This window comes from Gossypium arboreum, chromosome 12 (genome assembly GCF_025698485.1).
Source record: "Gossypium arboreum isolate Shixiya-1 chromosome 12, ASM2569848v2, whole genome shotgun sequence".
NCBI classification, from domain to species: Eukaryota; Viridiplantae; Streptophyta; class Magnoliopsida; order Malvales; family Malvaceae; genus Gossypium; species Gossypium arboreum.
Genome location: NC_069081.1, coordinates 86,116,950 through 86,189,038, shown reverse-complemented (window position 1 = coordinate 86,189,038; position 72,089 = coordinate 86,116,950). Strand labels below are relative to the sequence as shown.

At 34.0% G+C, this 72,089-nt stretch overlaps 4 protein-coding genes and 1 non-coding gene across 7 annotated transcripts; 2 read left to right on the top strand and 3 right to left on the bottom strand.

Annotated features, from left to right (window-relative positions):
* Positions 1 to 9,412: 9,412 nt before the first annotated feature.
* LOC108452472 (uncharacterized) lies at positions 9,413 to 10,255 on the bottom strand. 3 transcript variants are annotated; one of them, XM_017750267.2, is made up of 2 exons: positions 9,951 to 10,255; positions 9,413 to 9,874 (listed from the first exon to the last, which is right to left on the bottom strand). In XM_017750267.2, the coding sequence occupies exons 1-2, from the start codon at positions 10,076 to 10,078 to the stop codon at positions 9,598 to 9,600; spliced, it is 405 nt and encodes a 134-aa protein (XP_017605756.1). In that variant the 5' UTR covers positions 10,079 to 10,255; the 3' UTR covers positions 9,413 to 9,597. The 3 variants fall into 3 exon arrangements, with proteins under 3 accessions (XP_017605756.1, XP_017605757.1, XP_017605758.1); XM_017750268.2 differs by having other exon boundaries at positions 9,413 to 9,883; positions 9,981 to 10,255; XM_017750269.2 differs by having other exon boundaries at positions 9,981 to 10,255.
* A 19,396-nt stretch (positions 10,256 to 29,651) lies between these two features.
* LOC108452946 (uncharacterized) lies at positions 29,652 to 46,746 on the top strand. Its single transcript, XM_017750763.2, has 51 exons — positions 29,652 to 29,971; positions 30,605 to 30,902; positions 31,011 to 31,239; positions 31,384 to 31,723; positions 31,801 to 31,914; positions 32,025 to 32,153; positions 32,234 to 32,425; positions 32,526 to 32,720; positions 32,872 to 33,009; positions 33,096 to 33,218; positions 33,316 to 33,569; positions 33,833 to 33,936; positions 34,304 to 34,398; positions 34,520 to 34,756; positions 35,295 to 35,483; positions 35,558 to 35,639; positions 35,748 to 35,815; positions 35,911 to 36,056; positions 36,151 to 36,259; positions 36,344 to 36,490; positions 36,650 to 36,697; positions 36,775 to 36,903; positions 37,027 to 37,266; positions 37,352 to 37,492; positions 37,581 to 37,666; positions 37,755 to 37,860; positions 38,267 to 38,362; positions 38,459 to 38,611; positions 39,028 to 39,201; positions 39,310 to 39,524; positions 39,614 to 39,749; positions 39,831 to 39,956; positions 40,330 to 40,374; positions 40,597 to 40,674; positions 40,773 to 40,889; positions 40,966 to 41,092; positions 41,166 to 41,266; positions 41,345 to 41,482; positions 41,562 to 41,645; positions 42,366 to 42,512; positions 42,610 to 42,741; positions 42,838 to 42,885; positions 42,970 to 43,116; positions 43,190 to 43,251; positions 44,106 to 44,259; positions 44,349 to 44,540; positions 44,619 to 44,723; positions 44,869 to 45,006; positions 45,144 to 45,380; positions 45,476 to 45,577; positions 46,264 to 46,746. The coding sequence occupies exons 1-51, from the start codon at positions 29,873 to 29,875 to the stop codon at positions 46,411 to 46,413; spliced, it is 7,242 nt and encodes a 2,413-aa protein (XP_017606252.2). The 5' UTR covers positions 29,652 to 29,872; the 3' UTR covers positions 46,414 to 46,746.
* Positions 46,747 to 47,188: 442 nt separating this feature from the next.
* On the bottom strand, positions 47,189 to 49,435 carry LOC108452947 (F-box protein At5g51370-like). The gene is made up of 2 exons (XM_017750764.2): positions 48,115 to 49,435; positions 47,189 to 47,640 (listed from the first exon to the last, which is right to left on the bottom strand). The coding sequence occupies exons 1-2, from the start codon at positions 49,374 to 49,376 to the stop codon at positions 47,367 to 47,369; spliced, it is 1,536 nt and encodes a 511-aa protein (XP_017606253.1). The 5' UTR covers positions 49,377 to 49,435; the 3' UTR covers positions 47,189 to 47,366.
* Positions 49,436 to 59,404: 9,969 nt separating this feature from the next.
* Positions 59,405 to 60,817, top strand: LOC108451145 (uncharacterized). The gene is made up of 2 exons (XM_017748876.1): positions 59,405 to 59,563; positions 59,690 to 60,817. Exons 1-2 carry the CDS (start codon positions 59,405 to 59,407, stop codon positions 60,815 to 60,817), a joined length of 1,287 nt encoding a protein of 428 aa, XP_017604365.1.
* A 2,585-nt stretch (positions 60,818 to 63,402) lies between these two features.
* LOC128286035 (small nucleolar RNA R71) lies at positions 63,403 to 63,509 on the bottom strand. The gene has a single exon (XR_008276582.1). It is a non-coding gene; the product is annotated as a small nucleolar RNA R71 (small nucleolar RNA).
* Between the last annotated feature and the right edge of the window lie 8,580 nt (positions 63,510 to 72,089).

Below are 72,089 nucleotides of genomic sequence, written 5' to 3'. Positions count from 1 at the left end.
TTTTTTTTAAATTTATATTTCTACTTAAATTCTCTTATTTTTAAATAAATCTTTGAATCTAAACAAATAATCAGATGTAAGATTAGTTGTACATGTAACAAAGAGGCTAACATTATTTGTCTGTCAGGAATAATGGAAACTGTTGGCTTTGATTACAAACAAATAAAATTACACTGCAAATTGCTTGATAGGCTTTGAAAATTTGCATTTCCCTTTTTATTATTTTCTTTGCAGAGGATTTTTTTAGCATTCGATAATTATATTAAGTTATAATTAAATTTGGTTGAACTTTTGGATAAAAGCACAAATTTCTCAATCATTTTTCATTCAATTTTTTTACTTAAAAAGACACATGTCAAAAAAATGACTCAAATATTAAAATCTTCCCTCAATTACACCATATTGTCTAAGCTTTCAAGTTGACTCAACTTGTTTAATTGCCGAGCTATTTCTCGAAAGTCAAAGTTTCCCTTTGAAGCTTTGAAGGATTTACACTAAAAAGAAAAAATATTAAGTTTGAAATTTGGGTTTAAGTAAAAAAAAAATTTTATTTATTTAAAATGTGCATCAAAGTTTAATAGTCAAAGTTGAATTCCAACTTAATATAACCCATTTTAAGTTTATAATATGATTTTGTTTCATTTTATACATTTTAATATATATCATATTAAATTAAATATACTATATTATAACATAAATATTAAAAAAAACATGTTACATCGTTTAGAAAGTTAATAAATTAATATAAATAATGATAATAAATATATATAATTACTAAATATTAAGTAAAAGTAGTTTTATTTATAAAAACAATATGGGTAAATTTAAATAAGTTTGGATTAAACATATGAACAATTTAAGCAAAATTTGAAGTTTATATTTCAAATTTTAACAGTTACATATATATATATATAGATTTGATCCACACTTTTGTGACCGAACCTCCATTCATAATGACATAATAGTCTTTCCTTTAAAAAGAAAATTCAAATTTTTATTATTTCTTACGAAATAGAAGAAAAAAAAAACTCATATCATTTAAATATCATACGAGAGCTTTACTCACTATTTCAAACAAATATTGACAAATGATGCTGTGAAGAAATAAAAGTTGAGAGACAATTAAATGCCCGAAGGAGAAAGTGAAACCAACTACAAAGTCATTCCTTTCATCATTTACCCTATTGGGAAATGGTAAACTAAATTTTCACTGATCAAACTGTGTCTACACAGTCATTTGTCAAGTCCAGGAATGGGAAAGTTTTTCTAAGGCTTTATACCAGTTTTATCTGTCTTGGATTTATTTAGAAAGTTAAAATATTGCCTCCTACAACCTGACACTGATATTTTGATTCCCACTTGTCAGTTGAGTCAGAGTAATAAGTAATTCAGCAGTGAAGTGTTGGGTTGTTTTTTAAAAAAAGTCATTTGGATTAAATATTGTAATATGAAATAAAAAATTAAATATTTATTTAAAAGACTTTAAAATTTAAAGACTTTTAATGAAATTATCAATTTATTTTTGTTAATTTTTTATTTCATGATATCGTATTTAAAATTAAGATTTTATCTTCTTAAAAATACTTTTTAATAATAGTAAATATTGTCAAACACAAAAGTCACTTTTTAATTTTTTTTTTTTACAATCTTTTCAATCTCAATAGTAAATTAACCCTTACTAACCTCTATTGAGATAATTTTTATTTTTACTACTTTCATTATTAAACCTTTCAAACTCTTAAATCGACAAAAAAAAAAAAAAGGGCCTAAGCACATTTATACTTACATCTTTTTAATTGTTGTAATAGAAATAGTACCAATTGAATTAAAACTCAATCAACTAATTACTTAATTATTGTTTAATATAAAATAAGTTTTATTGAGCGAGATCAGCTCCTACAGAAAAAGTTTTCAAAGTACTTTCGTCAAGTAGCTGATTAAACTCCCAACAATCAAAAGTATTATCCCTGTTTCAGAGTTTTCCTCTAATACTCTATCGAGAGCCAATGCGTCGTGAGCAGTTCTTCTTAAGGCCTGATTTACAAAACCAAGAGCACCTCAACCATACATAAGCGTACGATCAAATCATCTAGGGGATGTAAGCATCTCACCCTTGGTGGGATCCAAACCCTTTATTTATAACATACAAGTCATTTGTTGAGGAAAATGTTTCATTTAAAGATTTGATCAGTTATCCTGTGAACGACACTTGAAAGACTTCTTTCGAATGTGTCAACCTACCCTCGATAAGTCTAATATATTTGATTAATCAATATAAGTATTATTTGAATAATTGACTTGTTTTTAATATAAATTTAGTTGTATTATTTAGTTGGGTTCCTTTTCTGTCAGGTACTGTAATTAAGATTTGTATAAGCTAAGGCCATAAAGGAAAGCATAGAGGGGGGTATCCAAAGTAATGGGGACCCCAAAACAATAAATGACCTCTAGATTCAACCACGTGAACGGCTAGGATGTGAGTTGCAGGCCATGGAAGGAAAAGAAAGGCATTGGTGAGAGAGAAAGTGGAACCTGCAACTCTAACTTTGTACTTGCTAATCTGGGTGTTTGCCACGTGTAATTGACAAACTTGATTGAGGATCCAATATAAATTATTATTATTATTACAAATTCCATATCCCCCTCGTACTTAAAACAGAGTTGGGGGAAACTGATAATAAACATAGGCAATGTCTGATACTATTGTTTCCTTTAATGAAACCCAAACGATAAGAAGCAAAAAAATAAAAAAGGAGAGGATCAATTTTTTTTGGATGTCATAAGAGGGGACCATTTTCAATAATCTTAGTTTTGTCAATCAAAATTTTGATCTTAAATCTATCAAATGAATACTCTTTTATTTGTAAAGAATTGGGTAAATGTATTAGGGGGTTCGTTATTAAGAGTTTATCTTTTTATTAATAAATAAATAAATTTTTCATTCTACAATAGAAATTTATCTTTATACGATCCATTAAAAATAAATTAGTTATTTTATTAAAAATTTTATTAATTTTATTATTAAAAGCGACACAACTCATAGAATAAATAGATATTTATACATGACGTGTCACATATACCTCATTATGACATACAATGACTATTTTTTGCCGGGAAAGGATTCTATGAAATAGAAACGCTACGTCATCTGTATCTCTTTTCTAATAGTTTTATGTCACATCAGCATTTTCATCTTAAAAAAATCAAATCTAAATTAAAATCCTTAAATTCAGGATAAAATTACTGATATAAAACTATTGAAAATAGATAATATTCTTGTTTCATACAATCCATTCTCTTTTTTAATAATAGAAATGAATAAAATTTATAACAAAATGACCAATTTACTTTTTAATCAAATGTGCAAGTACTAATTTATTACTTTTTATTAGAGTGGATAAAATGTAATTCCACTCCTAATACTGGTAGTAGAGGTGAGAATGGGCTGGGTCGGGCCGGGCTCAACTAAAATTTTAGGCTCGTTTGCTAAGCCCGGGCCCGGCCATAAAAATGGGCCTAAAATTTTACCCAAGCCCGACTTGGATAAAAATACTAAAACCCGAGCCCAACCGACCCACCATATTAATTTTATATTATTTTTATATAATTTAAAATATATATAATGCATCAAAAATACTAAAAATATCAAAATAAATATTTTTCAACAAACTAAAAATAAATTTTAAAAATATATATACTTTAATAACACTAAAATAGATGCAACTTAACAATCAAATGTATCTAAAATGATAACAAAATTAACAAATGTCTTTAAAATAATAACAAAATTAACAATAAAATAAATTTTATACAATATCCAAACAATAACAACAAAATAGTAGTAACATAACAGTAAAATGTTAGCAAAATAGGGAGAAAATAACAAGAAGATAATATTAAAAAAAGCAGATTTTTTTTTGCTTTTAGTGTATTCGGGCCGGGCCAGGCTCAGGCAAAAAATGCCTTACTCGAGGCTCGACCCATTTTTCAAACGGGCCTTATTTTTTTGCCCAAGCCCATTTTCTAAGCCTATATTTTTGCTCAAACCCTCCCAAATTTCGGGCTGGCCTTTGGGCCAGGTCGGGCTAACTAGTAGCGACTTTGCCCACATAAGATTGAGAAAGTAATTTCAATTATCAAGAAATGCACTTTTGAACAATCTTTTATTAACAAGTTGTTGTTGATTATTTCGATAGTAGTTTTATTACTACAAAGTTGAGAATTTAAGTTCGAATCTTAAGAAATTTGATAAAGATTAGTTTTGAATTTAAATGTGTTGAGACCACTTGATTTTATGTTAATTTTTTTTTCTAAAAATGAGGAAAATTGATTAAAGGGAAAGAAAGTTGAACGAGATTAAACTTATTCAAAAGCGGGGTTACTAGCCTAAGTTTAAAGGTCTTTCTGATACTTGAGAGGGTTTGAATAAAAATATTATACTAAAAAAATGAACTAGGGAAAAATTTAGGTTGATTTAAAATAATGGCTTGACTTGGGCTTTAGTATTCAAAGCACAACCTTAACCCAACCGACCCCTTTTTAAGTTTATAATATATTTTTAATTTAATTTATTTATTATGTAATTGATGTTATATAAAAAATTAAATATACTATACTATACTATAATGTAAATATTAAAGAATATAGTAAGTTATTTATGTTTAAAATATCAATAAAAGAACAAATATATAATTATAGTTAGAGATATATAATAAATAAATAATAAATTATATATTTTTAAAATATTTTAAGCAAGCCTAAACAAGTTTGGATTTACTAATTACAAATTTAATTGAACTTGAGCAAAACTTGAGGTTCATATCTTTAGTCATGTCATGTTTAGACAACTATGTAAGGTATTGATCTCATGAGTAGCTCAAGTGGTGCCATATGTGGAGGTAAGTGGTTAATAAGCCTTACTTTGGTTTGAGTCTCCCTGTTTGTTTGGTTATTTACATAATTAACTATTGGGTATTATATTGATACCTTTCTTTTTAGCCTCATAAGTTGTATTTCTACCAATTAATGTACTGCTCATATGCGAATCATACACAAGTGCTTGCAGAGGCGGGAGACAAAATTCCCAAACACAAAGACAGTACCTTAACATTATTAAATTTTTAGTCAATTGCTCAACAAATAATACTTCAAAAACTTTTTTCAAAAGAACCCTCTAAAGGAAACCTTTCATTTCAAAGTAAGAACTAAGGAAGAAAGAAAGTGATATATTATAATAATTAGAAAACTAAATGAATATAGCTCATTGAACAAAGGAAGTTAAAACAGGATGTATTTATTTTTATTTTTAAATAATTTCATTATTAATTTTAATTATATTTTTATATAATATTTATAATTATTTATAATTCCTTTTCAACTAATAAATAAAAAGTAACGTACTCTAAAACACTCAATTTAAATTTTTTTATAAATAACAATACGAAATTGAATTAAAACTTCATCAGAAAAAAGGGATGCATTTAGAATTAAAGATAGTTGCAATAAAAGGCGAGGAAAAGAGTGGCCCATCAAGCAATAGATTTATCATTTTTTCAATCAAAGCTGAAGGGGAGGGGGGCCTTTTTCACTGTCTTTCATAAAAGAAAATCTGTCCTGTGATTTAATTTTTCTACAACTGGATTTGAGTATATATCATATGGACCCATCTCTTTAAAACCATCACCTCAACCTTCACTTACTCAATGGGAAAAATGCCTCAATTATTTTACCACTTTTCTTTTTCTAATATTATATTTCAAAACAAAGGGTCACTTCAATTTATTGAAGTTTGTTATCTTTAAAAGACTTTTAATGAGCCATGTTTAATGTGGTCAACTGCTTCATTCTGGTGGGGGATTAATTGGGTGATCAGTTTTTGAAGTTTCACCTTACAGGGTCCCCCCCCCCCCCCCTTACTCCATAGTGCTGTATTTAGTGGCGCATCTGCCGAAAGTTTCATCAAATATGGTAAAAGCATCCATGCCTAGGTTCAGGGTAGGCCGTTGTATTGATTTGGTTAAGTTAAAATGTAATTTAGTTTCTATACATTACATCAAAATTAAATAGATATTTTCTTTAAAAATTTATTTATTTTATTGTTAAAATTAATTCTTATATTATTAGTATAATGTACGCATAATATAATTTTCGTGTTAATGTCTGATTATTTTTACTGCCACACTAATTTTTAATAATATAATCGGATAAAATATTTAACAGAAATGACCAATTTATTATTGGATCTAATATACAAATACTCATTTATTTATTTATTAATAAAATAGCCTAATATAGACCTATCACATTATTACTACATTTGTATGAAATAGCTCAAAAGGCATATCCCACAAGTGATGATGAACATCCATGGGCATGATTTCTTGGTCTTCACTTTTTGATCCAAGAAAATGACACTTCTTGGTGTGGATATTAACTTATGTTAGTCATTTTGGACCAATACTTGAAACCCAGATTGCTTAATGGGAAAAGGCTCAATCATACATGAGAAACTTGATGGCCCATGATTTAATTTCTATTATAGCATACTTATAAATATAGTAGGGAAATTGGGTCGTTCAGATTTGTTCGGATTATTTTGTGTTCAGATTTTTTTGTTTGAATTTTGTTGAGTTGTGCTTTTTTTTTTTAATTTGAAATTTTTTAGGTTTAAGTTTCCCTTATTAAAATTTGATTTTTTTTTCATATTTACATTAAAAGTAAAACTATTTGGGATATCTTCAGGTATAGTTCAAAGATTAGACATGGCCAGTAGCTATTAAGATCCTAAAACTTTATCAGGAGAGATCCAAAGCAATCGAAATTGCAAGGTCAACAAATTGGCCTAAGTTGATCAAGGAAACTAGCACACCAAAATACAGGGCTAAAGTTAGAAATTATGTGATAGGGTCGAGATAAAAACAAACAATTTTAGAGGGGTTAAAGCTAAAAGTTTTATATTAAAAATAAATTTTTTATCTAAAATAAGCTAAAAAGAATTAAATTAAAAGTACTAAAATAGCAATTAATCCATTTGGCTAATTTGTCTGCTCCTTTAAATAAGCCCCTGCCAGCATGACCAGCCAAACAACTATCAGCCCAAACGCTAAGCATAAATATACGACTCTCATTTTATGTACTTGTATACTTTTCGTCTCTAAGCCTTGGGTTGCGGTAAGTGAGCAATTAGCCTCGGTTCGTGGTTTGGGTAACCCCACGTTCAGGTAGCTCTTTAATTATTCTTGTGTACAATGCTAACATTTTCCTCAAGTTTTGCAGGTATCTCCCAACTTAGGCGCTCCCCTACATAAACCATACACAAATTTCCCCGAAGGCTAAGGACAATAGCTTTATTTATCGAGGCATCGGTCGATTGCCGGATGAACAACACTTCAAAAACTTCTCTTAAAAGAGTTGATCTACCATCAAGTTGTATAATATATTAAAATATACTATATTTTTACATATTATATACTTGTATAAACTCATCTAACTAATATCTCACTCCAACTAAGCATAATTATATGTGTTTTATTTAATTATGAACACGTGAATGAAAATATAGAAAGTAGAAACAACAACATATGATGGAAAGTACAAAATCAGATCCTCGAAATCTTTCCAAGACATAAAATAAAAATTAAACTGAATTCGATATCCGTTCTCACATGCAATTCTAAGAACAAACTTAATGAAAAAAGAAAAGATAATGATATGTTTTAAGATGCTTGATAATGTGTAAAGATCTTAAAAGAAGCAGCAACCATGTGAAAAGATTTATGTTTGATATAGGTTAAATTATGCTATCCATCCTTACATTTTATGAAAGTTATAGATTTAATAGATCATTTTAGTCTTTGTACTTTTTTAAATTTTTAAAATTTCACTCCTCATCAAATGATAATCGTTGAATTCATTAAATTATGTTATTTCTTAAATTTGTTATGGCAAACATATATATTATCATATATGTATGCGATATCGACTTGTTATTTATACACATTACTTACTAAAATCCAGTTAATAGATTAGTTCAAAATGTATAGGAAGTAAAATATCAATAGAATAATATAGAGTAAATCTACAATTGTACTCATAATATGAGACTAGTAATTGAATTTAACCAAATGGATTTAATTATTACTGTTTGGATCACGACTAAAATTGATCTATTCGAAAAATACATGGACTAATATTTATCACATAAAAATAAGACTATTTCCACAACTTTGGTAAACTCCATCAATAGTTTACTTATTTATACTAATTCCCTTATTGAGATCAAGTTCACATGAAGGAGAAAGTAGAAGATATTTAGAAGAAAAAAAACGACAGAAAGAATGAGATATTTGGTAACGAAATCATTGAGTAATCTATCATCCATGGGTAACATCAACAAAAGGGTAAGGGAAAAAAAGAAAAGGCCATTTAAGGTAAAGGGCATGGCTTCATTGTCACTTCAAGAAAGGGTTTTGTTGGTTTGTCATAAATGGCCAAAATAGATACAGTGGAAGGAACTTACCAGCTTTGTGTACTTTGATGAAATTTATCATAGCTATGACCAAGACAGGAAGCATGTAAGAAATATCAAAGGCTGATTACTTAGATGAATGATGAATCACGAGTAGAGCCGCAGAAGACTTCGGGTTCTAAGTTTTCGGTTAATATCGGTTTTGCAAATGTTCATATTTTATTAGAAGGTGGTGGTTTGTCATGCATATAGTTTTCTTTCCATAGCCTCAAGCACTCGATTTTTTATAGAGTTAAAGTGATAAAATATTGATTGGAGATAGTATCGGTCTATTGAGAGGTTCGGTTGTTCCTACTAGACAACACTTTAAATATTTCTTTGGAAGAAGTTGACTTCCTCTCAACAAAAATGTGCTTTATGTTCTGTTGAACCTACCACCTTTTTAGGCAGCCATAAACATTTAGACTCTTCGCAAAATCAAGAGACAACCTTGATAAGGGACAATATCGATCCATTGAGGGATTTGTTGACTACCAATAGACGAAACTTTGAATACACATGGGTTCAAACCCTACCAAGTGTAAATATCCACATTTACTTTGTAGGAGGTTTTACGCCTTGCACAATCCAATCCAACGAGACACTTGCTCTCTATTGAACCAGATGTCTCTTCAAGTTAGGTTAAACACTAAGGCTGTCTATAAGGTTAGAAGATAAAGTCCTCATCGAAGACAATACCGACTTGTTGATAGATCTTCCAACTGCAAATATTCTATTCTCCTCCACACTTAAAAGCAAATGAAGGTGAAAATGAAACACCTCCTGCTAATGATCAATAACCCTTTGTTTTATGAGTTGTAACCATACAAAACCCTAGCAAGACAATCAATGTCTCTCATACACTTTGATTATAAAAGAGAACGACTTTAAAAAAAAAAAAAAAACTTGTTAAGGGAGCATTGAATTTGATCATCAATAGAAATTAAACAAGCGTAATTTTATCATACCCATATAATATTGGATTATCACAAAGCCAAGGGGCCATGGCCTCCACCGCGCCGCCCCTTTCGGCGGCGTCCATGTTCAAAAGCAAAAACATCGAATGAAAACTTTATAAACATTTGGTTCTTTTAACACATGACATCCTTAAGAAGCTTGTACCTGCGAGTCGTAGGCCTAGGAGAAGGTGTCCCACTGTTCTTCCCTCTATGATGATGTTCATGTTGATGATCATCGTTGTGTTGCTTGATTTTATCACCCGAATACTCAGATCGATTTACGATTCCGGTTTCGTTTCTGTTCATCAATGGTGATTTCTTCGAAGAGCTTCCATGCTTTGAGTTTCTTTCTTCGCTTCGACACCAATCACACAGTTCAATCGGCTCAGCGAACTCACTGTAGTAATTACTGCAATACCTAATAAAATCAACCCATAAAATATAAGAATAAAACGAAATATATATATATATATATATATACATACATATGATGATGAAACGATGAAAGGGCATACGAATGTTGAAAGCGGTAGCGGCACTTGTTGCAGCGGAAGAGTTTATCGGAGAAACCAACGTCGCCGCACATGCAGCAAACAGTTTGACGATCTACCATTGTTCAATAAATTAGAGATTTAAAAGATGATGAATATTTTATGGAATTGAAGAGAGGAGAAAGGCCAATAAAAGGAGATAATCATATATATATATAATATCTATCTTTAGTGTACAAAATTATAAGTAAATAGTAATGGTTTTCAGAGTCGGCGTATAAATCCCGATCCGAATCCCTTACATTTTTTTTTCTTTACTTATATAACATAAAGGAAAAGGGCTAATTTAAAAAACATCCTCAAACTATTATCCATATTTTAAATTGGTCCTTAAACTTTAACTTTTTTAGTAAAAGTATCATGAAGGCCCCTTTAATTGGAATTCGATTGTATTTTGCCCCCTTTACATAAAAATGGGTAAATTAGTCCATGTACATTAGATCAAAGAGTAAACTAATGTCTTTTCTGTTAAAAATTCCATGCACTTCTACTAGTAAAAATTGGTATAGCTGACGGAATAGTAAGATAGGTACACGTGCGCCATGCCAATGTATAGGGACTAGTTTTTAACAATAGAAATTGATGAAAATTTTAATAGAAGGACTAATTTACTATTTGATCTAATGTACATGGACTAATTTGCTCATTTTTTGAATAAATGAGAGCAAAATGTAATTTGACTCCTAGTACAAGGGCCTCCATAGTACTTTTATCAAAATTTTCTAATTGAGTTTTCAAAGTAGTAGTAGTATTGTATCAATTAAATCTTCTGTCAGCCTAGTCATTAGTTTAGATATTAAATGCTTAGTTATAATGTTTAGAACACGGGAATCAAATTGTAAGCATGTATGAATAAGGTAAAGCAAAAAATTTGATAATGAAGTGCCGAAATCAAATTAAGAAATTTGGGGGGAAAAATAGAAAGTTAACCATTTTATTAATTATAACATTATATATATATAATCATAGGTAGACCACAGGTTGCTTCAATTAGAGAGATGTGAACCTTCAAAATTGATGTCCAAAAATGACAGTGTTGTCCTAAGCTGCACTTTGCTTTCGGCTTAATTTCATTTGAATAGTTTTGTTCCTTAATAATTAAAAGGAAAAATAATAAATATTCACCGATCTCCATACTTAATTATTGCTAACATAAGCTTTACATTCAAATTTTTATGGGTGGATCTATTGAGTCTTGACTCGATTAATATAGGTATTGTTGTCAATGTAGGAAGACGTGAATTTGAGTGCACTGAAGCGCATTATCCTCTTATTTATGGGTTGGAGAGAGAGGTAATTCTAGACATTATGACAAAAAGAACAAATATGATCAAAACCTATAATGAAATTATTCAAAAATAAATTTGATGGATCAATTTTAATTTAAATTATTTTGATTTGTACTCTTTTCATATTTAATATTAGTTTAATTTTATATTTTATTCGTTCAAATATATACTTGTGATTGTATTATATTTATATTTATAAATTATTTTGAATTTAAAAAAATAGGAAATGTTCACCTAATATTCTATAATAACAATAAGGGCATAGCCAAAGAGGAGGACTTTCGTCCCCTTAAATAGATGGGAGAATCGCCTTTTTAATATTGTTCCTTCAAAATTTTATAATTTTATCTCGATTCTCCTAAACGATTTTTCTAACTTTGCCTATATATATTGTTATCATTGAAAATTTTAAATTACTTGGTTTTCTACATTCAAACGTGTTTAGGGTTCTCTTCAATTATATATTTGGTATAATGCATATACATAGGTGAATTATCGAGAGATCAAATTAGTCTTTCTACTCATTGTACTATTAAAACGGCTAAATTGAAATAGAGTTAGCATTTATAATTTAATGGAGTTAATATAATTTTGCAAACGAAATATTTTGTTTGGAATTAAAATGCAACTAAAAAACAATATTTTCCAAGACATTTTTTTTATACAGTAATTACTCGAACCCTCATCCTCCTACATTAACAATAATACTCATATCAATTGAACTAAGATTCAATCTACATATAACATAGTATATTAAAAATAAATAAATAATGAATATAATATAAAATATGAAGTTCCATCATATGATAACTTGTGTACTTGGCTTTTAAGAGATGTCAAAACATGCGGTTGTATGGATTAATTATTTTGATAATTTTCAAATGCATTATTAATTCCAAGATTTATAGTTCTAGTTCTTCTCGTCATTTGGTAGGCTGGGTTTTCAGATCATCAATGCTTTAGCATTTACATCTTGGGTCACTTTTTTTTTTTCAATGGCGTAGCCAAGTAATCATCCACTTCATTTGTCCACTTGTTGTGAGAAATAGAAACCATTCTTGGTTGGTTAATTTATACTATTAATCCCGATACTTTAAAAAAGTTGTAGATTCAATCCCTATATTTTAATTTGATTATTTTAGTCTTTGTTCTTTTCTTGTTTTAAAATTCTAGTCATCACCAAACGAAATCTATTAAACTCGTTAAGTTAAGTTTTGTTATTTTTGAAATATGATGTGTTATACATATTAATATATGTGTAATGCTATATTAGCTTGTTATTTCTACATTTACTCATTAAAAATCCAATTAATAGATTAACAGTTGTTGTTTGCGTTAAGATTGGAATTCCAAAATTCTAGAAGTATAGAAACTGAAAATGATCCAATTAGAAAATATAGACCAAAGCTACAACTATACACATAGTATGAGACTAGAAATTGAATTTAACTAAATGGATTTAACTGCTACAGTTTGGGTCACATTAAAGATTCAAAACTCTAAAAGTATAGGGACTAAAGTTGACTAATTTGAAAAATAAAGGGCTAAAATTGATCAAATTAAAGTATAGGGGCTATATATATTCTTTTTATAAAATACAAGATTTAATAATAGAATTTAACTTTATTAGCTTGCGCAAAACTTATAAGAAAGAAAAAAGGAAAAATATTAATAGATTTTGATTTGTAGTTAACTTATGGTAAGAATGCATCTACTTCGGGCTATAGGTAAAATAAAACCTTTATAATTAAATTAAGATTTTAATATCTATATTATTATTAAGAGTTTGATTGTGTTGGTATTATCTATCAATTGAATTCTAATTCAATTGTAAAACCATTAAAGCTCATTTATGTTATAAAGCAAAAATATTATTTTGAGGATATTTGTGTCTTTTATATTTTATAAATCGAGAAAAATATACACACATAATTGGAATCATGGTGTTTGAATCAAAGATATTATATTAATCTTCACTAACTTAACTTTATCATTTCAACTAAAGCCATGGTTAGTTTCTATATCAATTTTAATAAATTTATTTCATAAAATTTTCACCCACATTGTATATGTATTATAATCTAGTAATATTTATGTCAATATATACAATGATTTAATTTTTAAATCAATAAACTTAGAGTTAAACTGAATTACAAACTAACAAAAATATCGATGATAATTCCTGTCTAACAGTTCAAAAATCCAAAACCATTAAGATGAGAAGGATATTTAAATTTCAATTCACATCTAAAATGAGAAACAAACAATATCCTCGTATGTTGGCTGGTTTTATTTCCATATATCTTTTTGAAGATTTCTTAGCACCTATATACATGATGATGATTGAGTAATATATTTGATCAAACAATGATACTTTTTAAGCATTTTGGTGTGATCAAACTTATCATGTTTGAAGAGATATGGTATCTATTAGCTTTGATTTTCAAATGTTCAGATATAACAAAATAAATTTCAAGATTCTCTTTATTAAATTTGTAAAAATCACTTCAAAAATTCTTAAGCTATTTTTAAGGGGCAAAACGCAAAAACAAAGTGTCAAAATAACTTGTAAAATTTTACAAAATGTTTTAAAGCCATTTCAAGTCATTAAAAATATTTATAAACATTTTTAACTAAGTTTGGAGCAAATTTGTGAAATAGAGGAGAGCATCATTGAAACATACCTGGTTGTACTGCTACATATTAGGTTGTCTTGGTCCATACCTGGAGTTATATCGCAACAATAAAGTCAATATGCCCCTTAAACTTTTTTGAAGAATTGTATCAAAACATAATTAGAGATATCAAAGCACCTCTAGTTGTATCGAATACATAACCTTTTTCTTTCGATACATTTGCCTGTCAATGATTATATTTCTAAAGAAATGTACTATTATATAAGGCCATGTATTGGTACTGTTGGATTTGGGGCCTTAAGTGTAGCATTTTCATCAATATACACTTGTAATTTTTTTTGAACAAGTTGGTTAATAAAATAGATCCATTAATTAAATTAATATATTTTGTATAAAATTGTCCTCAAATAGTTTTTGCACATAAAGCAAAATGGAAGCAAATGTTGCTCATTGATTGTCTAATGTTTAAATAATTCTAAACGGTATTACGTGGTAGAATCGTAATGCGAAAATACAGTTTGTATTAGTAGACGAACCTAAATATGACCGTAGTCTAATGTTGAAAATGAGCAAACTGATTGAAAGACTAATATGCCATCTATCAAGTCCAATTGGAGAAATGTATTATCTTGGGCATCGGAGCAGATGACTCCTAGAAGATAGAGACATAAATGTAACTGACTGGACTGACAGTATATCGGACAGGACCCAAGCAAAATAAATCTTGAACCCGTTTATGGATTTATTCACTTGTGACGTTCATAGTGTGGCATACCTAAATCATGAGTGGATGACAGACTATATATGTGTGACTTGTACACTTTGATGTAAGTAAAAGCTTGAGTTCAAATAGATAAAAAACTGAATTGGGTGTACGACTTATATAGTATGTAACACCATTCATAATAGTGGAATTCATAGCCCAAAACATGGGTAAATGATTTCCTCTCATTGGCATCACATAGTTGATGAAAGTAAACGTGACCACGGGCCATCCGTCTTTGTGATGAATGACTTGATCACTATTTGATAGTGATTGAATTTTCATGAAGGAAGATGTAATGGTTACCATGAGACAAAATAAAATCATATTGGGAGAACAAATATTATCCCAAAGAGATTAATGATATACTACGAGGGTAAACACTTATGACAAGATCATTGGACAAGCACTGAGTAGTTGCTTTCATAATGGTATGTCGTTAAGGAGAGCTCAGTCACGATACTATAGTAGAACGACTTCATGACTAACCGAGTTCATAATTAATAAGCAAAAAGTCAGAATTTAATTTTAAATCACTTGAGCCGCAATTACATATGTCCAATTGGTCCTTCTGCTAGCTCGTTGAAACCAAAAATGAATTGCATGTTTGAATAGAAACGAATCGAATGAAAATGAATGGTTATGTTTTTTTCCTAAATGGATAAATGGAATTCATTTGCAATTCTATATGGATTACTTAAAAATGATCAGAAGAATAAGTTTATGTTTTTGAGCTATTTTAAAACCCGAAAATGAAAATAAATCATTCAGTCACAGTGAACATGTTAAGTTGTGAAATATTAAACATATTTTCTCAAAAATTTACCATGGGTAAAATCGTCAAAATTTTACTAGAGTTAAAATAGAGATGAGGAAATTGTTTAATATAGAATATTAAAGTTTATTTTGGAAGATAGAAAAATATGTATTGGGTTGGATTAAATTATAAAGTATTGGCTTAAAAGTCCAAAAAGCACATCTAATTGGGTCAAATACAATGAGAGGCTCGAATTCGCATCATAATACATATGAGGGGAAGCACACCTTATTAGCCCCTCTCTCTCTCTCGCCTAGTTGGACTAGGAAGTTTTTCTATTTGAAATAAACCTTTACAATTCAACAGCAGTTCTACCTTTTCTTCTTATAAATAGATGGCACTGGTAAAGCTTGTAACGACCCAATAGTCACAGGTGTCGGAAAGTGCATTTCCAAGACTCTGTTACCGTAAATCAAACTAATAAATATTTACAAAGTTAGTTGTGTAGTTAATTAGGTTTTAGTTAGGTGAATTTGTATGAATTAAGAGTAATTAGGTATAAGGACTAAATTGCATAAATGGTGAAAGTTGAATTATAGATTAAAGAAAAAATTAAAAGGACTAAAGAAGAATTTACCATATTTTATAAATCAGGCGGTATAAAGGTGAAATTATTATAAAATTTTAAGTTAAAATATATATTATAATATGTTACTTAATATTTAAGTAAATATATATAATATACTAATAATAAAGTAAATATAATAAAACAAAACAAATAAGTAAATGAATAAAGAAAGAAAGAAACAAAATGAAACAGAAATGAAAGAAAGAAAAGAAAGAAAGAAAAAGAGAAAGACAAGACTAGGGTTTTAAAGTTTTCAAGTTCAATTGGTTAGTCAATATAGTCCATTTTTCTTGTAATTTTTATGTTTTTGGAATCCGTGTTAAATATTATCCAATCTATGTTGAAATTTTAGTAATTTTGAGTTTTTAAATGTTGTTAATGTTGAATAATTTTAGTATCAAGGACTAAATTGATAGAAATTTTAAGTTAGGAATGAAAAAGAATTAAATTGTAGAATAAATTGTAAATTTTGAGTACTAGGGACTAATTTGTGAAAATTTTAAAATTTAGGGATTTAAGTGAAAATAGGGAGTTAAATTTAGTTTTAAATGAAATTTGTATAAAAATATAAGATTAATTGTAAAGAAAGAAAGTTAGTCTAGATTTAGGGACTAAATTAAAAATTAGGCAAATATTGAGTCAAAATTGAAATATTCAATATGAAATTGAATTGTATTATATTGATGAATTTTAATTGTTTTAATTCCATAGCTAACGTCGTACCAAAATCCTTGACTAAAAAGGGGAAAGATAAAGTCGACATCGAATAGCTTGAAATTTCTAGTTTGTATTTCTATAATCCGAAACTAGTTATTAATTGTTGTATTTTTTATTTAATACATATTGTAAGTGTTGAGGTGAGTATTCGACACTTTGACATTGAATTGATTTAAAAGTTGATTGAATGGATTGAATTTATATATATATATATATATATATATATATATATTATGAATATATTGATTATTTGAATTAAAATGAAAATTAATGTGAAATTTGAATATTGGATATTTGTTGCATTTGGAAAGTGAATTGAAACCCTATTAATTGTATCGGGCTGAGTCGGATATAGATGGCATGCCATAGGATTGGAAGAGTTCAGGGATTTCTTTGACTTCTAGTCAATGAGGCACTGGGTTCCAACTTACTTCGGTTTAACCGATGAGACACTAGGTGTCAATTTACTACTTCGGATTTATTCAATGAGACACTGGGTGTCAATTTACTACTTCAAATTATCCAATGAGGCACTAGGTGCCAAACTGGTGTGTTGGTTGGATCCGTGTATCCGTCCAAGTCCGAGTCGTGTTAATAGGGGTAAATAAATAATAAAGTTCTATAATTGATATTGAAATGACATTGTATGAATGGAAGTGATAAAGTGAATTGAAAATAGAATGTGAAATATGTTGGCAATACATGGAATATATGAATTATATACTCATGATTTGAGTATGGTATGAAATGATGTATTCATGAATTGAGTATTGCATGACTAATGCCATTGTACGACTAAATATGGTTTGATATGTGAATAATCATTTATATAACAATTGTGTGAATTAGGATATTGTTTAATAAATGAAAAATGATAGTTATGATACTAGACATTAATATGTCTTTATTGTAACACCCCAAACCCGGCCTAGAAGTCTAGACCGAATTCGGAATGCTACACTAACCACCAAAGTGATCGTGAGAAAATCTTACAAAACTAGTCATTCTTAATTCGATTCCTGAAATAATTAATATCGGGTATTAAAAAAACCAGAATAATAAAATGATTAAACCGTAAAATAGAATTATACCACAGTGTTAAAAACCTTATATTCAAAACTGAATAACCAATAAAAGTTTGAAACCACAAACTAATAACTTATTAGCCTCAAAACTGTCTGAGTCCTCTGTATACCGAGTCCAGCATCCAAAATCCCGAAATATACCTGAAAGAGGAAACAAAAGAGGGGGTAAGGTATACGAGCTTAATGCGAGATCAAACTAACTAGCTACCGAAACAGAAATAGATACAGTAAACCTGAAAATAGTTCAGTAGCAGAACACACTTACAGAGTGATTATAACAAAACAGACCATATGTAACTTTACAGTCATATGGCTTTGTTAGACACAATATCAGAAATTCTCAGAAGTCACAAACTGGCCTAAGCCTTTTTTTCCAGAATCAGAATCGGTTGGGCCTTAGCCAATCCCATAAGGTTTCTTTAGACACGAGTGCCTTTTAGTCAAATAGTACAATTATACTTCTCAGTCAATCAGATAGTCAAATAATTCAGTCAGACAATCAAATAGATATTGCAGTCACAGAATCACACAGACGAATATGAGTGTAAATGAATTATAAAATAACCCACCCATCCAACCAACACACCATCTCCGTCCAACCCAACATATCTTGTGGGGATTTAATCAACCCACCTATCTCTGCACTCCGAGTAGGACCTCGAAAAGCCTATCCAACTTTATATTCCACAGAACGTCATCCCGGGTTGCCCGACAACGATGATCATCAATATTATCCTCGACCCTCAGGGAATTGGGACCGCCCACGACCCTCTGGGTATTAGGGCTATCAGTAAGCTGTACGGTGCCATACGGAAGACCGCGATACAACGTGCGATATAATCAGTATCGTGCAATATCTGAGGCAAGGCGATGGCGCTATACCGTTACCAGTAATGTCCACGACCCTCAGGGTATTGGGATCGCCCATGACCCTCTGAGTATTATTAAGGGCTTTCAGAATGCAGAAAAACTGCCAAATCGTAAATCTCCCTTCTTTTCAACATCCCACCCAAAAAGATTTATGCATATGTATGTATGTATATAGTCAGATGTACACAATTCAGAATACAAATTCAGATAGTCAATCAAAAAGAGACACACACATCCGGTCAATCAGTTATAGAATCAAACATGTGTACCTTCGTATCTCGAATCCAGTATCAACTTATCTAACAAAAATTTATAAATGCGCACATATCAAGCCCAAATCAAAGTCATATTTACCCCCAGTAAGGCTTATTCAGGGGTTGGAACACACAGAGTCGCATTTGCACTTGCATTTGACCTAAAACCCAAAGTTTGGTGAGATAGGGCCACACGCCCGTGTGCTATGGCCGTGTGGAGAAATCCAAGCCGTGTGAGGGTCCAAACGCCCATGTGAAGGGTAGCATACGACCGTGTGACAAAGGCACACGCTCGTGTGGTGCAGAGGCACGGCCGTGTGATCAGGCCGTGTAAAACACTGTCGTATTTCACTAAGCTCAAGTGTAGAGTAGACACGGCCGTGTGAAGGTCTCACACGTCGGGGTGGCCACCAGACACGGCCGTGTGTTCCAAAACACACGCCCATATGGAATCCCTAATTCCCAAACTCACACGCCCGTGTGAACCAAGGGACACGGCCGTGTGATTTCTGACAAAAATCCCCAAAACAGCTACACGGCTGTGTGGTACCAAAATTGGCCGAAACCCTAATTTTCCAAATTTACACGGCCGTGTGCCACAGCACACGCCCGTATGGCTGTCAGGGAAGCCATGAAACCACCACAGAATAACCCCGAAAACACCACTTTGGCCACCAAACAGTCCCCCAACTTTGGTACTATCAAAAACAAATTAGAAAACTAAGTATCGTATTTCCTTTCATCCTTCAAAGCTCTGAAACTAGAGAATCAAAGCATTTTCCCGAAAAGCCAAAACAACACTTGTAAAAAAACAAAAGATAAGTAGATTAGTCAGAGTTGAGTCCCACACCTGTTTCAATGACGAAGAAGATGACAGAGGAGCAGAAAATCAAGGTCTTTCGACCCCACAACACCGCCGATTCTAAAAAGCAAAAAAAAAAGAACACAATAACAAAAATGAAGAAGAAACAGAACAACAAATAACGTGCCAAGTAAAAGCAAATAAAAATAAAAATAATTAATAATAACACTAAAGACAAATAAATAAAATAATTATTTTAACTGAAATCAGAAATAACTAAAATGTTTTTTAAAACGCCCACACAAGGACTCGAACTTAGAATCCTGAGACAAACCAACACACTCACAACCACTAGACCAGCAGGCCTATTCTGCCACTAAACTGCATAACTTAACTTATGTGTGCAACCTTCCTACTATCCCTACACTCAAAACCCAAAACTTCTAGGCCTAAAATTCGGGGCATTACATTTATAATTTAATTATGTCTATTATATTTTCTTGTCTTTAAATATTCGGATTATAGAAATACCATTGAGTTTTACTCATCATACGGTTTTGTTTTCTATATACAGATTAGGTACAGTGATTTTGAAAAGTTGTAATTGAGGTTGTGAGCATCCATCTCATCACATCTCCAAGTGCCAAGAGGGTATGTTTCAAAATATTGAATAGAATGACATGCATTTAGGAAGATCAAATGTGTTCCAAGTAGTAGGGACTAAAATATAAATTATGAAAACTTTATTTTTTTTAATGTTCAAATATATTAGTGATTAGCCAAAATCACTTTGACACCAAATTTAATATCCATATATTAGGTTCTTTAGGTCAAACCAAGTATAGGGGTGTTACAGAGCTATTTACATAACTTTGAGAAATTGTTACTTTGCCGAAAAATTGAGAGAATTTATTCTTAATTGTTACATATATTTTTTCAAAATAACAATTCTACCGATTTCTGTTAAGAAGAGAAAATTTTCGTTTTCACCTCAAAAAAAGGAGAGAAAACTTTTTATAGTTCTATATTTCAATTCAATTTGTTCGAGCCCACACTCGAAGTAGTTCATGGTAAGAGAATAGTGGAGAAGATTGTTGGGTTAAAAGCTAAGAACAACGAACATCCAGTAGGCCAAAAACAAATATATGAATTTGGTTAGGGTTTATTGCTATAAATATTACAAATTGGGTCAGCTATCAAAATTTTAATTTTTCATTGTGTAAAAAAATCGTTTTTAAATTAGATTTTTTCAAACCAGATTTTTTCCAACAAGAACACGGTATCTGTATATTGCAATAAGTATGCAAATTGTATGTTGCAACGACAACAAACATCTAAAAACAGTTAAAGGGTATAAATACAAGTAAAAAACAATTAAAGACTTAAAAGACAGATATCCAAGCATCAAAATTAAGAGAAAAACTTCAAATTCTTTATTTTTTCATTTTTCCCTTGTACATAGTCTAAAAGTTCATATTGTAACATTTTTTATCACTCTCATTTCATTTCTTTGAGAGCTTAACTTTGTAAGCACAAAAACTAAAAAATGTTCTAATTTAGCCATAAAAATTAAGGGGATAGGTTCTATTTAGGCGTTAAGAAAAATATAGTATTATAAAGATTATACCTTCGTCTTGAAAGGTATTAGTTCTCATAATAAATTGGAGAATCCTTGTTTGAGGTATACTAAGGTAGTGGAGGTAGGGCATTGGGACCAAACCATTATAAAATCAATTATGCAAGCTTTCCTCATCATTTAGAAAGTTTTAAAAGTTTTAAAATAGAAATTCACCCATTCTTTTGATATGGCCTAACAGTATCTATAGAAGTTCAAGTACTCGATTTCTCTTTTTAGTTTCATTATTTATCAGAGGGATATTCGGGTGCAATTTTAGTGGTGTGATTAGATTACATTAGCTAGAAGATTACCAATATAGTAAAGCATATATATTGAAGGATTGTTATGAGTATTATGTGCGATTTAGTGAGAGTGCTTAGTTATTCATCAAAGGAACTTGCATTAGGTTCAATTTCATTGTAAATAAATTGTTTTCATATTTAGTTTGTAACAAAGTTTGAAAAAGAAAGTATTGGTAAGAGAGTGATATAGGTCGAATTATATGAATGCAATTGCAACTTGATGAGTGAGTTGAACTTAAATCACTACTTGCACTGTTGATTCATAGTTGTATAGGCCCAAATCTACTCGGGGCCCGTACAAACATAAACTAGAAACCAAATTTTTTAATAGTCCAAGTCCCTTTGTTACACCAGCCCAAATCTTCCAAATAAAATAAGCCCGAAACAAAACTAACCCTAAGGCCCAAACGGCCCAAAAATTAAAACAAATTTAGCCAAAACCCTAGCCTTTATCTGCCTCGCGTCGCTCCCCCATGTACGGCCTCCATCACACTTCCGTACGCCAGCGCACAGCCTCTGTACGCGCGCCATGCTCACCGTACCTTCACACCAAACACAAGAGGACAACAGCAAATACAGAAAAAATAAAAAATTGTATTTCTTATTTGATTTTTCCTTTCGGCTATAAAGCCAAGGGATTTGATTTTTGTAAGGGGTTACACACACTAAACTATAAATACTAAAAAGAAAAGGCAATCAAATTAGCAAAAGGTGATTTCGGGTGCCTCATACTTTTCTCTCTTTCAAATTTGATTCATCTTTCTTGATTTTGCATGTGATTTCTTAGCATAATAAAATCAAAACGAAGACTTACTTTCGTGTACAATCCACTGGAATCTATCATCTTCATCGGCATTGAAGTTTGAGACGATTTCAAGGCTGAAATTGGCAAACTGTAGTGCTAGATTCTGAACAAGGGAAAAAGGGGCGTCATCGGAGATCATCATTCATCGTTCGTAGTGATGAAATAATGGCTGAGCGGCGTAAAATCTTTAGGGTTCCCTTTCCTCATTGTTTCGATCGAAATATTGAAGTTTTTAGAGGCTTTGCCCTCTTTTAATTAGTGACGTAAAACGCCGTCGTTTAAGGCATGTATCTATAGCCTTGAAACGGTGCCGTGTAGGCCTGCTCAACCCGATCTGTTTCCTTTACCCCTGGGATTCACGTGTTTCTGCGGGGAGGGATAATTTAGCGCTAGGTCCTCCCCATTCGCATGACTGTTCAATTTCGGGTTATTTGTTTTATTTCATTTTTTTAATTCAGTCTTGTAATGGGCGCCTATTTTCATTTTAGTCCGCATTTCAACGCAGAGTTTCAGGATCGGGGGTATTTCCAGCATTGGTCCCTGTGAATTCGCGCGCATTGCGCATGGGTCCCTATTTTAATCTCAATAGTTTATTTTATTTATAAATTAGCCCTCTTAGTTTGATTCAGTTTTAATTTAGTTTCCTATTTGATATAACTTACTATTTTAAGATTCATTTGATATTTTTATGTGTGGATTCACTTTAATGTTTTTGCTTTGTTTTTATTTGTACAATTATTTTGAAGTTTTTTTTGTCATATTATGTTAACATTTTGTGCAATATCTCGTTTAAATATTTTATATATTCTTGTACATGCATTATTTCAATTGAGTCTTTTGTTCATTGTAATTTTAAAATCCCTTTGGTTTTCTTTAGATGTGTGTTAAACATTTTAGTAATTTTACTTTGTTTTATAAAATTATTATTTTGAAGTTCATTTTACATCATATTATTTTAATTATTTATATAATATTTCTTTCAAATGTTTTATGTATGTTTGTACATATATAATAAAATCAATTTAATCTTATGTACATATTTATTCCCTTTTTTTACATATAATTATTTCTAAATTTATCTATATATATATATATGTTTTAAAAATCCACTAGGCGTATAGTTTATTCCAAAGGATTCTGTCTTATTATGAATTTTACTATTATTCCATATTTTACATATTATCTAAATTTGCCTTTATTATATATATTTTAACAAATGTCTTTAACACCTTGTATATTATTTGATTTAAAAATATTCATTCTATAACACTTATTTAAATGATTACATATATATCTCTAGTTTTTTAAATTCATCAATTCAAATATTATATATTACGTATTTATCATTATTTTGAACTTGTTTTATACCATATTGTTTTTTTTAATTTTTATTTTGTTTTGTATATCTTGTATTGATTATGTTATATTAGGCTATGTATATTATTGTGGCATATTATTTTCGTTTTTGTATTGTTATATCAATTATTCTCCATACATGATTGAAAATTGGGTTATATTTAATTGTTTATTTTGTTAGTTAAAAAATAGGTTATATTATCTTCATTCATCCATCATCGTATTTTATGCATGCATATTATCCCATGTTTTTGTTTTTTCCCTTTTGGTTTATAAATGTCGCTTTACAATCTCCAACTCTTTAAAATTAATTATTCTATTTTATTTCAAGTCAAATCAATGCATTTTGAGCTAGTTCTACAATTGTTTATTTAAAAATTTACTAAAACAAAGGTAATGATTGATGTTTAGGAACTCGAGGAATCTTGCCCTACCGTGCTGGGTTTTGATTTTCCGTTGGTCCAAAATAGTCAAATATTCTTTTGAAATTTCATTCGTATTTTCTAAATTCTAAAACAAGGCAATGTTCAATGTTTGGAAATTCGAGAAATCGTGCCTTACCGTGCTGGGTTTCGATTTTTTTCGTTGGACCAAATAAGCGAACATCCTTTTGTGATTTTCAAGTGTATGTGCTTTTAGAAATCAGAACTGATCGCAGTTTCGAGGGTTTAAAGGATCGTGTCCTAACGTGTTGGATGTGATACTGTATTCCTTTGAAACAAGTGAATCTTGACATCCAATTTGAGTCATTCAAGTGTTTTAAAAGAAACCGTAGTTCAAAATTTTTCTTGTTTTTAGACATAAGGACATTATTTAATCAATTCGGTACCAATTTTGGGCGTAGCGGGGGTGCTAATCCTTCCTTGTACGTAACCGGCTCTCGAACCCGTTTTTTCAAATTTCGTAGGTCAAAATCGATTTAAATGGAATAAAATATTTTATTAAGATGATCCAATCACACCAAAACAAGAGATTGGCGGCGACTCCACACTTTGTTTTCAAAAAGTCAATCCCGTTTTTTTTCAAAAAAAATGGTTTCGACAATAGTGAATTACTCTTCAGATAAGGCCTCGTAGACGTTGAAAATGGTTTCAAACTGAGTAATCAGTTCTTACATGTATTTATTGTTAACTTTTCTTTTTAATATGTTACTTTATTTGCAACTTAACATACAATGACAAGCAACTCAACACTAATAGGACTACTTGATGAATTCAATTCAATTCAATTCAAGGTTTTTTTTTTTTATTACTTTGTCGCTCTTAAAAGGATACCCATTCTTGGAATTCTTAGGGTTTAGCCAAACAAATTAGGGTGATTTCTTTTGCTCATATCCTCACGGATTATTTTTGTTTGGTTTTATAATTTGTTATTAGGTGTCCTATTTTAATATCTTTATGCATTAATGATATGTTTTAATACGATTTACTGACAATGTATGAATTTACATCATGTACAAACAATGTGAAAATAGTTTTCAACATTTATAAAGAATTAAATAACAATGTTGTTATGGTTCTTGAAACGTAGAAGAATTTTATGGAAAATAAAAGTTAAATAAAACTTTATGATGTAAGCATATATGTATATATGCATATCCACATACCACGTCACAATCACGTGAGAATCCAATTGATTTCTAGGCCTAATCTCTTATCTTTTACACGACTTTTATGGGTTATCATCATTCATGAATTGATCACACATTTTTCTTTTGAATTTTTTAGAAAATTTTAATTAAGTCTCTCAAAAATTTTGGAAAATATTATCTCTCTTGAATTATGTAGAAAAGTTTAATTAGAGCTCCTCAAATTTAAAAAAATTTCTTGTTATACCTTTTAATTTTTTTTAAATTTTAATTAAGCTCATTAAAACGTTTGAAAATTCTCATTAATCTCATAAAAACTTTAAAATTTTCAATTAGACTCTCAAATTTTTTTAAATTCTCATTAAACTTCTAAAATATTTGAAAATTTTACTAAACCCTCAAAACTCAATTCAAGGACCCTTAATTGTGTTTACATGAAGAAAAATTAATGATATGAATTAATATAGGAAAAAGGTTGAAATCAACTATACATTATATATATGAACAAATGAATTGGGTAAAATGTCATCTTCATGCAATGTGTGTGTGGACAAAAGTTAAAGCATATGAATAAAGTACAAAACTCAACTATTTATATTTTATAATGCAATGTGAAGTATATGAGGGATGAAATTGAAATTTTTTTGGCTGTTTCGATATGTAATTTATCACCTATTTTTCAAATGCCATTTCAATCAAATTTACGGCATTCGATTTTATGTAATACAAGGCCAATTCAAGGTCATTGTGCTTTAGACGTCCCACTATAATAAGGACCTGTTCAAATTAATCTGTGTACTATTAAAATAATCAAATAAGATCAAATTGAAATAGAAGTAACATTTATTTTTTTTAAAAATATCATTTGTTGCTTAGTAGAGTTAATTTTTTAAAGTTTTTATGATTATATAAATGAAATCTTTTGTTTGGAATTGAACTCCTACTAAAAAATAACTTTTAAGACATTTTGTATAGAAAATGTTAACTTTATTATAATTTGGACTTATTTTATTATTTTAATAGTATATGAACTAAATTGATCTAGTTAATAATAGAAATACTAATGTGATCCCATCCTTATGCAACTTATTAGGGTTCCAAGTTGAATAATAGAAGGACTAATCTGATCCAAATTATTCAGGTAGTAAGCCAAATTTGAGCAAACATTTGACATCCAAATTAAGTCTCAGAGTTTGGAAACTAATTTAGAATCTAAACCATAATTTTACAAACGTATGATGCAATTAACCCTAAATTAGAAAGCTTGCACCTAAATTGTATCCAAGTTTATATCTTACTATGTTGTGAAGAAGGAAGTTGCATTTTAAAAATAGGTGAGAGTTTTATTTGAATACCACCCTGGTCCATAAAGACGACGCCAAAAGGGGCATGCAACACCCTAGCCTCTCAAAGGATAAATTATTATTTTAGTCATTTGAAGATTTTAAAATTATAAATTAATTTAATAAAAAAATACACTTTGGCCCCAAAGATAAAAAATTTCCAGTTTAATTCCTTTAAATTCTAAAATAACAAATATATATAATGATGAAATTGTACTTTGATCTCTTTCAAATTTTATAATTTAATTTGAACCAAAAATAAACTTCTACTTTTATCTCTGTCTATCCAAGCAAAATTAATCTCTGGCACCCCAAAAATAAACTTCTAGTTTTATCTGTCTATCCAAGCAAAATATATATAAATAAAAAGAAGTCGCGTTTTAAAGTAGAATGGATCGGAAGCCCACTTAACATAATTAGACAACAAAACTTATGAAAATGAAAACCAAGGGTGGATATGCATTAATGTCAAAGTCGAACATCACATCTATTGGGCTCCAATATCACAAGGCCGAAAAGCAAGGCAACCCCACATAAAATCCCCTTCTAGTATGCCATTTCCCCCCTCCTTTTCACACACCCTATTGCATTGCATTGCATTGCCTACTGTAATTTCGGGGGGTTTTATTCCATACACTTTGGGGATACATAACTAGACCCCAAAACACCATTATTATGGACCCTGGAGAGAGCCACCTTGATGTACCATTTTGCAATAATTATAAGCTTGCTTCTTTTGGTGGTCCTATCTTAATCACCAATGTTTCAATATGAAAAATATATTTCAATGCACATAAGGTCCCCCATCCACCTGCCATTACATGTGATGGTGTGAATCACAATAGATAACTATGGGACTCACTAGATTTAATTGAACGAAAGCTTGGGTCCGACCTAGATTCTAATTATGCGCTTTGTAAATTCATGCACATTAATTATTATTATAACCTACCAAAATTGTCTATAAATTATCATATCTACTTTATATCTATTATTCAAAAAAATATTCTATCTTGTCCCACTTCACATCCATTTTAAAATCTTTTTCTTCTAATTTCGGAATAAATCAATTCAAAATCTATAGTACAAGTTTTGCTATCAAAATGAGGATCCCTAGTGTGAAAATCCCAATGGGCACTGCCCAAGGCCGAAGGCAGAAGCAGGAGAAATGGGCCTAAGCCGCACATTCATGGCAATCAAAGACGGACCCTAAAGCTATTGGGAAGATAGTGTTTTGGGCGCAGCAGGCTTCACTAAAAGCCCACTCACTGCTTGCTTCATTACTTCATTGCAACATTTGATCTTTGATTCTGGTAATTTTTCTCAATTTAACCTGTGAGTTTGTAGTTCGTTAAAGTGTGATATCGTGATATTATGAGATTATGCTAAGTCTTAACATAAAACTTTTAAGAAATTTAAATGAAATCTAAAAAATACCAAAAAAATTGTAAAGAATTTTAAAAAATAATTTCAAATGATGATGTGTCACAATTTCATAGTACAATGTCATCATATTTTAATAGAATTCAAATTTGTGGATCAAATTGAAAAAAAAAACTGCAAAATTCTAAGACTAATATGGGTGAAAAATAGTTTAAGGACCAATGAATAAAAAATGTTTAGTTTAGCGGCTAAATGTTACTTTATTGCTTCATCTAACATTTTTAAAAGCTTCATTGCTTCATAGAAAGTAATATTTAGTCCTTAAATTTAGTAATTTTTTTATAATGGTCTACAAAATGTTTTTTGGTTAGCATTAGTGTTAGAATTTGATAGTTTTTTTCAATTTAATCTTTAAACTTGAATTTTGACAATGTACGATAATGTGGTACTCAGATATTGTGCACATAATCACCTTATTTTTTAAAAATCATTTGCTTTTTTATAATTACTTTGTAATTTTTAGATTTTGTATATAATTTTAAAAATAAAGTATACAATGAAGTAGCGTAATAACAAAGTATCATGTAGCAGTTTAATTCGCTTAGTATATTTGAGGCCATCGCTTTACTTGTGAGTTGCTTTGATTGGGACTTAGGATCCCCTTAAGGTTAGTTGGGCAATGTTTTTGAAAAGTGTTATGAAAATGTACTTTTGAGAAGTGTTTTGAAAAGTTTGATTTTAAAATTGAGTGTTTAGCATTGCTATCAAAAATATTTTTGAGAAATAAAATGTCCATTTTAGACATATTATTATCAAATAACAAATATGTATTTAAATAATATTTAAATTAGTTAATATTATTATATTTTAGTAAAAATATAAAAAATATTATAACTTGTTAATATTTTAATATATGAAATATAAATTTTAAAATTTTAAGCAATAAATATTAATTATTTATAAAATTTATTTAGAATATATAAACTATATTTTAAATATTTAAATATAACCATTAAATATTTGTAATTAGTATTTTAAAAATATTTTTATTTTTAATTAATGATTTTAACACATTTGTAATTAAGCACAAAAAAAGAGGAAAAGTATTATGTTATTTGAGGGTAAAAATTAATTAAACACTAAAAATACTTTTAGAAGAGAAAAACTAAAAATTTTAACAAAAAACAACTTATTTAGCACAACTCATTTTTTAAAAATACTTTTGAAATAAGATGTACTTTTTTTAAGCACTGCAGGATAGGCCTTAATCCTCACAATTAGACTTATGCTGGTGCATACTCACATTGAACATCGGGATAGGACCAAAGTGAAAAAGGTTACTACGTTCAAGGAGAATATGTCCAAAAAAAAAGTACATAGATCCAATCGAGAAATGTTAACAAAGTTCAGGGACTAAATTTGTTAGTTTCTTAAAGTTTCTTGTAGAATCGTGACCCGCATGTCACTTTGCACAAAATCATTTGTACTCTTCGTACACACACACACTCTCTCAGACGTTCAGCGCTCACCTTTTTTTTTTCTCGACGGTTCTCTCAATATCCCCAATCTTCAAAGCCTATCATTTCCCTAATCCATTCCCCTTTTATCTTCTCACTAGCTTTTACCATCGAAAAACACTCGCGATCTATCTTCACTCACCATGCTCGAGCTTTCCTCCACACTCTCAAGCCACGTTCGGTTCTTGCTGCAGTCCTTGACCGAAGCCAACGCTGATTCTGTTTTTCGAGAACTCTGCCAGGTTTTTTATTTTTGGTCTTTCGCTATCTAATTTTCCTTACGAATGCCAATTCGATGGTTTTTTAGGTTACATTTGTATTGATTCGTATGGTCACTTAAAGAAAACCCTGGAATTATGCAAAACTTGACGTTAGATTTAATGTATTTATTTAATAGAATTAGATTGAGTTACTTAAAGAAAACCCTAGAATTCGCTTGATCACGTTGTAACTCTTTTTTTTACTCAATTAGTTAGCTTGGTGCTGTTTGAGCCATAAGAATCCATATATATATGTATTACTGAAATGTAGTGGATGTTAGGATTTCTGTTGATTTTCTTGAAGAAAAATCCCTAGACTGTTGCCAATATAATTTGTAGCTAATAATTTTGTAAATTGATTCGGAGTTTCACAAGTAAATTTAGATTTAAAAGTTTATGAGCTAGAAGATGTACTCTTAGGCTAGCAAGTCATGTTAGCTAGTTTCTAGTTGCGCAGCTTATCTAGAAATGAAGTGTGAATTTACGAAGAGCTATATGTTCTTGTGGTGGGGTGTGAAAAGTGATATCTAGCTGGTTGAAATGGGGGCTTTTATGTGATTCTTTTCTATTTAATGCAATATTCTGGATAACATTTGGCCTGTTGATTCTTGATAGTTCATTGAATATGGAATCGAAGGAAACACTCTGGTGCTGCAAACCTGTTTGGATTGCTTGAGTTCTCACAAAACAGATTCAAAGAATTTGCAATCTGAACAAGTTGTAGCCTCAATTTTTAGACATGCTATGGACAAGCCAAACTTTTGTACTGTCTTCTGTCAGTCCCTAAGAAGTATGGATATCAGCGAGAATTTCCTGGAGAATTTCTCAAAAACACTGCAGTTATCTCTGTCTGAAAAAATTGCTGTTGGTCTTGCTTTATCTGATTCTGAAAATCCAGAGACAAGAATGTGTGGTAAGTTGCGTTGTTTTCTTAAATGGATGTACTCTTGATTTATTTTTGTTTTCTTTTTTTGACATGGTTGATCAGAATGATGAAATTGAAGCTTTTGCACCTTTCTAGGTAAGAATTTTTGTATGGCTCAGATTGAGGAATTGCAGTCTAATCCTGCCTGTCCTGATTCTTCCATGCAAATTCAGAATATGGTTATGTTCCTCCAGTGCTCCAGTGCTTTTTCCAGGCACGTAGATTCCTTTATGCAGATGTTATCTCTAGTTCAAGCCAAAGATGTTGCACAGTTTGTTTTAACTCCAATACTTTCAGATGAATTGCGCGAGGCTAATTTCTTAAGGTGCTAATTTCTTCAGGCTCCTTTTCTCATTTGAACAAGCAGTTAATCTTGAGAGCTTTTTTATTGTGTTGTTCTGTTTATTTTTTTTTAAAATTTCATCATGTTGTGATAACTCATTTTTTATTCCCTTTCTTCTCTCTGCAGGAATATAGATTTCTTCGATGAATCTGAGGAGAATGATTTTGATGCTCTTTTAGCAGAAATGGAGAAGGAAATGAGCATGGGGGATATCATTAAGGAACTAGGTTATGGATGCACCACTGATGCTGCACATTGCAAAGAGATTTTATCTCTTTATTTACCTCTGACTGAGGTGACTATATCTAGGATACTTGGTGCAATTACCCGCACCTATGTTGGTCTTGAGGACAACCAAATTGCATTTTCAACATTTAGCCTGGCCCTTGGTTGCGGGAATTCATTGGATTTGCCTCCATTGAGCTCATGGAATGTTGATGTTCTTATAAAAACTATAAAGCAACTCGTAAGTTATACTATTTTTTTTTGCTTTCATGTTGTCTTTTTCATTCTAAATTAAATCTATTTTCTTTATATTTGTAGGCACCCAATACCAACTGGGTTCAAGTTATTGAACACCTGGATCACGAGGGGTTCTACATTCCTAATGAGACGGCATTCACTTTCTTCATGTCTGTGTATCAACATTCGTGCCAGGTATTATTGATTTCATTTAACGTGTCTGAAGTTGGTTCCTTGTTCTTTTTCTTTAGTTTTGTTTAATCATTATTTTTCATCTGTGTAATTTTTCTGTGGACCTTGTGCAGGAACCCTTCCCTCTCCATGCTGTCTGTGGGTCCGTGTGGAAGGATATTGAAGGTCAGCTATCTTTTCTAAAATATGCTGTAGCAGCACCGCCAGAAGTATTTACCTTTGCCCATTCAGTGAGGCAGCTGGTAAGAGCTATGCAAATTTAGTCTTTCCTTCTCTTCTTCTTGTCACAGTATTGCTGTAAGAATAATAATCGATCTTGCAGGCCTACGCGGAGGCAGTGCATGGACATAAGCTTCAGATTGGAAATGGAAATCATGCCTGGTTGTGTCTGGACCTCTTAGATGTGCTGTGTCAACTAGCTGAAAGAGGTCACGCCAGTTTTGTTCGATCAATGCTCGATTATCCCTTAAAACACTGCCCTGAAATCCTGCTTATTGGGATGGCTCATGTTAATGTACATGTTCACCATATAACATATGTGATAATGCCGTATGATGTTTCTTTTTTGCATATTTAACTTTTGGGGGTAATAAATTTGCATCTATTGTTTGCAGACGGCTTATAATCTCCTGCAGCATGATGTGACTTCTTCAGTTTTTCTAATGATAATTAAAAATGCTGTGGGTGCTGGTACAATACTTCAACTTTGGCATGTGAACCCAAAAGTTGTCTTACGTGGATTTGTAGAAGTACAGAATACTGAGCCTGACAGCATGATTAGAATTTTGGATATCTGTCAAGAATTAAATGTAAGTTTGGATTTTCTTTGATGTTTCTTTCCTTTTGCATTAGATTGTGATTTTGTATTTTATTGATTAGAAAAAAAAGTTGCTTCAGGATCTATTTGCATGTTATATCTGTTTTCTATTTCAGTAATTTCTCTTTTTGTTATTGTTGCAGATTCTATCATCAGTGTTGGAGATGATGCCTTTTCCTTCTGCCATCAGATTAGCAGTCCTTGCTTCCAGGAATGAGGTTATAGATTTTGAGAAGTGGTTGAGTAGTAATCTGAATATGTATAAAGATGTTTTCTTTGAGGTAATAGAGTCCTCCAGTATCCTATTTTACTGAAGTTAATTTGGTCAAAAGAATGTTTTAGCTAACATGCATGGTCCAATTTTCAGGAGTGCCTAAAGTTCTTGAAGGAGATACAATTTGGTGGATCACAAGAGTTTTCTGCCAAACCCTTCCATCATACTACTGCTGTTTTAAATCTTTATTTGGAAGCTAGTACCACTTTTTTCAAGGTTCTGCTGCTAGTAGCTGGTTATTCTTGTGATCCAAACATTTAATATGTTTTAATCTGGACACTAACTGCTTTCCCTTTGTATGTTTCCTGTGCAGATCCTTAAAGCTAATAGTGGCTCCATAACCTCTACTCAGCTTCTTGAGGAAATGGAAAGGTTGCATGCGACAATTATGGATTCTACTTCAAAGCTGCAAAATGGTGGGACAACAGTTTCTTCCCCCTCTGATGGATATGGAGATGAAATTGAGGCAGAAGCAAATTCTTACTTCCATCAAATGTTTTCTGGTCAGTTGACCATTGATGCAATGGTTCAAATGCTTGCACGGTTCAAGGAATCTTCTGTGAAAAGGTATTTTGTCGCTTCAGTACCATTCTTAGATTTTCCTTCCATTGTTCAAATATGCTTGATATGGATATTCTTCATCGGTTATGTAACTGTTTGAATTTCCATGTATCTGGTTGATTTTTTTAAAATATTTCATAGGAGGAGCTTGATCTTTTTTCTTCACATGATATATCTTCTATTAGATATTTCATCATTTTAAACTTGAATTTTACTCGAAATTTCATGTTTGAGACATGACAGTTTGATGGGCTATTTAATTCTGGCAGGGAGCAATCGATATTTGAGTGCATGATTGCGAATTTGTTTGAAGAATACCGATTTTTTCATAAGTATCCTGAAAGACAGCTCAAGATCGCCGCAGTTCTCTTTGGTGAGTTGTTATACCATATACTTCTAGTATATCAAATTGTATCCTAGTATTAAGGCTGATAGTGTAGCTATTTATTACATATGTGTAGGACTTTGTGTCCACTTGAGTTACACTGCTGTTGTACTTTTCTAATTCTATAACGATCAATCTGGATAAATTTGTTAAAAAATATGTGTAGCATATGCAATACTATTAATTTGTTGGGTCATATTTACTGTCTTTTTAGAACTTTAGTTGTCTAGGATGAGCTCGTCATTTTATTTGTTATGTCATGGCTATGGATGATTTTCAGGCCCTTTTATCAATCACCCATTTGAGACACCCTCTTTCTTTTTAAACTTGCGTTATGCATTTGGACATTTTTCAGGCTCTGTTATCAAGCAGCAACTTGTAACTCATCTCACCCTTGGAATTGCCTTGCGTGGTGTTCTAGATGCATTGCGTAAACCTGCAGATTCAAAAGTTAGTGTCATTTCTTAGCAATAGTCTTTTCATCTTTCTCATTGTTGGGTTTGCGCAAAAATGTGTAAAGGAATTCTTCAATTGGAGGTACTATGAAATGCTGACCTATCTGCGTGTACAGATGTTTTTGTTTGGAACTAAAGCCTTGGAGCAGTTCGTGGATCGTCTGATTGAGTGGCCGCAGTATTGCAACCATATTTTACAGATTTCTCACCTGCGTGCCACTCACTCGGAGCTTGTTGCTTTTATTGAACGAGCTCTTGCAAGGATTTCATCAGGGCATTTGGAGTCAACTGGGAGCAACAACCCTTCTGTTCATCACCAAGTTTCCTCTCAGGTGTCCCCGGGAAACGGGGAGGTAAATCCTGTTTTTAGTTTGTCTTGTATGATATAATAGAAGTTTATGAATTTATTGTCACGAAATAAATATTAACTTGGCCCAAATATATAAATGTAACCATGTTTTGATGCACATGAATGATAACCAATTTGGTTTCCAGCTAAGAGTTTAGTTGATTATGATAAGAGTGATATGATATTATGATGGCGTCATTCAGGAGTTGAGCTGTTAAACAAGTTATCCTTTCTTCTTTGAAGCCTGCATCAATGATCTTTCTCTTTATATCCTTGCCTATAAATGTCAAAATCAAAATACATGCTTCTGATTTGGTGCCATCAAAATAAAAACAAAAGAAAAGTACAATCCATATGGCTGGAGAATCATAAGAGATAGATAATCTGTACTTTGCTGGTGATCAGATCAAAATCATGTTTTGGTTTTCCAGCTATAGAGTTATTCTGGATTTCTGTGTGTATATATATATATATATATATAGGAGTTAGGCAATCTGAGTTATAGTTATCTTGTTTTGTAATATTCTGAGTCATCATTGCAGTTGAATAGCTCTAGCATCATTCAATCTGGGCCACAACTTTCATCTTCACTGCAGCTTCCAAGACATGATAGTTCTCTTGATGATCGTAACAAAGCCTCTGCTGCATCATCGAATGATGTGAAACCACTTCTACCTTCTGTAGGGCAGCCTTCAGTTGCTTCTCTAAGTGATGCTTCTAGCATTCAGAAAGTATGTCTGGTGACTTCTTTGTGATGCATGTGGAATTTTCTTCTCTAGAACTAATATTATTACTAAAATTGCAGCCGCAAAATGCAGTAACTAGTGCATCTATGCTGTCTTCATCCCCCGGTTTTGTTCGTCCTTCTCGTGGAGTCACTTCTACTAGTAATGTTTTTCCATAGCTTCATTGGGGTTGTTTTATTTAAAGTTTTCCATAAAACTTTAACATCTTTACAAGCTTACACAACAATCTTTTTTCCCTTGTAAACATAGGATTTGGCTCTGCTCTGAACATTGAAACGCTAGTTGCTGCTGCTGAGAGAAGAGAGACACCCATAGAGGTATTTAATGAACCTTAATTGAATTTTGCAAATTTTGCTTTTTTGAAACTGTCACCTTACTTTGGAACGCATTCTTCATTCTTTTATATTTGCAGGCTCCGACATCTGAGATCCAGGACAAGATATCATTCATAATCAATAATATTTCAGTTGCAAATATTGAAGCCAAAGGGAAAGAGTTCACTGAAATATTGACGGAGCAGTATTATCCCTGGTTTGCCCAGTACATGGTTATGAAAAGGTTGAACTTTGATGGTCTTCTTTTACACCTTTCAACTTTCAATAGTGTTTTCATTTTTCTGTACCATTAAACTAAATCATGTTTTTTATTGTAGAGCTAGCATTGAACCAAATTTTCATGATTTGTATTTGAAGTTCCTTGACAAAGTTAACTCAAAGGCTTTGAATAAGGAGATTATCCAAGCTACATATGAGAACTGCAAGGTTTCTGTTGCTTAAGTGAAATTGCCATGCATATTAATTTGACCAAATTGAAGACTAAATTGTTTAACCCATATAATGTTTTAGGTCTTGTTGGGATCTGAGCTTATAAAGTCAAGCTCTGAAGAGCGGTCATTGCTAAAAAATTTGGGTAGTTGGCTTGGAAAGTTAACAATTGGCCGGAATCAAGTTTTGAGAGCTCGTGAAATAGATCCCAAATCTCTGATTATAGAGGTATTTGTTTCTTATTTAGTTGATTATTTACCCTGACACATCACTCATTTATTTGTCCATCAAAGACTATCTAATCTAGTCTTGGTTCATCAGTTACTTTGAGTTCATCTTCCACTTTTTCCTTTTTTGGTTCTCTTTCCTCATTTTTGCTGTTTCCAGGCATATGAGAAGGGATTGATGATTGCAGTTATCCCATTTACTTCAAAGGTATGATTATTTCTATAATAAACTTGTTTCCTTCTGCCAAGCTTAAGTTGAATTCACAAATCTGTTACATTTTGCAGATTCTTGAGCCATGCCAAAGCAGTCTGGCATATCAACCTCCTAATCCATGGACCATGGGCATTTTGGCATTACTAGCTGAGATTTATTCAATGCCAAACTTGAAAATGAATCTCAAGTTTGACATAGAGGTATTTGGATATGTTTTAAGCATGCATGTGAGGGCAAGGCTTTTTTCTCATTATTGTAGCTTGCCTCACAGAAGCTTGGAAACTTTTAATGTATCTGTCATTGTGCTGTTTTTGGTGATTTAGGTTCTATTCAAGAACCTTGGTGTGGATATGAAGGACATAACACCGACTTCTCTCCTCAAGGATCGTAAAAGAGAACTTGAAGGGAATCCTGATTTTTCTAATAAAGATTTTGGAGCATCTCAACCCCAGATGGTTCCCGAAGCTAAAACAGGAATAATTTCTCCACTTAATCATGTTGACATACCTCTCGAGGTTGCCAGTCCACCTAATCCTGGTGGCCACACACATTTGCTATCTCAGGTTTGCATTTTTATCAATTGTTTTCCGATGCTAGTAGCAGTTCATTAAGTGTGTTTTAATATGTTATTTCTTGGAGCTGTTCTAGTATGCTGGTCCCTTGCGTCTTTCTTCTGGTGCGTTGGTGGAGGATGAAAAACTAGCAGCTTTAGGCTTGTCTGATCAGCTTCCTTCTGCACAAGGGCTATTTCAAGCCACTCCTTCACAATCGCCTTTTTCTGTTAGTCAGGTTTGTCATTTTTGTTTACATTCTTCAAGGTTCCAAGAATTATAAACTTTTTATTTATTCAGATTGTTGGTCCTTGTCTTCTTTGCAGCTTTCGACGCCAATACCAAACATCGGAACTCATGTTATTATCAATCAGAAACTAAGTGCTCTAGGCTTGCACTTGCATTTTCAGAGGTTCGATGCCATTACAGTATTGTTTCCTGCCTCTTGTACACATTGCTTGGTGCATCTGGTGTTCAACTCTGTATATAATGTGTTGCAGGGTGGTTCCAATTGCAATGGACAGAGCTATTAAAGAGATTGTAGCTGGTATTGTTCAGCGCAGTGTTTCCATAGCAACTCAAACAACCAAGGAGCTTGTTTTAAAGGTCTGAAAAAGCTTCTCAATACTGCTTTAGATCCAACTAATTTTAACTTGATTCAGTTCATTTTGTTTGGGCAATAGTTGGACTTACCAGTTGTTTTTTCTCCTTACTAACTTTTTCTTTGTTACTACTTTTCTGTATTTTCTAGTATTGTTCCTATTAGAGTTCAATTTTGATTCTCCTGTTCGTTTCTTTATAGCTTATGATTCTTCTCAGAATGGTTAGATAGCTTTTTCTTTCAAGTTTCTGTTCATACGGTTTAGTATCATCCCCTACTATTTATCGGGAAACATAGGTATCTTCCTGAAAACATCTGGGAATCATCTTGGAATGGTTACAACCACCTTTTTGAATAAGATATCCAATCAATATTCTTGGTCTAATATCACTTTAATTCATTACAATTTAGGATTATGCTATGGAATCAGATGAGACACGGATTTATAATGCAGCACACCTGATGGTAGCAAGTTTGGCTGGAAGTCTGGCACATGTAACATGCAAGGTTTTATCTCCCATCAACTTTTTGAGTTACTGTTTCTATATTCCATTCCTTCTCAATTTCATCTTATGGTTTTAATCTCACTTTGTGGTGTTCTAGGAACCTCTACGTGGCTCTATATCAAGTCAGCTGAGAAGTTCACTTCAGGGGTTGAATGTTGGGAGTGATCTTCTTGAACAAGCTGTTCAGCTTGTGACAAATGATAACCTTGATCTTGGCTGTGCGGTCATCGAACAAGCTGCTACTGATAAGGCCTGTTTTTTCCTTTTACCCTAGAGTATTTTGTGCATATATGTTCATTGAGCAAAGTGTTACAGATAGGCTTGATCTGGTTTTCATGGATTGGATCTTAAGTTTGTTTTTTTGTTCTTTATAAACCTCATGGATATAGGTCATAAGTACGATGCTTTAGTGACTCTAATTACCAAAAAAATGATTCTTATGCAAGACTTAAAATTGGACATCCTCTGATGTACTATTACATTTAGATTTGGGTTTCAAGGCTTCCTTCTTTTCAGTAACACATGTTCATATCGGAGTTTTTGCCTGAGTGGAGGTGTTCTTTTGCATTAAGACGGGCTTTGGAGAAAGCATGTAGTGAATGGTTTGACTAATCTTCTATGCTTCCTAGTTCTAACTTATATCCTTTTCCCCCTTGAATTATATAGGCAATACAAACCATTGATGGAGAAATAGCTAATCAACTTGCTTTAAGAAGAAAGCATAGGGATCCTGCATTTTTTGATCCAAGCATGTATGGACAAGGTTCTATGGGTGTGGTGCCTGAGGCTCTTCGACCTAAACCAGGTCACTTGACTGTGTCTCAGCAGCGAGTTTATGAGGTAGTCATATGTTTAACTTTTTGCACAAAGATTGCTTTGGTTTTGAGAAACCAGGGCACTGAGAGTAAGCTACTTACCCTTTTTGTTTTTCCTGTTTTTATCTTTTAGGACTTTGTTCGGCTTCCTTGGCAAAATCAATCTGGCCAGACCACGCATACTATGTCTGCCGGTCCTTCAACTTCACCTGGTGATACTGATCTAACTGGCACATTTGGTTCTACATCTGGGCAAGTTACCCCTGGTTACACATCTGGCCCAGGAAACTTGGGACAAGTAGATATTGCTTCTGAGGCGGTTGAAACTACATCAGCATCCCTATTGAGGTGTTATATTTTAAATGCGACTCTCTTTGATTTTTTTGCCTCCTGGTTTCCTTCCTTGCTGGTATATCTGAAATTCTTTTTTGTTTCAGTGTTCCCTCGATTCATATTGGCTCAGGAACTGGTCTTACACAGCAGACTACCGAAAATGATCCCCTGAATGCTTCATTCCCTTCAACAACTTCAGCTCCCGAGTTACTTTCAGTTGAAACAACTGATGCTGTAAAAGTGAGAAATGTTATATGGATGAACTTTTGCACTGGTAGACTCGTGCCTTTTTACTGACATGTGTTGCAAACTTGTATGTAGGAATTTGGACCTACATCACAGTCGTTACCTTCACCTGCTGCTACTGAGCGTCTAGGAAGTAGCATCTCAGACACTTCATTGAGCACAAGGGATGCATTGGATAAATATCAGATTGTTGCTCAGAAGGTTGAATATAACTCCTGTTCTTCTTTCCTCTTTTCCCTATTTAATCTGTTGTCTATTGGTGTTTCTGAGAATTTTTCCAGATCAGTGTGAGTCTAGTGTCTGACCAGAAGAAGAGGGATGTATATGTCATGGTGTAGTAGATGCCACTTCATAATTTTCTGCACCCTTTATTTATATACCTTTTCACACTACTCAATTGTTGTTAGATGCATGATATTATCAACAGGAGATGTAGTTTCTCACTAGGGAGTTAGGGAGGAGATCCCTCAGTTATAGAGTTGTGATTCCTCTTACTACCTTAGTTTGACTTGTTATCTTTTAAACACTGAAATCTTGCGAGAACATGTTTTCACTCTTTGTCAAATGTTTTCAGTTGGAAAATTTGGTGACAAGTGATGGTAGAGAAGTTGACATTCAGGTATTCTTGACCTTCTACTTTTATGTACTGCTTCTAAAGACTATATTATTTTCTACCAGTGCTATGGATATCCTATTATGTACCTGCCCTTGATGAATTTGTTTCTTCCGCTTCCATTATGCTCCTTGGCATATTTTTTCTAGGAACAAAATTTCTTTTTCGTTTTGTTAAATTTTTTGAACAAAGATTTATTATTTATCTTTTGGCATTTTCCTATTTTAGGGAGTGATCTCTGAGGTACCTGAAATCATACTCAGATGTGTTAGTCGGGACGAGGCTGCACTGGCTGTGGCTCAAAAGGTGTTCTAACAATTGTGGTGCTAAGCTTTTATTTGTTGTTTTTTCTATTGTTCTGAAATCATTCTCATCCTTGATTCTGTTTCATAATATTTATACAGGTTTTCAAAGGCTTATATGAGAATGCATCAAACAGTCTTCATGTTAGTGCTCACCTTGCTATTCTAGCTGCTGTGCGAGATGTTTGCAAGCTCGCTGTTAAGGAGCTTACTAGTTGGGTATGCTCTGTTCCACATTCTCTATGCCTGGAACTATCTTCTTCATCTCTGGTGATTGGTCATTCTTCTCTTACAGGTGATATATTCAGAAGATGAGCGGAAGTTCAACAAAGATATCACTGTTGGCCTTATTCGAAGTGAATTGCTGAACCTTGCAGAGTACAATGTTCATATGGCAAAATATATTGATGGGGGAAGGAATAGTATGTATATATAAATTTCACTTTTACAGTTAATCATGCATACGGTAAATCAGCTAACCAAATTAAATTTCAGAAGCTGCAACGGAATTTGCGGTGTCCCTTCTTCAAACTTTGGTCTCTGATGAATCCAGAGTCATCTCAGAACTCCATAATCTTGTTGATGCTCTGGCAAAGGTTGGTCTCTCCCTCCCTTTCTTGTCTTCATCTTCTTCCTCTTTAACTTAGTCCCTTGATTTTGTTGTTAACATGCAGGTTGCTTTAAAACCTGGAGCTCCTGAATCATTGCAACAGTTGATTGAGATGATCAGAAATCCATCTGCTAGTATGGCTGCATTATCCAGTGCCACTGTTGCAAAGGAGGATAAGGCCAAACAATCTAGAGACAAAAAGGTCACTGACTCATCGTTTTATCGCTTTCTCGTTTTTTTTTAATAATGGATTCTGGCCTGAAATCTTTCTTTTGAAGCAGGGACCTAACCACGCACCAGCTAACAGGGAAGATAACAGTAGTATGGAGGCTCTAGAACCAGATCCTGCAGGCTTCAAGGAGCAGGTGACTATTTGTTTTAAGTTCCAAGAAGTCATTGGTAGAATACTTTGTGCATGTTATTGATTTTGCTACCAATCTACTATGGAGAAAAATATCATTTCAGTTGGATTGAAAAGTTTAGGAGGATCAAGGACGTTAAGGGTATTCTACAAACCGGTGTCACAACTATAAACCTAGAGTTGTCGTATCTTTGAACGAAAAAGCCTATTAAAAAGCTCATATAATTGGATTCTCTGCAGAGTAGTAGTCTGTTGTATCTTTTTTCCTAGACTAACCATCTCAAAACAAAAGAAAGCAAACTTTGGCCCATGTTTTGCCACAGTAGCGAATATGTATTATTCTAACTCAAAATATGGTCTGATAATGTATCACAATTGCAGTAATCATCATCTTTGATTCTATAGATATTAAATTTTTTTAATGGGATACATTCATTTATGCTTTACACAACTCCTTGCTTCCTGTTGCATATGTGCCTATTTATTCGGCTTTTTTTTCTCCTCATCTTGATTCGACATGCAAATCTGCTTATTCACCACCTTGTTGAAGTGCTGATGCATGTATTCCTTCTGAGCCTGCACTATTCTCTGTCTTTTCTCCCTGTCTCACTCCTTTTTTCTGTGCCCACCATCTCTTCCACCTTTCGTTTCTCCTGCATGATTAGGAAAAGTGAGGATGGTATGTAATTCTTATGTGTTAATTTTGTTTTAAAAAATTTCGTAGGTCTCCATGTTGTTTGCAGAATGGTATCAGATTTGTGAGCTTCCTGGTGCAAATGATGGACCTTGTAATCATTACATCCTACAATTGTATCAAAATGGACTGCTCAAAGGGGATGATATGACAGAACGCTTTTTCCGTATTATCACGGTGAGACTCCTCCCTCCCACTTTCTCTTTCTTGTCTCATTTAAATTCACCAGAGTAACTAAGAAGACTGAACTCATTTTGTTCTTCCTTCATGTTAGGAACTATCTGTTGCACATTGCCTATCTTCTGAGGTAATGAGTTCTGGGGCATTGCAATCACCTCAACAGGCGCAGACTCTTTCTTTCCTTGCCATTGATATTTATGCAAAACTTGTGCTAGCAATCCTCAAGGTTTCTTTATTTCCTTTGTTCATTATGTTAATATTTGTAAATCTCACCTTGCAAATGCTTTTAACATTTTTTTTCCTTTTTTGGCAACTACTCTAGTATTGCCCAGTGGAACAGGGATCAAGTAAACTCTTTCTTATGTCCAAGGTGACTGTTATTTATCTTCTATTTCTATCTGGTTCATTCTTGTTTTCCAAGAGTGTTTTAACTGTATTTATGGTGGCTTAACAGATTTTGACCGTGACTGTGAGGTTTATACAAAAAGATGCCGAGGATAAGAAAGCATCTTTTAATCCGAGACCATATTTCAGATTATTTATCAACTGGCTGTTAGATCTTAGTTCCTTGGACCCTGTCACTGATGGTGCAAATTTTCAGGTATGATTTATTTGCATATACTTAGCTGAGGTCTTGGCCATCAAATTGCTAATTCTTGTTGAGCTTATTGCAGATTTTGACGGCCTTCGCCAACACATTTCATGCTCTCCAGCCCCTTAAAGTTCCTTCCTTCTGGTAAGAATTGTCAGCTAAGTTTTCAATAGATGTAAAGGTGGCAAAATGAGCCCGCACCTAAACACATGCTTTAAAAAACCCAAACTCAAAACTCGTTCAAATCCAATTTGACCTAAAAAGTCGAGCCCAAACCTAAAATGGCTAATATTAGTCTTCCTTTCAAATAGACCAATTGCTTAGTTTTATTTCATACGAGTATATGTATTTATGTAGGATAATATATATAAAAATGAATTTACATGTTGAATGTTAAAGTTTGTCGGACCAAACTTGACTGAAGTAGTTTGAACTTCAACTGATCCCAATTCAAGAAGGCCTGAACTGCAATGAGCTGAACCTAGAATGGTTTGACTTGAGCTTGCGCAATTGTTTAAAATTTTAGAATGTGGTCTCTTGGAAAGCATCACGTGTTATGAAATTTTCAGTCTCAAGTAAAGTTTCCTTGTGAAGTATTTATTTATTTTGGATAGTAGTATTATTTTGATTTAAGTCCTGAACTGGGGGGGTGGGTGGGTGGTGGTGCTTGGAATGAATTGGCTTACCTTATGCTGTGGTTTATGATAAATGGATGTTTTGGGTTAAAATTATCTGGTAGCTATGTTTTGGAGTGTAAAATAGCTGCTCCAGCAAATGTGCATGACTGGTCTGTCACTGTCTAATACTGTAACGCTGCTTTTTATTAATGTTTTATGGAGCATTTGAATGAAGGTTATCTTGAGAACATTGCATTCGGTAAGATTAAGTTAGAAAAGCATTTACTTGTTGAGCATCAATATTTGGCTGGCATATTTACAATCATTGAAGATACTAATCATTAGTCCTTCACTTATGGTCATTGCTTTGTGCTTTTATAGCTTTGCATGGCTAGAGCTTGTCAGTCATAGGACTTTCATGCCGAAATTGCTCACTGGGAATTCTCAGAAGGGTTGGCCCTATGTCCAACGTTTGCTGGTGGACTTGCTTCAGTTCCTGGAGCCGTTTTTGAGGAATGCTGAGCTTGGAGTTCCGGTTTCTCTCTGTCTAAAGACTGATTTTATTATTTGTTCCAATACGAATTTTGCTGCTCAAACTTATTCTCTCTTGTACCATTTCTATAGGTTCATTTTCTGTATAAAGGCACACTAAGGGTGCTGCTGGTTCTGCTTCATGACTTTCCGGAGTTCCTGTGTGATTATCATTTTACCTTCTGTGATGTGATTCCCCCGAGCTGCATACAAATGCGAAATATCATCCTTAGTGCTTTTCCACGCAACATGAGGCTACCAGATCCATCTACTCCCAACTTAAAGGTGTCAATTTATCTTATTAGTCCTTTTTCTCAGATTGTTTATTCATGAAAATTAATTCTTCAATAATTTGTTCTGCAGATTGATTTGCTTCCAGAAATCAGAGAATCACCTCGCATCTTATCCGAGGTTGATGCTGCTCTTAAAGCAAAACAGATGAAGGCTGATGTAGATGAGTATCTCAAGGTATTCAAATCATTATTTGCTTAAATCTACTCTCTATCTAACATTTTCAGATGTTGGAATTGGAGTTTCTCCGTATTACTTCTCTCTGGAAATTCAGTATTCTTGTCAGCGATCCGTTAATGTAATCCTCTTAAATTATTTGCAGACAAGGCCACAAGGAGGATCTTCGTTTCTAACTGAATTGAAACAAAGACTGCTCCTTTCACCAAGTGAGGCAGCATCTGCTGGCACCCGTTATAATGTACTGTTAATCAACTCACTGGTGCTTTACGTTGGAATGCAGGTATTCTACAGTTTCTTCTACTTCTCTGGTGTTCAGATTCACCTTTTTTAGTTTTTTAAGATTATGGGGAAAAAATTAGAATGATTGAAAATATATCATCTGGCATTTATTTGATTCTTGTGGCAAATTGCAATTAGGCCATCCAACAACTGCAGTCAAGGGTACCTCATGCACAGGCAACAGCAAACACTGTTCCGATGTCTGTGTTCTTGGTTAGTGCTGCCTTGGATATCTTCCAGAGTCTAATAGGGGACCTTGATACGGAGGGGCGTTATCTTTTCCTTAATGCAATTGCTAACCAATTGCGATATCCAAACAGCCATACACATTACTTCTCCTTCATCTTGCTATACTCATTTGCTGAAGCAAATCAGGTGAAAATTTTTTGTTTTGGTTGTATTACATTATGATGTATCTCCCCCACTTCTCATTTTGAAATTTGTTGTGAATAAACATCTGTTTTGTACAGGAAATTATCCAAGAGCAAATTACAAGAGTTCTGTTGGAACGGCTAATTGTTAATAAACCACATCCATGGGGTCTCCTCATTACCTTCATTGAGCTCATAAAGGTAAAATTATTTGGACCTTTTCTTGTATGAATCATCTTTCGGTATAAATACCATACCATGGATGCCCTTGTGCTAGGAGTCAGATTGTATTTTGCCCTTCTTACTCAAAAAATGAGTAATTTAGTCATTGTAAGTTAGATCAAAGAGTAAAATGGTCTTTTTTTGTTAAAAATCTATTTCTACTATTAAAAGTTGACATGAACCAGACAGTTTCACATCACATGTACCTTATGTTGTCATACAACGACCAGTTTTCAGTAGAGATGGATGGAATTTTTAACAAAAGATCAATTTGCTCTTTGATCTAAACATGCTTGAACTATTTTTCCCATTTTTTGAGTAGAAGGGTAAAAATGAAATCCGACTCCTAGTATGAAGATCTACCTTGAGCTTTCTAATATAAGTTTTCCATTAGTTCCAACTATATAAAACTTTATTTAATTACATAAATTATTACAACTTTTGTAATGTTGTGTTATTGCACAATTACGTAAAACGTTAACTCAGTTATACAATTTATTATAATGATCTAATTACATAAATTATTACAAATCTCATAATGTTGTGTAAACACGAATCAAACAAAATATTACGACTTTAATATTTTGTATAAACATTAGGGCTGAAGGAAAGCTAAAAAACTCAATTTCAAAATTTTGCTAATGCTTATATTTATTGTAATTCAGAATCCAAGATACAATTTTTGGAATCGTTCATTCATAAGGTGTGCACCTGAGATTGAGAAACTGTTTGAATCGGTTGCAAGATCATGTGGAGGTCTCAAACCTGTGGATGAGGGTATGGTTTCTGGTTGGGTATCTGAAACTGCACATTAAAGGTTCTATTTTTATTGTTTATGTCATGTCATGTCATGTAATAGGGAAGAAAAATTCTCCATTGTTATTACATCTGTATATCATGTCTTATTGTTGTTTGAACTTAGTATCCTGTAAACAAAAAAAAAAAAAAAAACTTTCTGAAGTTTAATAGAGGGTTGTAAATGAACCTAGTTTGAATGAATAGATTTTGTTCATTTATTTTTAAGTTTGTTTGGGTTCATTTCGTGTTTGATGATTTTTCATCATATAATTGTTCATAAATAATAGACGAACAGATATAAAAGTGTACAAACAATGATAAGTCCAATAATAAAAAAGGTTTTAAAATATTTATTGAATGTATGTTAAATAAAAGTTACAGTTATAATTATTTATTTGAAACCGTTAATTCTCTACTTACAACTGTTATTTGGTTGTTTAATTTTTTGTCCCTAAGGCCATGATCAGATATTAAGAAACAAGAAGAATCAGATTTCACAAGTCATCTCCGTTTTTGGCATCACAATATTAGGTGTTTATTTGACATTCAAATATCTCGTCAATTGATGGTTAGTTAGATGGGAGGTAAGTACACAATCTCAATTCGTTAAATAGTTTTATTTAACTCAAAAAGTAAAAATAAAAATAAAAATCTGAAGTCTAATACGATAATCATTTATAAAATTCAACCTAAATAAATGAGGAAATGAAATGGAAAAGAAGAGAGGTCCCAAATCCCAATTACAAAAAAAAAAAAAAAAAAAACTGTAAAAAGTGTATATAATGATTTCCCTTTTATGTCTACATCAGCTAAAAAGTTGGATCACTAATTGTCAATGAATCTACAATAATGTAATGGTACAACTCCACTAAAATACAATAACAACAAAGTCAAATGTTTTCTCCATTACTTGACTTTTGGAGTCAGACAAAGTTAATACAAATTAAAATAATGAAGTAAAGATGAAACATCAATCCTTAGACCTCTGGAAGAATCTACCACCTTTCTTTCCCATTCCGGTCCCTACCAGATTTGACAATAGCAGAGATTGGGAATCCGGTCTCCATTTCAACTCTTTAAGCATTGAAAACAAGGTTGCAAGTTCCGGTGTCACTTCCGTATCCTTAATGTTATTACATGACATTACTCTTAATTGTTGAAGCTCTTTCCAAGAAAGTAGTACCGATTCTAGACCTTTTATCGTCAACAACGAGCATCCTTCCACAGAAAGAACCTTCACTCTCCTATCAAAAGACGCTGAAAATCGCAAGTTAGAAATCGAAGCAAAGCTACTTGTGTTCAACGCATAATCAGACATAGGTATAATAATAGACTCTGTAAGGCCAATGACATTCTTTGTTTGACACGTACTTGTGTCGGAACATATGTTTTAAAGGCGCACCATGAACATATATCCCCTTCTTCAACTACTCAACTTGCCAGAAAATTTAAGATCAAATCAACCGTCACTGCCTAAGTTTTCTACCATGTAATTGCAATAATAAGACTGGTCGTTAAACAATTCGATTACTAATTTTTACCTCATAACTCGGTTAACACTTACGCCATTCTCGAATAAGATCACCAATTTCTTAACAACATACATGCTGAATTAACGCTACATTAATGCAGTATTAGGACTTTGGCACCTAGTAGAATATATATGCGATTTCGAGTATATATATAATGCTTATGGAAAAAACTAAAGAGCTTCATACCTACAAATACTTGCAAGACTAAACACATCATCATCCAAACCCCAACAATTCCGAAAATCAATAGCTCGAACATTCTCGCAAACCAAAAACAAAGCTTTAACACTTTGCTTATCCCGGATGTGACACTGTTGCAAATGCAACTCTTCGAGTGTCAAACAAGTCCCCAAATGCTCGTCTGCTCCCGGACTCGTATCGGTACTTTTACAAGACTTGAGCTTCAAAGTCTTCAAATTCGAGCAGTATGAAAGCCCGGCTAACCATCCACCATCCATCCTATGATCATAAAAGCTTAATTCTTCAAGCATTTGACAGCATTGTCCAATTGCTTTAACCCCATCATAGCTCCCTTCACATCCACAAAGTTCAAGCTTTACTAGCCTTTTACAGCCTTGAGCTAATAACGTTAACCCGATATCCGATATGGTCGAATAGTAAAACCCATTAACTGAACCAATCAATTTCATCACTTGTAAGTTTTTAATCCCGGAAATACCTTTCAAAGCTAAATCACCACAACAATGTAGCTCAAGTTCTTGCAAAGTATAACACCGTACCGCAATTTGCCTTAACCCCTCTTCACTTGCTCCAATCACTACTAATCGGCGTAAATTCGGGTACTTTTCGGCTACCATTGCAAGCCCTGTATCAATCACATTCAACGGCAGAAGTGCCGTTTTTCCGAGAAATCCGGCAAAGGTAGAACTAGTATCCACATAAACCGACACCGTTTTATGGGTCACTAACACGCCGGAATCTTTTGGCATCTGAATACAAGAACCAACGAGGTCTAAATCGGTCAAATTAGGGAACCGATTAAAAACCCGACCCGATGAAATAAAGGACCAATCTTTAACCTTAAGGGATTGAACTAACCGGCCGGTAAGGTACAACCAACGCTTGCAGACCAAGGAATTTGAAACATGCTGTGAAACAGGAAGCTTCGAGAATATTCCGAGTAGTACGACGTCGGAGAGGAGAGAACTGTAGTCCGGTTCAATTGGGTCTAAAGGAAATGACTGAAACGACGTTACATCAGGCTCCGACGGCGGCGAACTTGACGGCGTTCGGCTGAACTGTTGCTGCATATTGTAAATAACATGCTTTAAAGCTTGTTCTTTGACCCAAATGTCTGGTAAGCTTAAAGCTTTAGGCTTCCACTTGGATTTTAGCGATGGGGGTGGTTCCAAGTTTAAATAATCCTGGTCTGAATTAGGGTTAGGGTTTGTATTTGGGGATTTTGGTGATTCCGGTGATTGTGACATTTTCGTAAAGTTCTGATTTTTGTTGTCTTTATAAAACCCAAAAAGTATAAAACAAGTAATTTGTCTTATTAGCAGTTAATTAGTTTAATCTCCTTTGTCTTAACATTGTCTTATTGTGAAGTAATTTTAATTTTTACTCCTTTCTCATAATTTTCAAAAACTCCACACAAATCTCTTTTTAATAGAAATATTAATTAAAACATTAAAATTTTAAATATGATAATTTATGTATATTTTATATTTTTTAAGTATTTTTCTAATTTTTAATTTTTTAATACATATATGAGACAAATAATACGATATCATACATATCAACATTATTAATATTTTCGTCAATATTTTCAAATTAATCTATAAAATAACAACTGTCAAATTGATAAAAATATGGAGATTGAGGGTTAAATTTTAAAAAAAATTAAATTAATTAAAATTTTAATAATCTAAATTTAAAAATAAATTATGTTTCTTTAATGGTAATATTATTGTCGGTGTGATTTATAGAAGCTTCAAAGATCGTCTCTTTGACATATGTTTCTTACAATTAGCAGCTTTCACTTTATATTGTTGGATAAGATTTTGTTTCAACTTTTTTCTTTTGACAGTCTTTTTTTTTCTCAATTTATTATTTTAAAATATTATTTTGATCAATTTATTAGAGATTAATTATTGTTTGAGTTTTAAAATAAGCAATCATTTAAAAAGAAGAAGAAGAAAGTCTATGAGCTTTTTTCAAGGAAAGAAAAGATTGAATTTAAAAATACAAAAATAGTCATTAATGGCAAAAAGAAAATATTCAACCTAACCTAAGCATATATCATTTAGTACATGAATTAAATTTTATTATTTAATTTAATATTTAAAATTTTTTATTATCTCAATTTTGTATTTGAAATTAACTTTAATGTTTAATTTAGTACCCTAAATTGTAGATAACTGAATATTTAGTAAATAAAAAATACAAGTAGTTAATCAGGATAAAAAGTTCATGTATCAAATTGAAAAGCCTCAAATATTCTTATTTTAAATATTAAAACTAAATTTAAATAAAATATTAAATTTAAATATTAAATAATATATTAACCTTAAAATAACTTTAATGTTATTTTATTTTTGGAAAAAGAAGCATCGAATCATTGGTTTCTTTGTTTTTGTGTTAAATCAAAATTTAGTAATCATTGCTATGCCTTTATGTGTAACATGTCATCTTTGTTTCTTAAATTAAAAAAAAAACCTTGTGTATTTATTTATTATTTTAATAATTTCTTTTATACAATATTTAAAACTATCAATAACTCATTCTTAACCTATAAATAAATAGATAATATATTCATATCTTTTTGTATTGATAACAATATACAACATTTATTTATTTACTTTTTAATAATAATAAAATAAAATAAATTGAGAAATTATATGGATTTTGTAAAGATATAATATATGGTTTTGTAGGTCCAATAGTGCAAGACAACTAAAAGCATTTAACTTAATCGAATGTGGGCAACTATATTGATTATTAATGAAGTTTATGGGCCTAAGACAAAGCCCATTGTGGACCTTTTTTCAACTTTACCAGCCCATACAACTTCCATTCAATATTCCTTTCTCTTTTCTTTTTCTTTTTATCCTCAGAGATGTTTGTACAATCATGAAAGGTGTTGAATGCGATTGGAGAATGTATTGTCTATGTAAGTGTTGTTGATGAATTTACGTGTTGTGTATAAAACGTAATATTATGATTAGATCTTTTATTTATGTGTTGTCTTATGATTAGATCTTTCATTTACAAGGTTGATGAACTTTTATCCTACTTTGAGGAAATTATTGGGCAGAGATCTCCTTCTAGATGATTAAGTTACCTATTGGTTGCCTAACAATTTCATATAAGGGGCTATACTAAGGGTAGCAAGTAAGAACCTTCTTTCGAAAATGATAAAATTATATCTAGATTTTAAAAAAAAAAAATATTAATAAATGATAAAATTATATTTTGACCTTAAATTTATAATTCAATTTTACACTTTAATTTTTTTTTCATCCGAAACACTTTCCATTGCATTTGTAGGTAATAAAAAAAATGACTCTCAAAAAAATTTTCATTAACAAGTAGATTCACACCTGTTGAGTATGACTCCTATTTTAGTCAAATTTGAGAAATAATTTTTCAATTAAACTCTATTTATTTGTTTCAATCAAACTCTGATTAGTCTAGATTATTTTATTATTATTTGACCTATGAATTTTGTAACACCCTTTACCCATGTCCAATGCCGAGACAAGGTACTAGGCATTACCGGACTTAAACGTACACGTACATGAAAAAACCAGGCCATAAAATTTTTTTTAATTCAAAACTTTTCAAACACATGCATGTCATCCCTTATTTGGGTCTACGAAGCCCAAAATATACATCGGGATTGATTCAGGACTAAATCGAGAACCTGAGAAGTTTCAAGAAAACTTAGAAAATTTCTCCATGAAACAGGGTCACATACCCGTGTGGACATAGGGACACGCCCGTGTGCCTTTGACACGCTTGTGTCTTCAAGCCATGTAACTCTCTGTTTTTGACGTCAGCATGCAAATCGAATCACACGGGGTCAAACCACATGCCTGTGTCTCCAGACCGTGTCCCTCACACTGTTGAGACACACGACCATGTCTCAGCCCGTGTAGTGAACACTTGGGCTATTTTTCAAGCCTTCATGTTACCCATAAACCCTTACAACCTTATACATATTAAAACCACAAATCATGGCATCATTTTAGTGATTAAACACTCCTTATTAAGATATATTCATAACATTAACATGTCCTCATACAAGCAATGCATCTACTTATGCAATACCAGGTCTAGATTCTTTAATTCACATCCATAAGACTTGTCATTTTGATGATCACTTTTACCATTATACTATGTGTAAGGCCCAATTTTAGCCCAGGTCCAAAACCCATAAACAAATAAACAAAAATAAAAGTTCCAATAGCCCAAGATACAAAAAATGGAAGCCCAAACATAACTAGACCCAAACCCCAAATAACCCAAATAAAACCTAGCCCAAAAGGGCCTAAAACCTTAACACTTTTTGCCAACCTAAGAAACCCTAGCCCCTAGTGCTTGCAACAGCCGCCGCTCCTCCAACGGCCTCCGCGTCCCACGCCATTCGAACTTCCAATACCGCACCACACGCACCTCCACGTCAGAGCCCACGTCCACAACGTAACCTGCAATGGAATAAACAGTTGTAAAAAGGCTATAAAAGCCTTAGAAAATCAATTGTAAAGGGACCTTTTTTTTTGGGACGAATATATTGGACACAAAAGAATACACAAAAGCAATAGATCAATAGAAATCAGAATACAAAGTTTTTTTTATATATACTTTTGACTATTTTTTTTGTTTTTCTTTTTTTTTTACTACTATTGTTTTATTTGTATTTACCATATATTTTATAAAATTAAAAAGGGAAAATTTTTTACCTTCGTCACCATCGTGTGCGGCAGCGCTGATGACAACAGATGGCGGCGCGTGCGGTGGCCCAACGGCCAAAGCCATGGCCGGAGTTCGGCCTAAAGGGAAGGCTTGAGAGAGTTTTTGGGAAATGTTTAGTTTTTTTTTTTGGTTTTTGAGAAGGAAAATGAGTTTTTTTTACAAAAATTTGGCTTTTATAAGGCCCCTATACAGTGCTGTTTTGGTGATTAGCTTTGGAGGCCAAAACGACGTCGTTTTGGCCTCTGACCTGAAAACCCGACCCATGGTAGCCTAGGATCCACGTGTTTTTGGACTGAGGGTTTATTTGCGCCCTCAGTCCTTTCGCTTTTGAGGCTGATTCTTATGGGTCCTATTTTCATTTTCCTTACCTTCGATTTTTGCCACAAACTTTCATTTCGTTTTAATTTAAACCTTAAAACCATTTTTTTTGCCAGTGCCTGATACGCCAAGTTTGGAGAAGGGGAATAATTTCCAATCAAGCCCCTCTCCTTTTTGCGCATGTTACAATTTAGGCCCGTGGCCTTGCTTTATTTTGATTTTTCCCCTTCAATTCTGTTCAGTTTTCAATTTAACCTTTTCCTTATTTTATTTTATTTTTATGCTATTTCTAAAATTTTATACTTTGTTCAAGATTATATTTATTTGTTTATTTATTTTCATTTTTATATCAAAAGCATATTTTTGATTAATTTAGTAGGCATGTTTCATTTTTTATTTTTCGCTTTTATATCATTTCTATTTTATTATTTGTTAATTTGTTACTTTACTTCCATTTTTAAAAAAATTATTATTACTATTATTTCCTATTAGTATTATTATCTCAACCTCTATTATTTTATTACTATCAAGATTATTTTTACTATTACGATTATTTTCTATAATTATTATTTTTACCTTTATTATTATTATTATTATTATTATTATTATTATTATTATTTCGTTATAGTATTATTATCATCATCATTATTTTTGCTATTCTCATTTTTTTTTTTTGAAAAAATATTTTATTCAAAGTTTCCTATTTCTATGTTATGTGCTCATCCCTGCTTTTAAATTAAACTTTTCACTAATTTTTTTTTGCTATCTCATTTATGATTCCTTTATTATTTTACCTATGACAATTTGATTGTGTTTTGTTCTCATTGTTATCTATTAATGTATTTGTTTATTTATTTATTTATGTCTTCGTATACTTGCAAGTTGATGTTATTCATTATTATTTTATTTGCATTATTATTAATCGCCAAGTACGACTACTTTCGCGTTTTAACCAATTTTCGATTTTAAATGTTACATAGATTGTACCCTTTTACCCAAATTCATATTTCTTTAAAAAGCTAAAACGAGGCAATATTTCGTATTTGGGGAGTTTGAGAGACCTTGCCCAATCGTGCTGGGTTTCGATTTCTCAATCAACTAGAATACAAAATATCCTTGTGAAATTTCGTCTATGTTTTCTTAAATTAAAACTAGACAATATCTTGTGTTTGGGGGGTTTGGGAGGTCGTGCCCAATCGTGCTGGGCTTCTATTTTCCATTCGACCAAAATACAGAATATCCTTTTGAAATTCATCCATGTCTTCTCAAATTAAAATGAGGCAATGTTTCGTATTTGGAAATTCGATAAATCGTGCCCAATCGTGCTGGATTTCGATTTACCTTTTGGGCCGAATAGTCAAATATCCTTTTTAAAAGTTTTAAGTGCATGTGTTTTAGAAATCCTGAGATGATCTTGTGTCGAGGGTTCGAAATATTGTATCTAATCGTGTTGGACGTAATATTTTATTCCTTCTAAGCGAAAGAATCTCAATATCCAATTCAAGTTATCCAAACGTTTTAAAGGAATTGTATTTTAAAATCTTTTTCAAATCTTCAACATTAGGACGTTAATTGATCAATACAGTGCCAATTTTGGGCGTTGCGAGGGTACTAATCCTTCCTTGCTCGTAACTGACTTCTGAATACGTTTTCTAGTTTTTCGTAGACCAAAAATGTTGTTTTAATAAATAGAAATACTTTATTAAAATGATTGATCACAAGGTGACCCGAACACACCTAAACAAAAAGGATTGGCGGCCACTCCATTTTCGTTTTAAAGTCGATCCCCGTTTTTCAAGATAAAAATGGTTTCGACAGCTTGGCAACTCCACTGGGGAAAATAAGAGAGTCAAGCCGTAAAATTGATTATTTTTTAGAGTCAAGCCGTAAAATTGATTATTTTCTATCCTTTTGTCGAAAATTAAAAGTTTGATTTTTTAACATGCGATCCTTTCATTGCATTTCATTGGTTTTATGGATCATCATTTTATTCATGTTTTGTATTTTGAGTTTTTATATCCCCTTGCATCATCTTGCATGACCGTTGTGGTCGCACATTTTAAGTTGGAGTGAGAAACTATTTCCTTCGTGAGGTTTTCACCTCCGTGCAGGATAGTGGATCGCTTTCGGGATACATCCGTACCTATGTCTTCGTGAGGTTTTCACCTCCGTACAGCCATAGGGAAATATATTGCTCTGAACCGAACTCGGTCCATATGAGCCTATAATAGGTGAGGATCGAGGAATTTGCTGGTTTAGGTACCCTTTTCTTTAGAACCAAACTGCATATAATGAGCTTTAAGAGCCCAACCCTAGGTAGAATTACTCCAAACCCTAGCAATCACCCAAATTGGTGCTTGTTTATTTTTTTCATTTACTTTGACTATTATATTTGGTATATTATACTGACTTGTTGTGTTTTATTTTGGCCATAATTTCATGTCATTTCATTCAAAAGAGGTATCGATTCACGTTCGATTACTAATTTAGGGAGCTTCTCATGGAGAACGAATTTTTTGATAAAGTAGAAGATAATGCGGCTATCCGTATATGGTCAGAGAAAATGAAATTAGAGAAATGGGACAATCTTGCCGAGGAGTATACATCAGAATTGTGTGAGCACACCCGCATTAGTGTGACGCAAAATGATCTTCAAGAACTAAAGGAGATATGGGACCGGTGGGATGAAGAGACCAAGCGGTTGTCCTATCGTTAGTTATAGGGATTTGTCTTACTTACTTGACATCAAGGTAGACGAACACTTATTCCAGGCTCTCGCTCAGTATTGGAATCCTGCCTATAGTTGTTTTACCTTTGGGAATGTAGATTTGGTACCTACCATAGAGGAATATACAGCCCTACTTCACTATCCGAAGGTACAGGTTGATAGAGCTTATTCTAAGGTTGCTAATGCCTTGCCTTTAGTAAAGAAATTGACGAATGTTATTGGGATGAGTGAGCAGTGGATTACGGCAAGGGTCAAGCAAAAGGGGGAGTATAAGTGCATCCCATGGAGAAGTTTGAGGGAGTTGATCCTAGCGCACCCTGATACGAAGAAGAGAGTTGACGTTTTTGCTTTGAGCATCTAGGGTTTAATAATTTTCCCTAGGGCATTAGGGTATGTAGATGAGGCAGTCTCGGATCTCTTCGACAGACTTGACAAAGAAGTCACACCTATTCCGGCAATCTTGGCAGAGACATTTAGATCTTTGAATGCATGCAAGAGAGCTGGGGAAGGCAGATTTGTAAGGTGCGCGCAGTTATTGTTAGCTTGGATTCATAGTCATTTCTGAAAGGTGGATAAAGTTTCTTATCGGGTTTTTTCCGAAGATTACTTCCTGTTAAGGGAGATAAGGGTACGCCCAGGAGGGATGACATATCGGAGAAAAATTGGATCGCACTCCTTTGAAGTCTCCAAGAGGAGGATGTTGAGTGGAGAGCTCCTTGGTTGGTTCCCATGAGATCCTCTATCTGTGTGGAAGTTTTGATTGGGTACCTCTACCTAGAATTTAGGGAGCCGTGGGATATGCTCCTTTGCTCGTACTAAGGCAATACAGATCGAGACAGTAGCATGGGCTAGCTCAATCTAAATTCACGTATAGGGGAGTTAACTATAAGAAAAAAGATTAAGGATATTTCTAGTGCTTGGAGCCAGATTCGTCGAGTGAAAAGAGTTACTGTAGGACCAATGGTGACCCCCGAATATGACAGTTGGCGGAATAGGAGGGTTAATGATAATATCCCCAGACCAAGGCAAGAAGGCACTCGACCAATGCAAGAATACCTGCAAGTAGTCCCCTCCGAGTTAGAAATCATAAAACAGGACTTTGAAAAGAGGAATTTAGAGTTAGGGAAAAAGATAGAATAATTGGAGGAAAAGATGCTTTTGAGGTTAGATGTCGATGTTCAGAAACTTGAGGCCGAGAAGTTAAGAAAAGGAAAGAGGAAGGCCGAAGAGGACTTGGATAGTTTGAAGACTAATTACAAAAAGCTACACATGTCGATGATAACAGCGGGATTAGGGAAGACGTCGGAGTAATGGCGATAAGAAGTTTAAGAAGGAAAGGCTAGAGCTGATCAGTAGGAGAAGAGGTACCATGATGCTCGAGCACGTGAAAATGCCTTAAAGAAGAGTCTGGTTGAAGGCCAAGATGAGAAGCAGAGATTAGCAGCTTGGGTAGCAGAGTTAGAAAGGGCGCTGCATCAGAGTCGTGGTCGTAACTTTGACATTGAGCTAGGGGCAAGCCTCAGTAGGATCAAGGATTTGAAAGGAAGGGTAGAAGAACTTGAGTCTACATTACAGAACTGTGAACTTCGAAATGAATTCCTTGAGATGAATAATGAGCAGTGGAAGGAACAGTTCTGTCGATCGCAGGACCAGGTCGGGGATAGAGATCATATAATGGGCGAAGCCGTGGCTCAGATTCGAGAAGTGGCCGATCATTTACAGACCTTAGCGGTTCAAGCAGATGTGTTAAGTGTGAAGTATGAGTTAGAGTCAGACCGGGGTCGTAACCTGGCTTGTCTCCTTAAGAGAATTAAAACTTTGAGCATTAAGGCCAAGCCGTATATATGATCTATTTTATGTAAAGATTTTTGTTTTCTAATAAAGTTTTCTAATTGAAATTGAATCAAAATCGATGCCTCTTTAGTCTTGCATACATCTTATGCATTCGCATTACATTGCATCACGTGCATTAAACTTCACAAAGGAACCCTAATTAAAAGTAATTGTATTATAGTTACCCTGGAACATCAATACTACACGCGAAAAAAGACCAAAATTATGGATCAAAAGCTGGAAAAACTAGAACAAATGCAGAAAGAAATGTAGGAGCGACTGCAAGCACAGATGCAAGAGTAACTGGCCAAGATTCAGCAAGATATGAAAGATCAGATGCAAGAATCTCAGAAGGACATGATGAATCAGCTAACTCAGTTGTTGCTCGGAGGGCCAGGAAAAGGAAAGAGCCCCATGGTCAACCCAGATGGCGATAGCGAGATCCTTACTTACCCTTCAGGTTTTACCCCAGTGAATACCCCAGTACCACCACAAAGGGTGTCTGTCAATATCAAACCTCAGTATCAGGCTGGTATTTTGGTACTGATGAATTTCCTGATGGGCTCGTGTTCTAAACTCGAGGACGATCGGGTAAATCCTTCGGTCCACGACTTTAACGAGATGACAGATGTGGGGAAGGCAAAAGGAGAACTCCCAAAGCAACTGGAAGTCTGATACAAATGGCTGGAGGAGAAATTCAAGGCGGTGGAAAGCATAGATTATCAATGTAGTATGGATGCTAAAGAGTTGAGTTTGGTTCCAGATCTAGTGCTCCTTCCGAAGTTCAAAATGCCAGGGTTTGAGAAATACATCGAAACCAGCTGCCCTAAGGCCCACATCACGATGTTCTGTTGGAGGATGACTGGTCATGTCAATAATGATCAGTTGCTAGTTCACTGTTTCCAAGATAGTCTGAGTGAAGCTGCGGTTAAATGGTACAATCAGTTGGGTCGCATCCAAATTAAATCGTAGAGGGACTTAGCACAGGCCTTGATGAAGCAGTATGGCCATGTGACGGACATAGCGTCTGATCGGATTACATTACAGAACATGGAGAAGAAGTCAAATGAGAGTTTCAGGCAGTATGCTCAGAAGTGGAGGGAAGTCGTTACGCAAGTTCAATCGTCGCTTTTGGAAAAGGAGACAACCATGTTTTTCATTAATACTTTGAAGGCACCTTTTATTAACCACATGCTGGGAGGCACAACAAAGAGTTTCACGGACATAGTGATGTCCGGTGAAATGATAGAGAATGCGATAAGGTGAGGAAAAATAGAGTATGGGGAGAGCGCCAGGAGGTCAGCCCTGAAAAAGAGAGAAAATGAGGTCGAAAATGTGAGCATGGGTCATGTAAAACCAATCACAGTTAATCAACCAAAAACGACAGTTACAGGCCAGCAAGCTTCGAAAAAACAGGAGCTCAGTACGAAACAAAGTACGGAGAAGCTCCGGTTCACTCCAATTCTAATAACATACCAGGAGTTGTACAAATGTCTATTCGATGCGCATGTTGTATCCCTGTTTTACTTAAAACTGTTGCAACCCCCGTACCCTAAGTAGTATGATGCAAGTGCCCAATGTGAATATCATGCGGGCATCACGGGACACTCGATAGAGAACTGCACCTCCTTTAAAAGAGTAGTCGAATGGCTTATTAACATGGGTGTTGTGAAGTTCGATAATACACCTAGTGCGGGAAACCCGTTACCCAATCATACTGTTAATAGGGTAAACGCGATAGTCGAGAATGTGGGAAGGAGAGTTAAGTTGGATGTGGCAAAAGTGAAAACCCCGATGAGGGAGGTTTTGAATAAGATGGTAGAGAGAGGTTTAATTATACAAGACTTTGGGAGCAAATCGCAAGAAGCAGGGAACTATTGAGAGTTCCACGGAGAGGAGGACCATGAGATTGAAACATGTGATGAATTCAGAGCCCTGGTGCAGGGTCTAATGGACAACAAGGAGCTGGAGTTCTTTGAGTTTGCTGAAGAGGAAGATGTGTATGCCTCGGAGGAGGGGCTAATAAAGAGGGTCTGTGAGGTCAATCACCCAGTGGTGATTATTTCACGATTGAAAGTCGATGAAGCTGGAGCGAGAACGACGCCAAGAGTGGTGATTCAGAAACCCGTGGCTTTTCCTTACAAGGATAACAAAAGAGTGCCTTGGAATTATAACTGTAATGTGACATCATTAGGAGAACGGAGGCTGGTCATCATGCCAGATACAAAAGCCAAGCCTGTAAAAGGGAAATATTTGATGTTTGAACAGGGGGAAGAGAGGACAAAACCATTGGTTAATGAACCGGTAACGGCGGATGAAGTAAAAGAATTTCTGAAGTTCCTGAAGCACAGTGAGTATAGTGTTGTGGAACAGTTGCACAAACAGCCAGCACGCACCTCGGTACTAGCTTTGCTCCAAAATTCAGAGGTACACCGTAATACGTTGATGAAGGTGTTGAATGAAACTTATGCCGCTGAAGACATTTCGGTGAACAAGCTAGACCGTCTTGTCAGTAATATAAGTGCTAATAACTTCATTTCTTTCAGCGATGATGAGATACTGCCAAGTGGCATAGGGTCTACCAAGGCTCTGCACATCACCACACGGTGCAAATGGTATACACTACCGGGGGTATTGATTGACAATGGGTCGACACTGAATGTCTTGCCACTGCCCATATTGAGCAGGTTACCTATAGATAGTTCTCATATGAAGGCATGCCGGAATATAGTGAGAGCGTTCGGTGGCACTGAGAGGAAAGTAATGGGTAGAATTGAGATCCCCCTTCTGATCAAACCCGACACGTACGAGGTAGACTTTTTCGTGATGGACATTAAGCCCTCTTATAATTGTTTACTGGGAAGGCCTTGGATTCACTCAGTGGGAGTGGTACCATCATCATTGCACCAGAAGTTGAAGTTGGTAACAGAGGGTCCGCTGATAACCATAAATGCAGAGGAGGACATTATCGCCTCTGTTACTAGTAACGAGCCGTACATCGAGAATGATGATGAAGTAATTGAGTGTTCCTTTCGGTCATTGGAATTTGTCAATGTCGTACATCGAGAATGATGATGAAGCAATTGAGTGTTCCTTTCGGTAATTAGAATTTGTCAATGCGACTTTCATTATCGAAGGAGGCAAGATCCCAATGCCGAAAATATCCAAAGCTACGAGGATGAGCTTACGACTGATGGTAGGAAAAGGGGCATTGCCTGGAATGGGACTTAGAAAATACTTCCACGGATGGGTTGAAGTGCCGGGTTTAGCTGGCAAGCAGGATCGCTTCAGTTTGGGATATAGGCCAGACGCTAGACAAAGAAAGGAAGAGTTAGAGAGGAAACATGATAGACGAAGGGCACGTTTGAGTGGGATAGAGGTCAAGTGGGAGTCAATGACCTTTCCCCACATATCCAATACATTCGTGTCAGAAGGAATTATTCATCTAAAATCAGAGATGACAAGAGAAGAGATAGTTGAAGATTTGATGGGCAATTTGAGCATCAATGCCCTATCTGAGGAGGAAGTGATGGAAAGAGACTTATCAAGCATTCACCCTTATGAGCTTGGCAGTGTTCTAAACAATTGTACTCTGGAAGAAATTCCTGTAGTTCTTAGGGCTAATACAGAGTAATGTTCAGAACTCACTTGTTTTAACCCTAGAAACAATAAGAATCTTTTGTGAAATAGGCTCATGTTCAAACATCTTTATTTAATAAGAAATACATTTTTGTGTCTCATTCTGGGCAAATATTCTTTCATATTCTCATTACATTTATAATCATGCTGATAAACCGTAAATTATACATATTTTTACCCCATGTTTAATGCATTTTATGGATGATTTCTCATTAGAATTGGTGAATTCGATGCTCCTAATGCTTTAATTTCATGTTTTATACTTATGAGAGCATAGGAGAGCGAAAAGAACGAGAAACGAGCCAAAAATGGAGAAAATGGGCCAAAGTACGAAATCAACACGGCCTGAAGTCTATAAATACACCCTAGAGGAGGAAGAAAAGAGAGACGGAGAATGGGGAGTAAGGAATTACTCCGAAGAAGCTGATTGATCCATCTCAGAAGCCGGATTCATCATCAAGACTGAAGATCCCTCCTCAATTTCCCTTTAAGAGTTTTGGGTTTTCTTTATGTTTTGTATTCTTTATTCTTCTGAGATGTTTTCTTATTTAGTTATGAACTAAAACCCCTAAATACCTAAGGGGAATGAAACCTAAGACGAATCTTGTTATTATTTTCTGAGTCGTATGATAAATATTTAACTTGTTCTTAATTATGTGTTCTTAATTCTTGTTTTGATATCCCAGGATACTGATTCAAGACATGCTCTTGTCTAAGAGTACATTTACCATAATTAAGCGAAGTTGATTGCGCGCCTAGACATAGGGTGACAAGATTTTACATGATTAGGGTGAAACCTAATAAGGGGATCCATAAATTGAGTTAATGTAACCCTAGAGTGTTAATTAGAGAAAAGTCTCGGTTAATCAATCTAGGGATTAGACGTTATTAGTCTTGAATAGGGATAATAACATAACTTAGGGATCTCTACGGAACAAGTTGAATGAATAAATCGTCCGACTCGGAGCCAGAATAACAAGTAAAGTCTAGGTGGATTTTTCCTTAGGAATTGTCTTAAGTCAATCGATTTTTCCCAAAAGCAAATTCCCAAATTCTTTTCTCTATGCATTCTTAGTTTAGATAATTAGTTAATTAAAACAAAACCTCTTTATTCTTAGGCTAGATAATAAAAAGACAGTTATTACTAGTACTTTTAGTTCCTTTGGGTTCGACAATCCAGTCTTGCTAAAACTATACTACTGTTCGATAGGTACACTTGCCTACATCGCGATCATAGTTAGTTCAAGAACGAGTAATTATAAATATTTAAAACCTATCACGAAACCACGCGATCAAGTTTTTGGCGTCGTTGCCGGAGAACTAAGATATTAGGAACGTTCAATTTTTATTACTTTAGCCATTTATTTTTCTTACAATTTAATTTTATATTATTATTATTATTTACTTATTTACTTTTTCCTTCTCTTGACAGGTTTTTATTGTTTATGACTAGAAGAAACCCGTCGGGACCATTACTTTTTGACGAAGAAAATGATCGTACAGTTCGCAAAAATCAAAGAGAAATAAGGCGAAGCTTAAGATACACGAAGAACGAGCAAGAAGACGACACTCAACCCCTAACCGAAGAGATAGCTGAAAACCAAGGCAATCAGCTACCTCCTACAATTGCGGTTAATCAAAATCCTGCTCCACGCACTATGTATGATTATGTTAAACCTTCTTTAACAGGAACTGAATCAAGTATAGTTAGACCTACTGTAGCTACAAATACTTTTCAATTAAAACCTAATAATATTCAAATGATACAACAATTTGTTTAGTTTGATGGTTTGCAGGATGAGGATCCCAACGCTCATTTAGCCAACTTCTTAGAACTATTCGATACATTTAAAATTAATGACGTTTCTGATGATGCCATACTTTTTCGGTTGTTTCCCTTTTCATTGAGGAACAAAGCTAAACATTGATTGAACTCGTTACCACGAGGGTTAATTACTACTTGGGAACAAATGACTGAAAAATTTTTACTAAAATATTTTTCACCGGCTAAAACGGCTAAATTACGTAATGATATCTCTTCTTTTGTGCAGATGGATTTAAAAACCCTCTATGATGCATGAGAGAGATACAAGAGCTTACTGAGAAGGTGCCCTCACCATGGGTTACCACTTTGGCTCCAAGTACAAACATTTAACAATGGTCTGAATCCTTCGACTCGGCAAATGGTTGATGCAGCAGTGGGCGGAACCATTAACAATAAAACACCGGAAGATGCCATGAGTTTATAGAGGAGATGTCACTGAATAAATATCAGTGGCAAGTCATGAGGACAAAGCCAACAAAAACAGTCGGCGTTTATAACGTCGATTCGGTCACCATGCTCTCTAATAAGGTAGAACTCTTGAATAAAAAGATTGATGGTTTTCTTAGTTCTTCATAGGTTCACCTAGTAATGCAGTGCGAAGCAAATAGCGGTGGAACAAACCATTCAAAATACCAACCTTATGGCCACAGCATGGATAACAAGCAATTAAACTACATGGGTAATAATTCTTGACCTCAAAACAATCAATATAGTAACACTTATAATGCAAGTTGGAGGAACCACCCCAATTTCTCATGGGGCAACCAACAACATCCTCTCAAAGTTTATATCAATGTCAGAAACCCATTTCCAGAACACCGAGACAGCACTTAAAAATCAACAAGTGTCGATCCAAAGCCTCGAAACTCAGATAGGCCAACTTTCCAAACTAATCTCCAAACGACCACAGGGTAGTTTGCGAAGTAATACCTAACCTAACCCAAGGGAACAACTCAACGCAATTAATATTCAAGATGACGAAAGAGTCGTTGAGCCTGAACCAGAACCGAGGCAAGAAACTGTGGTAAGCAAAGTCAAGGTGAGGTAGATCAAAATACAAACAAACCAGTGACTGTCGAATATAAACCTCGTATGCCATACCCCAACGCGACAAGAAAAGACCGCTCAGATGAACAATTCGGTAAATTCCTTAAACTCTTAAAAAAATTACATATTAACTTATCGTTTATTGAAGCTATATCACAGATGCCAAATGCAATGAAATTTTTAAAAGAGCTTTTAGCAAATAAGAGGAAGTTGGACGAGATGTCGCATGTGGAGCTGAATGCAGTTTGCTCGGCCATTCTCCAAAATAAACTACCCAACAAACTAAAAGACCCAGGGAACTTTACTATTCATTGCTTAATCGGTAGTTTAGATGTTAATCATGCATTAGCTGATCTAGGGGCTAGTATCAACGTCATGCCTTACAAAATGTTTATGCAACTAGGTCTCGGGAAACCCAAACAGACTAGGACGAACATTCAATTAGCAGATAAAACTATAAGATTCCCTAGAGGTATTATTGAAGATGTGCTAGTTAAAATTGATAAATTTATATTTCCCATTGACTTTATTATTCTAGACATAGAAGAGGATAGCAATCCTCCCTTAATTCTAAGAAGACCCTTTTTAGCAACTGCTAAAACCATCATTAATGTTGGCACAGGTGAACTCACACTCCGGGTGGGAGACGAAACAATCACCCTTCAAGCTCGTAATTCTGGCAACACATCAGGAATTGAAGGTGATCATTTCAACCATTCTACTAAAACTAACAATATAGTGCAACCTACTTTGCAGAAAATGAATCTGAAAGAAGCACACGAGTCATTCTCAAGCAATAGTAGAGAACCTATTCATGAAGATTGAAGACTACAAATCGAGGAACTCGATGAATGGCAGACACACAAACTAATAACACCTGACAAATCAAAACTACGCTAAAACGAGCCCGATACCTCTCCAAACCAATTTAAGGTTGGCGATAAGGTCTTATTAGATGCCGCAGATCCCCACATTGTCACTACTACACCGAATGAGGAAATCCCTCTTACGGTACTCAGTATTTTTCCATTCGGTACGATAGAGGTGAGTCATCCCAAGTTCGGCACTTTTAAGGTAAACAACACCCGATTAAAACCTTATTTTGATGAGATTGATAGCAGGAATGAGGAGTATAAACTCCTCAAACCACCATGACCATTCACTAGAGAGGTAAGTCAAGCTTAGACTATAAATAAGCGCTGCTCGGGAGGCAACCCGAGCACTAACAATATTAATTTCTTTAAATTTTGGTATTTAAATCCTAACTTACTAATAGAAATCTTGAATATAGGTGTTTTCACAGAGACACGGCCAAGCACACGGGCTTGCTTAAGGCCGTGTGAAAACAGGGCAAGGATTTCCCCAACACGACCTACGATAAAACACCACGGCAGTGCAATATGGCTGTGGTGGAGCCTGCCAAAACAACACGGGCGTGCGACATGCCCTTGTGGAAGAACCATGGATAGACCTGTTAAAATAGAATGGGCGTTCGACACGCCTGTGCGGAACACTCGTGGTCGAACCTGTTAAATTAACACGGGCGTGGGGCTTGCACACACAGGCGTGGGAGAAGCGAACGAAGCTAGACACGGTCGTGCGACACGGCTGTGTGAACCCACATGCCCGAGGAACATAGGCGTGTACTAAATGTCAGACGCGCCCAAATTTGAAATTCGCGAATCACACGGGCTAAAATTGGGGCACACGAGCGTGTGCCCTGGCTGTGTGGCCTAAAATCTATAAATACCCTGCACTATTCATTTTCTTCCCCATTCAAAAACCCTAAACCTAGCCGCTGCAACTCCACATGGCCTCCCTGCCACACCCGTGCGTTGCCTACAACTCCATTCTCGACGAAAAATCTCTCCCCTTAGCGTTTGTTAACTCATTTTTATTGTATTTCATTGATTTATAATGATATTTATCATATTAATCTATATTTTTCATGTTATATCGATATTGATAATCACATAAATTTCATTTATCAAACAAGTTATCATCTTTCTCATGTTTAAAATCTTACTCATTACATGATTCCTACACTTCATTCAATTAGTTAGAAGTGAATATTCATGGCTAGGATAGTTGAAATAATCATGCATATTTTGTTGACATCTCTTTTCATTCATATAGTATTTTGCATTCCATTCCTTTCCATTTTTACTTATATTACCATGCTCATGCCACAAAGAAATGGGTCATTGAACTTATTGTTTTAATTGAATTTAGTAATTGTGGCTGAATATAGTTATGCATTTTCCTTTTCGAATTTAGTCGCATTCCTTTTATATATTATAAATTGTCCACTCATCAAAAGACGAATTGATGTTTCCACTTGCAAGTGCACAATGTCGTCTTCAAGAGGAAAGAAAACCGTCATACCTGCTTCAAAGAAGAGGAAGGTAGCGTCCTCTTCTGCAGGTCTAACCACAGAAATTCGTCACCCTCTTCTACAGTTTCCTCGAAGGCCCCAAGAAGAACTTTTCTAGATACTTCGGGCCCGACCCTTAATTGCGGGCCGTTGCATCTACTGGGCTTCCGTAGAACAAGTTCAGATGGCTAATGCGATTCGGGCGCTCTTAACCACCGACCTTTGGGAGCTATTTTTTGGGATCATCGAACTAATATACCTCGAGATCACGATGGAATTATGCTCAACGTTCCATCTTCAGACCGTAATGATGAACTACGATGATCCCGGCACGGTACAGTTTCGACTAGGGGGTTAGTCCGCCAGCTAAGCGTCCCAGAGTTCGGTGCGGCACTAGGCTTATATACGGAGGAGTTCAAGGAGGAGAATGAACTACATGCTCTTAGTCGCCATATACATTTCTCTCCCTCGAAGTGTTGGCACACTTTGGCCCCTAGCACGGCCTCCTACAATCCTAGTCGCTCCAAGGCATCAGTTCTCCTACCATCCCTGAGGTACTTACACGTTATTTTAGCTCACACGATTATAGGGAGGCGAGAGAGCACTGGCGTCATCAACACCCACGATGCCTACTTCTTATGGTGCATGTCACAAGGGCACGTCATCGACCTTGCCTATTTCATCGCCCTTGGGATTCAGCACCAGACTGAGTGGCATCGGAAGGGGGTTATCTCCATTGGCCCCTACGTGACTCGACTGGCGCGACATTTCGGGCTCCTCAACACCGCGGCCCAAGAATCATTCCTCACCCTCATCGGCCAGTTGTCTCCACAAGGCATCTCGAGTATGCTTAGCAAGAGGATGATCGAGAGGCACCAAGGAACCTACCCTCCCCAGTATCGTCTCGCCCAATCTACTGAGGAGGAGGCCTACGAAGACATTCCTGATAATGTCCTCTCACAGCACGAGGACCCACCGACTCAGCCACCACCACCCTCTCGTCCAGTTCATGCGACAGCTTCATATGCTGACATCTCTGAGTGCTTCACCCGATTCTAGCAGCATTGTTTTTAACGATTTGACAACATTACTGCAACCCTACAGCAGATTTGTCAGCACCTGCACATCTCATCGCCAGTCTCACCTATGAAGATGTGTAAAAACATTTATTTATTTATTTTTATTCTTTTAATTTTTATTAAAACTACTTTTATTTTTAATTTTATCTTTATTTTTTAGCATATTTTAGAATTTTATTTTTAATTATCAATTTTGGTTTTTCTTTATGAGTAATTCTCCTTCCTAATATTCCTAAAAAGTTCATGATTTTATCACAGTTATATAGAGCCCTTAAGCTCATCGTCACATAGGAACTAAAGCTCCACCGGGAAAGGTTCTCCAAGACTGCCATGTCCTGCTCGCCCACGACCATAGTTACCACTAGAGATAATATCCTTTTGGTGCAGGACTTATGGCCTAATGAACCTCTACGACCGCCGGAGTATCCTCCTCTACTCTCGAACCGATTCCTCTTCAGAACTCTAGTTCGAGGAATTCATCATACAGGAAGTTTCACTTCTCTCCCTATCTTAATTTTATATACTCTAATATCTATCTTTGTACATTAAGGGCAATGTACATCTTAAGTGTGGGAGGGTATTTATTTCATTATCAGAAAAATCCCTAAATGATTACCTTGTTCTCTTGAAAAGCTCTCATATCATATTTAGGATAAATTTTAATTGATTTATGATTTTGATTGATATATCTTGAATTAAAACATAGGGATTTATGCATTGGTTGTTTAAACTTTAAGACATTAGAGAATCAAGCATGATGAGTTGACTTTTAAGAATTTAAAATTATAGGTTGTTTCCCTAAGTCTAGGTATTACTTTGAATTGGAATTCACGGGTTTAAAAATAAAAAAAGCCATAATTTTTGTGAGATTTTTGAGCCTTTTGAGCATTTATTAATTCTTTCATGCTCACTTTTATTATTGCTTTAAGTGCGTCAGTATTGAATTATTATTCTAGAACTTGCTTGATTATGCATGTCGAGACCACACCATTTGATTTGATATATCAAAATGATTAAGGCACTTAGGATTAACCCTCTTGAGCCTAACAAGTCATTTCTTGTATTACCCTTAATATTAACCTTTAACCCGTTATTGTAGAAATCCCCTAAATTAATCCCTATTTTTGTCGAGATTTGAGTTGAATGGATTGTGTAGCTATGTTTTGTTCTTAATAGTTAGTTTATATTATTTAACTGGTTCTTAAAAAAAAACTATGTATACATATCTGTAATTTCATATTCTGAGAAGAAGCTCTATTGTACGCAAGTGAGGATTAACTCTTTTTCTATTTAGGCAATTTTTCAATTCAATTTTGATTCTAACCCTTCTTTCAGCTTGTGATCACACCCCCCTAACCAAGCCTTACTACAACCCTCTAAAAACCTTTTGATTGATGTATCATCTTAAATTATAGTGGTGGAGATTTGATTTTCATGCAAGCTTATGGTAATGACTTTTCATTATTGACTATTGAGTGCTTCATTTATTGTCCTTAAACACCTCGAGTGATTTGAGTGAATCTTTAGTAAGGATGTAAAACTCTGTGATAATCTGAATCAAAGGTAATTACTTAGATGCGGAGAGACACCTATGTTTGCATGATTAAATACTCAACTTGGAATGTTTGAAACTTTTATGTTCTTGTAGTTGAATTCTCAATGTATGATTACCTATGGAATATTCTGAGATATTATCGATAGAAATTATAAGTTGAGAAGAATTTATTTTGATTATGAGTTGAGAATTTTGCTTGAGGACAAGCAAATGCTTAAGTGTAGGGGTATTTGATAAACCGTAAATTATACATATTTTTACCCCATGTTTAATGCATGTTATGGATGATTTCTCATTAGAATTGGTGAATTCGATGCTCCTAATGCTTTAATTTTATGTTTTATACTTAGGAGAGCATAGGAGAGCGAAAGGAACGAGAAACGGGCCAAAAACGCAAAAAATGGGACAAAGTACGAAATCAACACGGCCTGGACCTCCTCACAGGCAGACCATACAGCCGTGTGCCACGGGCATGTCCCTGTCGAGCCCAAGTTGAGTCCAATTCAGAAAAGGCTAATTTTGAGGGCTTCTAGGCATTCCAAAGCCCATAAGTACACCCTAGAAGAGGAAGAAAAAAGAGATAGAGAAGGGGGAGTAAGGAATTACTCCAAGGAAGCCAATTGATCCATCTCAGAAGCCGAATTCATCATCAAGACTGAAGATCTCTTCTCAATTTCCCTTCAGGAGTTTTGGGTTTTCTTTATATTTTGTATTCTTTATTCTTTTGAGATGTTTTCTTATTTAGTTACGAACTAAAACTCCTAAATACCTAAGGGGAATGAAACCTAAGATGAATCTTGTTATTATTTTCTGAGTCGTATGATAAATATTTAAATTGTTCTTAATTATGTGTTCTTAGTTCTTGTTTTGATATCCCAGGATACTGATTCAAGACATGCTCTTATTCAGAGGAGGAATAGACCCTGTCTAAGAGTACACTTGCCATAATTAAGCGGAGTTGATTGCGCGCCTAGACATAGGGTGACAAGATTTTGCCAGATTAGGGTGAAACCTAATAAGGAGATCTATAGATCGAGTTAATGCAACCCTAAAGTGTTAATTAGATAAAAGTCTCGGTTAATCAATCTAGGGATTAGATGTTATTAGTCTTGAATAGGGATAATAACATAACTTAGGGATCTCTACGGAACAAGTTGAATGAATAAATCGTCCGATTCGGAGCTAGAATAACAAGTAAAGTCTAGGAGGATTTTTCCTTAGGTATTGTCTTAAGTCAATCGATTTTTCCCAAAAGTAATTCCCCAATTCTTTTTTCTGTGCGTTCTTAGTTTAGATAATTAGTTAATTAAAACAAAACCTCTTTATTCTTAGGCTAGATAATAAAAAGACAGTCATTACTAGTACTTTTAGTTCCTTTGGGTTCGACAATCCGGTCTTGCTAAAACTATACTACTGTTCGATAGGTACACTTGCCTACATCGCAATAATAGTTAGTTCAAGAACGAGTAATTATAAATATCTAAAACCTATCACGAAACCACATGATCACATGCCATACAAATAAGCCACCCTTCGATTCATTCTTTGGATAATTCTTTTGTATTATAATAGGTCCCTAGATATCAACATCATGAGCAGCATTTTTACGAACCCAGAATCTCTTTTTGAGCGAGATGTGTGTTTAGAGGGATCTCAGGATTTTGAAGATGACGAAGATTGTGAGATATCTTCGGATTTGTTAAAGATGGTAGAACGGGAAGAGAAACATATTCAACCTCATAAGGAGACAACTGAGAATGTGACTTTGGAAGAAAGAAAAGAAGTGAAAATCAGAACTTGGATAGCCAAGGAAACAAGGTGAGACCTCGTTAAACAACTGCAGAAGTTCAAAGATATCTTCGCGTGGTCGTATCAAGACATGCCTGGTTTAAGCGCTGATATTGCTGTACATCGAGTCCCTATAAGAGAAGAGTGCAAGCTTGTTCAACAGAAACTTTGAAGGATGAGACCCGATGTTGCAGTAAAAATAAGAGAACAGGTCAGGATACAATTTGATGCTGGGTGTTCTTACAAGTGGTGAATTACTCTGAATGGGTAGCCAATGTCGTCCCCATCCCTAAGAAAGATGGAAAAGTGCGGATGTGTGTGGATTACAGAGACCTAAACAAGGCTAGCCCAAAGGACAACTTCCCGCTACCCCATATTGACACTCTCGTGGATAATACGGCGGGTTACTCATTGTTTTCTTTCATGGATGGTTTCTTGGGATACGATCAAATAAAGATGCATCTTGCAGACATGGAAAAAACCACGTTCATAACCTTGTGGGGAACATTTTGCTATAAGATGATGTCATTTGGGTTAAGAAATGCGGGAGCAACGTATTAAAGAGCTATGGTAACCTTGTTTCACAACGTGATGCACAAGGAGATTGAGGTTTATGTCGACGATATGATCGCAAAATCCCGAACAGAAAAAGAGCACATATAGGTTTTGAGGAAATTGTTCTTGAGGCTGAAAAAGTTCCAGCTAAAACTTAATCCAACAAAATGTACTTTTGGAGCTAGATTAGGAAAGCTTCTCGATTTTGTTATCAGTGAAAAAAGAATTGAGGTCGACCCCGACAAAGTCAAGGCTATACAACAATTAACTCCGCCACGCACTCAGAAGGAAGTTTGAGGTTTTCTAGGAAGCCTAAACTACATCGCCCGATTTATTTCGCAACTAACTGAGAAATGCAACCTCATATTTCGTCTTCTCAAGAAACACAACCCAGGTGTGTGGGATGAAGAGTGCCGGAAGACCTTTGACAGGGTTAAACAGTATCTGTCCAATCCCCCAGTGTTAACACCATCCAACCCGAG

Excerpts from the sequence above, each read along its gene's own strand:
- LOC108452472 (XM_017750267.2), bottom strand. The coding sequence starts at position 10,078 with ATGGTAGATCGTCAAACTGTTTGCTGCATGTGCGGCGACGTTGGTTTC. Across the intron at positions 9,875-9,950 it reads TCATCGTTTCATCATCATAT|TAATTACTACAGTGAGTTCG; the intron begins GTATGTATATAT and ends TAGGTATTGCAG.
- LOC108452946 (XM_017750763.2), top strand. The coding sequence starts at position 29,873 with ATGCTCGAGCTTTCCTCCACACTCTCAAGCCACGTTCGGTTCTTGCTG. Across the intron at positions 33,937-34,303 it reads GATCGCCGCAGTTCTCTTTG|GCTCTGTTATCAAGCAGCAA; the intron begins GTGAGTTGTTAT and ends GACATTTTTCAG. Across the intron at positions 36,260-36,343 it reads CTACATATGAGAACTGCAAG|GTCTTGTTGGGATCTGAGCT; the intron begins GTTTCTGTTGCT and ends ATAATGTTTTAG.
- LOC108452947 (XM_017750764.2), bottom strand. The coding sequence starts at position 49,376 with ATGTCACAATCACCGGAATCACCAAAATCCCCAAATACAAACCCTAAC. Across the intron at positions 47,641-48,114 it reads AGTCTTGCAAGTATTTGTAG|GAGAGTGAAGGTTCTTTCTG; the intron begins GTATGAAGCTCT and ends GTCTTTTGATAG.
- LOC108451145 (XM_017748876.1), top strand. The coding sequence starts at position 59,405 with ATGGGTGTTGTGAAGTTCGATAATACACCTAGTGCGGGAAACCCGTTA. Across the intron at positions 59,564-59,689 it reads GGGAGGTTTTGAATAAGATG|GGTCTAATGGACAACAAGGA; the intron begins GTAGAGAGAGGT and ends GCCCTGGTGCAG.